This window comes from Indicator indicator, chromosome 17, assembly GCF_027791375.1.
Source record: "Indicator indicator isolate 239-I01 chromosome 17, UM_Iind_1.1, whole genome shotgun sequence".
Taxonomy (NCBI): domain Eukaryota; kingdom Metazoa; phylum Chordata; class Aves; order Piciformes; family Indicatoridae; genus Indicator; species Indicator indicator.
In genome coordinates, this window is record NC_072026.1 from 13,845,847 (window position 1) to 13,902,845 (window position 56,999).

Sequence of the window (56,999 nt, forward strand, 5' to 3'; positions counted from 1 at the left end):
CTGAGAGAATCAATGCATTAAAGTTACTTAGAAAAACAAAACAAAACAAAAAACAACACTCCCCCAAAAAAAAAGCTGCTTTACTATCTCTTGGGCACAGCAGCAGCACTGACTATTGAAGAACAACTTGTGTTTTCTTGACCCGTGTTTCTATGAATTTCATTTACCGGCAAAATGGGGCAAAAACAGACACAAGAATCCTCTAGTACAGTATTGCCCTGTTGTGTTGGTTGCTGTGTAAAACAATGGTTGCTACTGGGGAGATGTTGTAAAGAAAGATACCACCTATTTGTTCTGGGGGATTCCCCACCCCAGGTAGCTTTATTGCAGCATCTGGTTAATTCTCCCTTTCGCTTTGCAGGTAAAATCATCAGTGTGTTCAGAGGACCCCGTCCTTCGGTGAGTGTGGAAGTGACGTTTTACTTTCAGAGCACTTAAGAACAGTGGAGCATGCTGTCAGCTTCTGTTCAGAATGTCATTGCCTGCTTTGGCCAGATTAGTAGCCTCTTTAGAAGTTGGCTATCAGTCATAACTGAGTGTCAGAGGAACTACGATGCTCTGTGTTTAGCTGTAGGACAGTGGGCTCAGGTCCAGGTGGGGTAGGGCAGCGATACAGTCAACACAGTAAAACACAAGTGTGAAGATGAGATCTTCCTGTTTCCTGTGGATTGTCCTTTATTGGTATTCAGGCAGACCAAAGATAAAGCAAGGAGATGTGAATGTGTAGAACAGTGTCTTTATTTGCCTCAGCTCTCTAAGTGGCTTCTTGTAGCCTGCTTTAAAGCAGTTGGTAAACACTTAACAAGGCAATTGGAAGTGACTTCCAGTGACATTTCGTGAAATGAGGCCTTGACCAAGCATAGGAATGATTTAGCTGCTTTGAGCAGAAATGAAAGCCACCAAGATGAATTAACAAAACTACGCAGAGCTCCCTTCCCATTGCACTGTGCTGAGTGTAACTTAGAAAAGAGGCCTGTAGGACTACAGGCATATCTAGGCTGGTTTCTGATGTCTAAGCAGACTGAAGTTGTGTGTAATTACCAAAACTCCCAAGTGCTAGAATGGTGACCATCACTCATGCTCCTGTCTGTCCACAGAGTGCACAACCAGCACCGGAATGCCCGCAAGGCCCCTCTGTTTCTGAAGAAGCAGATGGAGATCAAGAAAAGGAGGAAGAGGACAATGAAATTTCACCTGTGCAACAGCCTGAATATATACAATCAGTAAGTCCCAGGTTTGGTCATCCCTGTAGCTGGTGTAACTCAGAGCGACATGTCTCTGGTCAGACAGCATTTGGATGAAGACTCCAAGGGGTGGAGTCCTGCTACTATGACATATGTGCCAAGTGTAACTTAGAACAGAGGCAGAGGCCTGTAGGAGGACTACAGGGACAGTTAGGCTGGTTTCTCATGTCTAAGCAGATTAATTACCAAGCTTGCAAGTGCCAGAATGGTGACCATTCCTCATGCTCCTGTCTGTCCACAGAGCAGCACAGAAACACCATCAGAAACAGCATCAAAAACATCTTCAGAAACAGCATCAGAAACATCATCAGGGACAGCATCAAAAACATCTTCAGAAACATCAGAATCCCAGCTGTCTTCTTCTGCTTCTGATGAAGAAAGTGAAGAGGAGGATGATGAGGAGGAGGATGGAGGTGAGGATGAAGATGATGAGAGAGATAATAATGAGCCTCCATCCCTAACTTTTGCATGGCTGAAGATTGGTGAGAAGAATCCTACACAGCTCTGCATTGTAGAGAGAAGGAAGGTCTCTGAAGGACTGGAATGCAAGTCCTAATGGCCACTCCCTTAAGCCTGCAATACTGATGAGAAAGTCAGTTCAACAGTTCTGATCAGAAAGGACAGATGCTCCCTGCTTCTGTTCAGACACTTTAGGTAGCAACAAGGCTATGGGTCCCAGGACAGATCTATTTCTGTATCCTTGCTACAAGGCACATTTGTGGTTTCTGTTGTCTTTCAGACAATCAGTGAAAACTGAGCATGAAACCAGCTATGGATGTGTGTTAATGTAGCCTTTCATTTTCACCTGTTCAGATTGAGAAGTGAACACCAATCCTAAACATTTCAAGAGCTCTGGATATGGCAAATAGCACCTTCCTAAGGGTTTGCATTTGAAATGTCACCTCTGCGGCATCTCTGCAAGCCAACTTTCTGACCCAGATCAATTTCTTGTTACAGATCTCCCCAGGCTCTGCAATCAGACCTGCTGCTGCATCAGCACCAGCAGCTATAGCTATCTCTCCTCAGCCTGAAGACTCAATGAGAAAGACTTCATGCAGCCACCCTGACATGCAGAGGAAGAAATCCAAGCTGAGAAAAAAGGCACTCCTCCTCCTAGATCAACCGAGTACTGGATGAAGGACAGATAGCAGCTATCTGCAGGGAGGTAAGGAATCCTGTATATGTTTCTGATCCCCTGGCCAGGATGGGACTTCTCAACAAGTGGTAGGAGCATGAGCGATGTCATCTCCAGAGGTTTGTGTGCCTCTGTTGCTTTTACAGTATGGAGAGGAAAAGATATCTTCAGTGAACTGTCTGCCAGTATCTTCTGAAACTCTGCTGTTACCTGTTTATGTACTCTTATTGTACTATCTCCTTTTTTATTTTAGATTTACTGTTTCTCATCTTTGCCTCTGTCTCCCTGGAAAAGCAAACATGCTGGTGGCAGAATTTTAAATTAACTGCCAAGAAAAACAGGGACTTGTTTATCACAACCCTCAGCTTGGAAGGATAGCTAGCATTCCACCCAACCACCATTGTTTCCTTCTGACAAACAAAAATGTCAATCATGGCAGCTGACTGTCCTGTGGAATTGGTCTGCTTGGCAAACTGAGCCCTCAGCACCCCTCAGAAGAGAGTCACCGACGACAGTTACTCTTTCTCCTTAATGGGGGGAGCTGTGTGTGGCTGACTTGCTCTAGGCAACCCTCTGGATGGAGCTTCACCTACAGCCTCATTTGCCTTTTTTGAGAGCCCCAAATCTGTTGTGTAAGGGCAATTGGGAAGGTGAGGGAGGCTTTAGAAAAATCCCCCTCTGAAATACATTGGGGCAGTGAACTAAACCATGTGAATCCACCATGTGCTCAGCACCGCCCTCCCCCCCAGCTGCTGGTAGGCGACCATGGAGATGTAGCCATTTCTGCCTGCATGCAGTCCTGCTGAGAACAGATGACAATGCACTGGGAACATGTGAGAACAGTCATGTGTGCTTCCAGATGTGCCAAGAGCTCCTGAAAGGTGTTGCTGGGGCAGATGGTGAATTCACTGATCTTGTCTACTTGTTGTAGCATGAACATGTATATGAATATGTATAAATGTGAGGTTTTTCCCTCTTCTAAAAGCGTCTCTCCCCATTATCCATGATAATGGGGAGAGGCTGAGGGCTTTTTCTTTTTAAAACCATTATGATTATATGCAACCTTTGCTCCCGTGTCATTCACACAGAGAGCACAGACAAGCCCCCTTGCTGCGAGGTGACAGCTCTGTCTGGCTCTGTGGGGGTTTGGTATTCATAGCTCCACAAGGTCATCACTGGAAAAAACCTTGATGGTGATGTGACCTGGCACCTCGGCAGCTTCTCGGCTGCCTGTCCCTCGCAGCTGCAGAGTCTGCTGGTCTCTGGGGTCACAGGGTGAAGCTGCCAGCACCGCCTGCCCAAGGAACTGGTCACAAAAGACATTGCTGTTCCAGACCTAGAGATGAGAAAATAGAAATAAAATCAGCTAAAGCTGTGCTTATGTCACACTCCACTTGAAAGGGTTGTGCTGGAAGAAGGTCACTCCCATTAACCCCTTGAAAAAACAGTGACAAGGAGACCTACATCTATATTTAGCTAATTGTCTAGAGTGCGTATGGGAGATTCTGGATTTGCATGGTGATTTACATACACTATGCAAATAAGGAACTAAATGCAGCTTTCTGCTTTCTAGGTCACATCTTGTCTAGAAAAGGAATAAAAATTATCTTGTCTAGAAGAGGAATAAAAATTAACCTGTTTGAACTCCTTAGCCATAAAAATCTACATGCAGTCAGCCTACCTGTGCCCCCCTGCCCACTTGGGCTGAACTCTGCATAGTCTTTAAGTGCTTTTCCCCTGTGTTAGCACCTCCACAGTAAGGGGCGCAGAGCCTTGGCTATCAGGCAAATGAAGGAAGAATCAGCACACAGCAAGCCCAGTGATGCTGTTGTGCTTTCCCCTACCTGCCCTTAGCAGCCCCTTCTGCATAGCTTATCTCACCTGGACAATGACAGGACTGTCGATGTTCTTTCTGTAGAAAATCACTTGTGTGTTGAAGATGGCACTGGTTGTATCGTGTTGCACAGGGGAGCGCATGGTTTGGTTCTCACACTTGATAAGAACATAGGGATCTGCCCCTGAAAGACAATCATCAGCTATTAGGACACAGAATGACAGCTGACATGCACCTAGAAACCCAGCAGAAGCAGTGATCTTGTCTGCCTGGCAGCTCCACTGCTACTGAACCACAGACACAGTGCACCAATGCACATCACATCCACTGCTAGCTGCCCATCACGAGCAGAGGTGAAATACCTCACTCTTGTAACAATAGGATGCTCAGAGTTGGAAACCAAGCACCATTTGTCCAGCTTAATTTTGGACTGGGACTGTGACCTTTCTCCATTCCTTTGCTGTGCATCCTCCTGGCTCATCTAACAGAAAGTCTTCAAAGTGAAACTAAACTTCCTTACCCTGCTCTGTATGTGAGAGCCAAAACACATCTGTGCATCTGACATGTAGTTCTGAGCCCCTAGGCCAAAATGGAAGGTAAAGAACTGTTGACCATCCACTATTCCTGTGGAGGGAGAGCAAGGATGGGAACTGCACAGAACTGCTTTTAGATCACTGAATGCAACTTTAATGCCCGTCTTTGAAGCCCCTAGCTTGAAAGTGCTGTCTGTTGTATTCTGATATAGATATTAGTGTTAGGAGGTAGTCTTCCTGAAGCACTTTCTCTTCCAGAAAGTAAAATACTGTCAAAACGCAAGTAATCTTTTGAAGGGGTGCACAGGCTTCAACAAAGTTTTCTGTGGGAAACTGTCAAAGGAACTCCTTCCCACTTTCTCATTTCGTTCACATGAACGTGAGACAATGTCTTTGGTTCTATCATTTGGATCAATGCACTTTTAAAGTCTCGTTATCACAACACATTTGTGTCCCAGTTACTGTTTTAAATTACACTTTAATCATACATATGCCCCTGAGATTATCAACATTCTAAAAACACTTTATTGTTTTTATACTGAACATTTTTACTTTTTTATAAATAGTGCTATTTTTTTTCCATTCCAGTAAGGTGCAAGAACCCATCAGGAAACTCCTTTCTTTATCCTAAAATACAACAGATCATTCCACTTCCTAATTATTTTTTAATTAAACACAGGCACTATCTTTTTGTTTTCTATTTCAGAACAACTATGTCTATCCATTCCTGTAGTTAGGGGTAGCATATCTGTTTTTCCACACTTTGCTACTTTTTAGATACAGGTTTAAAAAAAAAAAAAAATCAGATGTGTGTAACTAAGTCAGACTCCTGATCATTCCTTACACACCTTTGTCATCATGTACTTGAAAATGCCACCACTGTAATGACAGCCATAAGGCAGTGTAATTTTAAGGCAGCTTCAGTTTTTTTTAACAATTCATACTCAGGATGATTTTTCTCAAACATATCACTCATTGCAGGACTGGATGCTAACATCTCATGCAAACAAAACATATAAAACAGGAGCTAGGAAAAAAGAGGGAGGGAGCAGAAAACATTAAAGGCACCTGCACAGCATGACCTCACGATGGCAGTGAGTGGTCAGTTATGACGGGAGGACCCGCTCCAGAACTAGAGAAAGAAATGGCAGAGCTGCACATAGGGCATTGATGAGGCAAGGGCTCTTCTCAGCTACAGTTGGCCCAGTTCTTTGCAGCTCTGGGACTGGTTTATTTCCAGTACAAAGACAATGCAGAAAGGGTTATGAACATGGAAAAGCAGCATCCTAATACTCATCATTGATTGTAGCAAACCAGGCAGACAGGACAAGGCAGAATACAGCTGGTGGATGACAGACTGAGCATAAGAAAAGAAGTATCTTGAGAGCAGAGATCCTGCAAATGAGAATGTGAAGAAGTCAGAAAACCTTTGTGCAACGCAGCAGGGCTAAGCAGACACAGCAGCTCACATAGAAATAAGATGCCAACAACCTTCTCACCAGAAAATGAGTAACCTTTGTGTGAGGTCCACTTGGCAGTAGGCAAACACAACCACTTAATCTACCTATTTTCTACATGAATAAAGATATTGGCTGTGCCTAATCTAAAAGGAAACCCTTATTTGTCAGTCACAATGCCAGTTGCTGCATGGCCTCTCATCTCACAGTATTGATTAGACAGGAGACTGCTGTTGGGTTTTAAATCTAGTTCACACTAGGAAATGCTCCAGGAGCAGCAGGTAAAATGTATTCCAGTGACTGTCCATGTGACTGAGGTCTGAGCTCACTTCTGAGAAAGCTGGTCTTTTTCCAGTGCTTGGCTGCTGTATAGCTGACTGAGGTGTTTGTGGCTCCTGTTTTTCAAGAAAAGTGCCAAGAAAAAGTAACCGAATCAATTTTCTGTATCTCTTCCCTCCAACATTCCTGTCCCCTAAAGAGACAACCAGACTTAACAGAAAGCAGCTTTCACAGTGCAAGGCACATTCAGTCACCACTCTATGAGTGCCAGGAATAACTCTGAAAAGGGGACTGGAATAAAATTGTAACCAGCTGGTGGGAGAAATTTTACAGCTACTTAGTAAGACTGTAAAGGAACTGTACTACAGCTCTTAGTCTACTACCTTCTCTGGCACAAGAAGTTAATACAACTAAGCTCCACATCTTAAACTGAAGAGAGCTGAAGAGTTATCTGGAGCAAACAGAACAGATGTTTCAGGAACTTCTTTAATTTCCCATTTCATGTTCACCATGGTATGGCCTTCGCTTTCTCATTACCAGCCTCTCAGTGTTGGGTGTATCTACCATTTTCTTTTCCACTATTTATGGAAAATGAAGGCTGACAGATAGGGAGTAGGAGTAGAAAACGAGGAAGTAAATGGCAACTGGACAAGTCTCTTAATTAGCTGTCAACATTGGGTTCAGAAAGACATTTTTGTGTCCTTCAGGACACTTCCTTTGACATGTAGATACCCAGCCCTGTAGAAATCTTTTCACATCTCTCTGGTTTAAACCAGCTGAAAGTAGTTGTTTGAAACCCGTAATTTCTTCCCTGAAGTGCTATTAAGCTTGTGGTAATGAATAACAAAGTGCTTTGAAGGCCCTGGAGGACATTGCTGAGGTAATTGTAATACACTATGTGAGACTCTGTGATTCAGCTGTCTCCCTGGATATCTTCCATTTAGGAAACACAACCCTGAAAGGTGAATTTCTTAGTAATCCCAACAAAAAGCTTCTCAAGAGGATCTGGCTACTACTGCCCATCTGGACCAGTATAGATGACACAAAACTCTGTTAGATGTTTTGCATCATCTAATTCATCTGATGTCTTCTGTTGAAGAGATTTTAATGCTCAACAACAAAAAAAAAAGCAGTTTGTTAGGATAACTTCTCACTGCTTACATATCAGTGCAGATCACCCTTAGAAGACTGAAGACACCCCTTCCACTCTTCCAGGCTCACTTTATACTTACCTGATCTGTCTTGCTTCTGTAAGCCTTCTGCAGAATAGATTTTGACTTGGGTTACTCTGCGTGGGTAGCCACAAAGAAGACTCCAGCATGTAATTCTAGGCTTATCTGCCTTCAGCTCCCTGAAAAATCATGGGAAAAGCAATGGAAGCAATGAATGTCAAGCAAGTAGTTGATAGTTGTGGCAATTTGGCATTTTCAGAACATGAGATTTATACTCTTTTCTCATCTGCCATTTTGAAAGCTTGTGGTACAGAAATGACAGACTTAAGAAATAAACAGAGCAAAGCAACCCAAATCTGTGACATCTTTCACATGACAGCAAAAGTGGTGAAAATAACCCACTTCAAATCCTGCAAAATAATACCAAAGCAAAGACAAAAATTCAGTGGGTCTGATTTCACTTAACATTAATTTCACCCTTGCAGATAACCACCAGTTGCAAAGGAGACGGCCAAAGAAACAAACAGTATCAACTCTATCTGCAAGCACCAGTGTTCTGACCTAGGACTGGAAACAACTACAAAAGCCAAACTAAATCGTCAAAAGACCAGGACTGAATTTGCCCAAAAGATTCGTAAGTAAAAATATCTGGAGCATGCACAAATCCTAAGGAGCCATCTGAAAATTTTTGCAGGTGACCTTGATCATCTGAAGGTCTAGTTCTGGAGCAATATGAGCTAGTCTTATTTGAAGGCAACCAGACAACCATTTCCAAGGAGGTGCAGCCAGTGTGGGCAACAGAGGATCTCGTGTAACTGTAAGTGCAAAATACCTGAGTTTTGATGGCACATCTGTGAAGAGTCTCAGGATAAACTTTGTAATGATACCAGGATGATAGGTAGTTGGGATGAGGATGTAGCGGCCTTGCTTAAGGATCCTCCTCAAGAACACAGTGCGTGTGTTGATGTAGGGAGATGTGGCCACTCTCTCCTGTACAGTGAGCTTGTGCAGTCGATAGCTTCTGTTATCCTCCACCTACAGCCATAGAGCAGTATGGGATTCATGCAGGGATGGATATCAGAGCAAACAAGCATGAGTTTCTCTTCTCTGCACATCACACAGCCTTTGATGGGCAGAAAAGAAAGTGTAACAAAGGCAAATGTTTTTTCCCCCACTGGAGCTGTGGCAAAAATAGTCCTGATGGGCTTCCAAGCAGTGCTGTTCTGCACTTTACTGCACCCGTATACATATGTATACCCCTAAGTGGAGGTAAAAGGCTGGGACTGGCAAAGACATGCATCCTAACAGAGACATAATGCTGCTGCTGAGCTTTGAATGCTTTGAGAGATATTCCAAAGACTCCACCTGCTGAGCTATGCTGCCATCTTACATATGAGGCTAAAATTCATCTGCCTCCTTCACCATGGTGAGAGAGCATACCAGCCCTGCAGAGCAGGCTTTCAATCCAGATGCACACAGCTGTACTTTAATTGCCCTTTCCTGAATACAAAAACCACAGAATAACTGTTTATGTTTTGTTCTAAGCCTTGAAGCTGTTCTTAACTATTAACACTCTTCAGGGACTGATATTTGCCACATCATTTAAAATATGTCTATTTCGTAAGCAGCTCCTGCAGGCACAGAGAGCCCTGCATTCCTCTAGTAGTTCTCTTTTCAGATAATTTAGACCATGATCTTCCAGGGGTCTTTAGTCATGATAATGAGCGTGGTGGGCTAGAACACTTCTGAAACAGAAAAAACATTGAATGGAGATAGAGATACAACACTGATATTTTTCTGAAGGTATGATTTGCCTTTCCAAGCCTTTCCAAATTAGATATAAAGGCATGAACAAGACAAGGTAAATTATGCTGCTTTCTGTAATGCCGCTTTTCAACATTTGTGGTTAGCAAGTGCTGTCAAATGAATAGGTGTGATACTGATGTCAGCAACTATACTTGTTAAAAACTGACTATTCCTTAGGGTAGGGCCATAGACTAAATGTAGTCCTGCTAGTTATAGCAACAGATGATAAGATAAGCCCAGTCCTCAGTGAAAAAAGAGCTGCAGAGCTGTTTCTTGCTTTCATCCTTCTTTTAGTTCCTATGCTTTCAGTTTCCTCTGGGAGTGCATTTACATTACTGTTTTGGATCCCTTTGCATCCTTTTTACATATGGTCATTTCCTATTTATAAACACTCCTGACTCTTTTTCCTAAGTGGCAAAAGAATAACTGCAGACTTTTCAAGTCGTTCACTTGGCTATATTTGCTGATGAAATAGAAGCAGGAGCCTCCAGTGAAAAGGAGGGGGAAAAAAAAAATGACTCCATGTTTCAAGTGCTAACATTTTTTTTCCTCTTCAAAGCTTGGGGTAGGAAAAGCACTTAAAATTCTTTTGCAGTAGGGAAAAACGACATGTGCTCCTTTAGTTCAAACAGAATTTCAGCTGAACTAAATTCATGTTAGTTCAAATAGTCTGTCAAATGTCAGCTCTGGTGCCTGAGTGCAGTACTCGCTCAAAGCTCACCTTGAGAGGAGAGCCAGACCCTGCCAGGATAATCATTTCTCTGAATACCAAAGATTTCATTGCCAGGCTAAAGCAGAACTGCTGGACAAACTCTGAACCAGGAGTGCAGATGGCTGCCTACCTTGAATATTTCAAAGCCAATTGGAATGCTGTCTCCTTTCCCTTCTTTCTTGTATTTGCGGCGATCCTCCTGTTGTAACGAGACCAACACTTTGTCCTCAGGCTTCTTAACATCAAAGATGTACTAGTAGAAGAGAGAAGAAGATAAGCTGTTCGAAATGCCTTAGGATACTGGGGGTAAAGCCATCACCAAGGAAATACATGCATACAAAGGAAGCACATGAAAATACATTGGGGGTGATAGTTCTTGGTGTATCAGACATCTCTAGCATAATAAACATCTTTAAACCTAAAGTATCAGAGAAACTCAAACAGGTAGTTCACATACAAGACTGTGTGAAACAGTATTACAAAACAACTGTTGAGGCAGCAGAACATCTCCTCTGAAACCAAAAGATAAAGGATTAATTTTTTTTAATAGTTATATAAAAATAATGAACAAGTTAAAAAAAAATTAAACTGACAGATTCCAGATGGGGTCTTGGATATTTTTTGATTCTTCTTTTGACTTGAGTATCTAAACAGGACTTGTAAACTTCAAATGTCTTCATACAGGATCTGCAAATTAAGCAACCTTCCAAATCTTAGTTTAAAAAGCCCCAAACCCAGACTTACAATTTCTGTTTAATGAAAGAATGACAGGAATACTAATTTTGGACTTTCTCAGTTTTCCTGAAAGTTATAGGAATACTCAGTAAAAAGCTAAGAAGACTCCTGCATCTTTAACATGCAAATCTTTTATCCAAACTGTTTAAACTTGAATGAACTTCAGCTTAAAGCCAATCAAAGGAGTTTATTTCAAGATAGGCAGGATTTTCCATCTCAACAGTTCAGACTTGCATTGCTTGTGTTACTATCACTACCAGAGCAATTCATGGGTAAGCATGGAGTTTTTCAGCTGACAAAAAGGCCAGATACGTGTTTAGTTTTATGACAAAGAGTGAGACATTGAAATTCATTCACTATGAGAGATTCCTCTAAATTTTGTGGGTTTTTTCCATGTATATAGGGGGCAAACCTGAGTTGTCAGATCCAGCAGAGGGAAAGAGGATGCTATGCTGTTGCAGCCACTGTTCTGAGGGCAGCTGCTGGACATGTGCAGAGTGCATGATTTCTTAGCTGACCAATTCTTTAGCATGCTGCATAGAGCAAAGCAATAACATTCCATGGGTGCCAAGAACATCCTCACGTTGGCACCCTTTGATTGGAACATGCTGCAGAAGCCACCTCCTTGACATGCTGGCACCTCTTATTGGGAAAAGATTTTTAGCTTATATATGCGGTTGGATTTTACTGGTTAAGTGATTGGTAACAAAGAGTATAAAACACAACCACACTGAGCAATAGTCACTTCAGTTAGGGCTGCTAGGGACTTCTGCTTCTGTTAGTTAGCTACTTCTGGCTAGGGCTTCAGTGTAGGTGTGCTGCTAGGGATATGCCCGGGATTTCCGTTAGCTGCTTTGTCTGTTAAGGGCTTCCAGGGCTTCTGTAAGTGGGATAAGTAATAATGAATAAGTAATAGAATACTATAGGATAATAATAGTACATAAGTAATAGAATACTACAGGTTAGAATGGTGTAATATAAGATGATTGTAATTAAGAATAGATAATAAGAATAGACAATAGCAATAGTAATAGGAGTAAGATTAATAATGTAAGCTCATAGGTTAATAGTTCTCTGCTAGGTTGCATGATTTAGGATTTTTTTTTTCTGTGTGCCATGGCATTTCAAAAGCCTGCTATATTATACTATAGAATCTTTGTTTTCTTTTTCAGAGGTTAATTCAATGGTTTAGCATAGATTTCTAGTATTAGCATAGATAAGGTCAAGGGATATTACATGGAGAGAGATTTAGCTTAGAAAGGCCGGTAGATTTGTTAGTCTAGGGAAGGGAGGTGTGTGTGTTTTATCACCTACAGGTCCTCAGGGATACCAGCAAGAAAAGTCAAGCCCTGTCATGAGCTGGAAAGATCAGTTCTACGACTTGGTACTGCAGACATCTCAGCTGACGACGCAGGAATCAACACATAGGCAAAACACCACTAGAAACACCACAGCTGAATGAAGGCTAACTCCACTGAAAGTCAACTGACCTAAGACTGATCACAACTGCCATGCTGAACTGAGACCGATGGCAGCGATCTGAGGCTGAACACACATAAACGAAACCAGCGGACATCTGAATTTGGACTGAAGACCATGATTGATTAATTATTGTGTGATTATGGAACATGTTCACATGGGTTTGTGTGTTAACTCACCAGAATATCATAGTTAAGTAGTAATCTCCATTTGTTAAATCTAAAAAACTGGTTTAGTCTTAAATTTCAGAGGGTGGATTTTTATAGCTGTAGGGACAGTAATAACTTTGTTGCTTGTGTCTATCTTATGAAAGTTTTGGTTGATGATTATGCAAAAAGCAGGGGGGCATGTACCATTGCTTGGGACTTCTGTTAGCTGCTTCATCTGTTAAGCACTTCCGGGACTTCTTCTGTAAGTGGAACTCTCAGACTCTGTAATGCAAGGGATTCTACAATGCAACAATAAAGGACTTCTGAGATTCTCTGCTCTCTGGATTTCTGGAATCTCGTTGCTATATGGCAGCAGGATTCCTACCTTCATTCATCACCCAGTGGTTCTCGGATCAGGGGAAGAACAACACTATGCCAAGTTTAGACAGATGTCGTGTTCTTCCATACTCAAAAACCTTTAAATGTGAAGCAAGCACATAAAAGCATAAAACTGCAGCTGTGCACAGCTGGCTATGATATGCACCACTTATTCTGATTTAAGCCAAAATTTCTGACAGCATGGAGAGGAATGTCATCAGCGGTTCAGATCCCCTCCCTGCTCCTCCAAGAGCTGCTATGAATGCAAATCTTCTCTGAGCTCTGCTCTGAGGTAGATACTGAGATTACCTTGGGTTTCTGTTGTGGAACTATCCCCTGTAATAACTTCACATGCCTCTGCAGCTAGAGCTCTGAAAAATAATGCACCATCCCATTTCTCATCCCTTACCCTCACTGTCCTAGGAGTCAAACCCATATGGAGGAAGCACCAACCTCTAGCAGAGTTGGCTGAAGCACAGCAGTACTGGAATGAAAAGCAATACACTCCCAAGCCCCTGGGCTTCATTAGTTGTTCACAGTATTTACAGTCCAGATTGGCCTCCTACAGAACTACTTCTTGCTGGCCAGGCTGCCTAGCTTTTGGTGTAAATTCAGTGCTTCTTTGTACTCTTATTTGGGGTGTATCAAAGCTCAGGACCCTGAGGGAGAGTTCTAGGGGCTGTAAAGAGCCTCTGCAGAAAGAATCTAAAAAGCAAGATATAAATATGCAGCAGTGCCTATAACGGCACATTTTAATTCCTGTCCCTGTTGAACCATGTGCAGTGTTAGCTTGTCATATAACCTAGAGTGTTCCAGGGCAAATGCAGGTGTGGAAGGGGAATGGTGAAGGTGCAGAAGAGCTCCCTTGGTCTGATGAGAGGTATGCAACTGTGGCAGTCTCATATTTCAGCTGTCCTAATGGGTAACAATCTGGAGATCAACAGGTGAATATGTTTATACTTGGCTTGAATTGTTTAGTTTTTAAGGTATTGGAAGTGTCACAATCCCTCTCTGTACAGATGAACTTCACAGGAGGCTTCAGTATCAGACATTTTACTCAGGAAGAACAGACAGATTATTTCTAGACTATGATAGTATTTGCCACAGTAATTTATAATGGCCCTAAGCTAACATAAATGGGTTCCAGTGCTGCTATTAAGAGATTTAATCAACTAGCCCTGAGATAACATTGGAATAAAAAGAACTTCCATTGCATCAGACACTGCACTCAACCATAATGTGTATATTTTGTTCTCTGTGGCAGCTAAACACTTATGAATGAGACCCAGACAAGCCCTTGCAACACATCCAGCATCATACAGGGGAATATCTGAATAAAATCACCTGCTGGAAATGAGGCACTGACAGAAGACAAAGCAGTAAAGAACTGCTGCTCCATCTACACCTGTATGAGCTGGCAGTTTGAGTTTCACTGATAGTCTGAACAGCAAAGGCTGCATTTCAGTATCCTGCTATGGGAACTGAGGGGTGCAAACAAACCCACACAAGTGCAGAGAAGCAGGCAGAAGAACATCTTCGATTAAAGTATGTGGTGAATGACAAGAAAACAGTCAGTTTTCAGCATACTAACTAAAACAGTCGGTGCCCAGATCTCATTGACAGTAATGTAAGTTTTACAACTGAATTTGCGTGTGCTCACTGGGATGAGAATATGGAACACTGAGAAGGGCAGGGAGGTGAGAAATGGTGAAGAATGGACGAACAGATAACTTGTGTCATACTACAAGGAAAATTCTGCAAAGCCAGTGAGAGGGTGAGCTTGGGGAAGAGGCTTTCAGAACCTGAGATTAATGCAAAAGGATACTAACTAGCTACAGTGAACAAAATCCTCAAGCTGCTTGAGGATGTTAATTGAATGGAGTTCTGTCATTAGAAAAATCAGACTTGCTGCCTTTCTACAACTGGGAAACTAAATGAAGTCCAGGCAGGACTTCACTAATCCTGGAGTGTCTGACTCATAGGCCCCAAACATGATCAGTCCTAAACAAATATATAAACTCTTCTAAGAGATTTCACAGAAATCACTGCAACATGCTGTGAACCAGCATAGTCTCAGAGGACAGACGCTGGCAGTGAGACTTCTGTCGCGTAGTCACTGCTCACACCTAAACAGGGTGGATACTTCTGAAACCCTAGCTAACGTGGATACACTCAAAACCTCACAAAATTCAGGGACTCCCACCTGGGGATTCTGAAGAAAGGTCTCTTTGTTATCAAAGCATCCACCAGAGCGATTTAGCAGGGGCTCTGAATTCTTTGCCCAAGCCCCATGCATCATTTTCTTCTCCCAGGTCTTGTGGATGCTGAAGTAGGAGGTATTCACAATCCGGCAGATGTCGACATCAGTGAAATTCTTACACCAGTCCTCAAACGTCATCCTATTCCATGGGACACCAGGAAACTCATGGTTTATTTAAAAATAACAGTGATGCTTACACAAAGAGAGCTAAAATAACAGGCAAAATCTTCCAGTAATTTAAGAAGAGGCATTGCTCAGGTGTCCAGAGGACAAACTGATTCACTGGAAAGCTCTCCATGTGGAAATACTTATGAAGCCACAATCATCCTATCGTAGAACTTAGAGTATTTGGTCAGCTCTGCATATATTCTGTTGCAGCACTTAAGCCTAAAGGATAGGTTGTTTCTACCAGGTTGGACTTGATAACTGTAATTTTGCAAAAGCAAGACATTACCTGCAAGCAAAGCACTATCCACTCCTCATTATTACGGTCCTGAACATGACTCAAACCTCTGTACTCTGGACACAGCTTTTATTTAGCACCATCCCAGTGCTATAACCTGTACCTGCTAAAGTGACAGACTGGACTTGCAGAGCAGTTAAAACACATTCACCTCCCTTAACATCTTGGTATCTCTGAACTACCATCATGTCCTGGCTTATTAATGACCCAGAACTAAACCCTAAATCTTACTTCCAGTTGCTGGTTCTGACAAAGCCAAACACATAGAAAGTATTTCATACTGAGCCCTACCAGTACACTTGATGCAATACTGAATCTGCTGAAGAAGTTGCTGAACTGCCTCAGCACATCTAAGCTCTAAGCAGAGTTAAAACTATTAGAGTTTTAGAGATTCTGTAGAACACGGACAGTTCTTATGCTGGAAAATGCCAACATATATCAAACTTCATTGGCTGCAATTGTATTTGCAGATAAATCAGCCATGGCTGACCTAGAAATCCTACAGATATGCACAGTAGTCAGTAAATAGGATTGACAGTATGTTCAATATTTGTCATTCTGTCATGTAAACCAACATGCATTGTCTTGGATTCTGAGTGAATGTCCTAAATATAGATAAAAGATTGACAGAGTTGAAGCTTATATTTAGTAGGAGTTACTAATTATATTCTACTAGTTCTTAATCTATTTTTTCTGTTATTTCTTGTCATCTCTTGAGAGTTTACAAGAAACAGACCTTGTGCCAGGACTGGATAACCTTAGAAATACAGGATTTATTAAATGCATTTATAAATATAAAATGTAATGGATGCATTTGGGAAAGTTGGCTTTAAAGGTATTAAGTGGCAGAATTAATGACAATTACTCAGTGTAGACAGTATCTCCAAACCTTTCACATGACTCCCACTCACCAGAATTCTCCATCATTGTCAAGAGTGAGTCCCAAGCTCTTACGTTCTGAATCGCTGACTTTCTTCCACTCCTCAGAACTAAGTGGGGGAGGGGCGAAGGAAAAAAACACCAACAAAGATGATTAATAAATTAGGTAATCTCACTAGGAAAAAAATTTGCAAGTACAATTCTTTCATGGTCCCTTCTTATAAAGGTAACATCAGACTACTAAAAAGAGATGATATTTAGGAAGAAAGTGTGGGGCTTACAGGAGGAATTACAAAAATGGGAAACTGGCTGGCACAGAGCAGAAACTTACTATTTTCCTTTGTCACACCCTCCCTTAGGACACTTCAGCAGCTAGTTTGGAAGGTCATATGAGATTGACTTCATTCCCTGAAGGTCCTTCAAAAGAAGCCTAGATTTCTTCCTCAGGAGCTTATTGAACACTTCACTTAGATGACAGTATTCTCTTTACCTTTCAATCTCCTTAAATAAAACAGGCCTGAAGTCTGAGATTTCCCCAAACTGCCTTTGAGAAGAAACTGTTGGAGCCGAGTGTCTACTTTCCACTGTCTGCAGGGGAGCACATATTCCTAAATGCAAGTAGTGTGATGCTGAAACCAGACAACATCATCAAAGAGAGCATGACCCCCTTCCCTAATGTGTTACAGCAGACCAGCAGAGCCACAATTCCTCACTCCCTTTCCAAAAGTAGGAGGATAAAGTTGAAGGTGTTTGGCAGGAGGGAAGGGAGGTTGTTTGTCATAACAGTGTCACAGACGAATCCACTTGACACGATTATAATTTAACAGCAATTCACAATTATTAATAAGATAAACCTAAAGGTTGAATTTTAGCAGCAATTAATGATTAACCAACTTAGAGATTAACAAGTGATTCAGTAAAATATTGTAATCAAACAGTGACTTGATGACAGATTCAAGATTCACACTACCTCAGTGCAGGGAATCCTAAACCAAAGTGTGTGTGTTTATATAAGCAGAAAACATGGAAGCACACACAGACAAATACTTGGATCTAATGTGCCCACACTCAGGAATGTGTATCATCACACACACAGGTAGGGAGGTAGGTAGAAGGCAGTCAGAAGGGTGATTGTCATTATTGCTCTCAGGCAATGAGGGGAGTGGGAGCCAGGTGTGTTGAGGGGGTGCCTCAACGCTCTGGTCCTCTGCTTATGATTTATACTGGGTTGTCAGGAGGTCTCCATCCCCAAATACAGGGGAAGCAGGAGCCAGGTACATTAAGGGGGTGTCTCAATATTCTGGTCCAGTGCCTTTCAGAATCCATGCTTGACTTTGAAATGGATTGCTGTGTGACCTGGGGAAGGAGAGTTACACCACGTAGTGGTCCAATAGTGGAGGAGAATTGTACCACCACAGTATTTGGAAAATTCTCAATTTAATTTTGTAAGGCCAAAAGACGTGGGCCAAGCTCATAGTTGTCCCTTCTTCTGCTGAAATGAGTGACAGGTGCGCCAAGACAGGGGCTAGTGGGAAATGACATGTTCAACAAGACACAGTAGCTCTTCTCTACATTCTTTGCATTTTACCTTTTTGTTTCACAAACTCATTGAAAGTAGTAGATTTTTGGCAGCTAATATAGGGAAAGTAAGAACTTAATATGCTGTTGTTAAGAATACTGCATTATTGAATGCAGTAGCTGATGAGCACAGTGAGCTAACACATCCTAGTTAAATGTTTTTCATGTGTAAATTGCCAGTGATGGAATACATCCCCTCCAGCAATCATTTCTCTCTCTGTAGGGGTTCCTGCTAAGCTTATGGCCCACATTAAAATTCATTTAAAAAGAATTCAAGAAATCACAAATGTGCCAATTTTACAGCATTTTCCAGCAGTTAACTTAATTTCTCATCTGCAATTGCTAGCTGCTGGGGATGGCACAAGTCTCTTATTCTTAGATAATTTGAGCCACAAGACAAAATTCAGTGGTGAAGATGGGAGGAAACCTCACTTTTTTTGATTCATCACCTTAATTGTAGAATGTTTTCCTGTTCCAGCGTGCCAGAACAATAATGCATACAGTAAAGTAAGGTCCAGGAAGACATAACCTCCAGGCTTCTCCAGGTTGCGTTCATTTGCTCAGCGAACACTCTCCTTGGCACAAAGGTTCATCCATCACCAAGTATTGCAGACAGACTTTGTGCCTCAGTGTTTAACCATGCATGTAGCGTCCAGTGGCCCTAAACACAGTTTCATTCCTTGGACACTGGATTTGCAGCACTTACTTGTCACTCCAGGCACCATTCCACTCTCTTTTCCCCCAGGGATTCCTCAGCCTGATCATGAACAGCTTTTCTGCATTAAAAGAAAATATGGCCCTTTCTCCAAGGCGCAGCTTCCGAATTGCAGTCACGGAGTAGGCATGGCCGATGACAAGACCCATCTCTGTCTCCGCTTCACTGGTCCTGCTAGAGGAAGCCTTTAGCACCAAGAATGATAAGAAAAAAAAAACCAGAATTCACATCATCGAGGGACCTGACAGCTACATGTTCAAGGGGCAGGATGGGGAAGGCCTGTTTTCTTTCACAGAGCTGTACAATCTTTTCCAAATGACTTGACTAGAAAGGAAAACAGCAGCACTGGGGCTTAAAACTAGTGGCTCACTAGTCTGGTCTTTTGCATGACAGTGCCATACAAGTCCTAGAAGGTAGAAGTTCAGAACATAGGAGAACACTTTCCTGCTACAGCCATTTTGTCTCCTCCCAACCTCAGAGAGTTAAGTACTGGGCTGATGGTCAACCTTTATCAGCCCTTCCAAATCTTTACAAAATGACTCTTCTGGATATTGATGACTGTGCTCAGACATAGCATTGTCTAGTGGTGCCCTCAACTGGAGACTTTTCAGGGCCTAAGGATTTACCTGGTGAGGCCAGTGCCTGTTTCTTCATTGGGGTAAATTTGATATCCAGGAAGAACTACTGGCAGTGGGTAAAAAGAGGGCACAGGCAAGAAAGCTTTGTAGCCATTTGTCAGACCTGTACCTCACTCGTGACCTCGCAGGCCCCTCTTACATGGCAACAGGCAGATCTACAGGCTTTCTTAGGAACTACATTTGCCTCATAGACCTCACATAAGAAGCCTGGTTTCCAGCAGCAATCAGGCAGTAAACTGTCCTGCTGGGTGACATAGGCCTGATCAGATGTTCAAATTGTCAGGCTCTGAAAAAAGATCACAATTTCATATAATGCATCCAGATCAAAAATCTCCTAAGTACATCTAAAACCAGAAAAGCAGTGTCATATGCTGGCATTGCTTTGAATGACTGGCCCTTTGCAAGGCCAGCACAAAACTGCTTCTGAGCAGCACATATCAGCCAGGACAGTGGAAAAAGTAAAGCTGTGCTAGTGCTGTCAATCTTGTTCTGAGCCAAGCCAAATGGTTGTGCCTTTGGATTCATCACACGCTCACTGGAGCTAGTGGGCATCGTTGCACTGAGCCATACCCAGAGTCTCTCTCACCTATACTGGGCTATAACTCATTAGGCCTTAAGACACTCACTCCTTTGGACAGCCAGGAAGGAAGCTATGGCTCAGTGCAGATCCCTGCATATAAATTTGTAATAATTAAGAGCTCAATGATCAAAAAAGCCTTTGCTCTGGTGGAGAGAGATGAACTTCTTATAGTTATGAAGTTCATATAGTACTTTCTCAGGTATTTTTATCCATTTCAAAATGTCTCTGGTCTAAACAGTCAGGGACCTTTTCCTTAAGCAGCTGTTGCACTGATACAACAATGTTCAGCCCCCAAGGATAAGAAATCAGAAATAAATAAAAAAAAAAAAAAGAAAATCTGATTGTACTTGACAGATGGGCTGGCAAATGTGAGACTCTTGCCAAGACCCCTTCACATTTTACCAGCAGTGGCTCCTAAAGAATCGGCTCATGTGTTACACCAGAAGCAGCTGACATTTCCAATGGGTTTGGGCTTTCTCCAGTGTAATACTTTCACTTGCATCTTTCACAACTAAAAGCAAACAAAAGCCCTGGACAGAAAAGGATCCTGTAATCTCTCCTGCTACTTTTATTATCCCCCAGGCTTTTCTCACTGCTAGGCTGTCTTTCCCACCTCGTTCTGAAGACGTTTATTTATTTACTTAAACATCTACTGTCTGTTCAAATTTCTAAATGGTACAGCTTGGGGCTATTTTGTAATCCAAGGAAAATGATAACACGTTTGTAAATCAGCAATGAAGCCACTTGAGTATTAAATATTCTATATCTAGCAAGCTTCCTTGTGTGTATACTATATCTACCAAAAAGTCATAAATGCAGCTGAGTCAAACCAATAGGAACAGCCTCTGTGTAATCAATGTTTAGAAAAATTTGTGTTTATTTTGACAGGCAGAAATACAATGCCAGGAAGAAGTCAAAGTGCTACAACTAATTAACTGCTTTAAAAAATACAGCTCCCTGTGCTTGTCCCATCTCCTCATCAGATTCACATTAAGAAACTGAGCTGCCTTGGCATTTGGGAGCTACCTATCACCTCAGAAACAGTCTTTACAACAAAAATTCACACTAGGAAGTCTCATCTGCCAGCCTGGTCTGAGCAAACCATGTGAAACTCTTTCTAAATAAAAAAAAACATACCTTGTGAAAAAGGTATAAAACAAACACCAAAGATCTAGAATTTGTTTCTGAGTTGTTGCTTGATGTTGCTGAGAGCAATAGTTCAGGAGTCCTGTACCATCCCAACTGAGTTCTTAGGCTCAAATTTACCTCCCAGAAGGTACCAGGTGTTCCTCTTTGGTACCATGGCACTGGCACATGGCAGTGCATATCCAGGGCCAGCTAAACAGCATCTCCCAATATGACTGATTTTCTGTTCTAGACAATTGCACAACTACCATGACACCTGCCAGAATTTCTGAATGAAGTGATGCTTGTGAGTCCACCAGTTTACACTATAGGTATGAAATAGTTGAGTGCTACAGTAATATGACCTTCATTTCACAGACAGGAAAATTAAAGCAAAGCATTTAAGTGATTTAACTAACTCCACATAAGATTAGCCTTAGCTAAGGTCTTAAATTGGAAGCAGAGGACATGGCAGTAAAATACAGAAACGTACCTAGATCCCAACCCTGCAACTTGCAGATTATCATAGAATAGCTTAAGCTGGAAGGGACCTTAGAGATCATCTAGTTCCAATTAGCCTTCCATGGGCAGGGACACCTCCTACTAGACCAGTTTGCTCAAGGCCCCATCCAACCTGGCTCTGAAAACTTCCAGGACTGGAGTCCCCACAACTTCTCTGGGCAACCTGTTCCAGTGCCTCATCACCCCCATGCTGATGGATTTCTCTCTAATGTTTAATCTAAATCGATCTTCTTCCAGTTTGAACCCATTGCCCCTCATCCTCTCACTCCATGCCTTTGTAGAAAGTCCCTCTCCCACTCTCCTGTAGGCCCCCTCCAAATACTGGAAGGCTGCTATAAGGTCTGATCCCTTTCCTGCAGGCTGCACTTTAAAAATAATTTAAAAGTGATCTTTTAGGAAATCTTCAGGTGCCATGGCAGTTTGTTAGCCCTTCACATCTGGAAACAGCTTCAAACAAGGTGAGAATTTCAGTGTTACCTCATCACAGCCTGACATTTCAGACTTCAAGGTAAGGCAAGTTAAGTCTACCTGTCACTGGTTCCTCTCCTATGGCAATGGGCTGTGAGAGGCCCTTGCCTGGGTTTTGCGGGGTATATGGAACCATTTGAGAGCTGCTAGTCATCTGCCTTCTAGCATCTCAAGTGAATGGAAAGAGGTAAAGCTTGGGGATGCCATCGCCTTTCTACTAAGGGAACTTCATGTCCTTGTAATGTAGGCTTCTGAGTTACATCACAGCACCACAGTATCACAGTATATCAGAGGTTGGAAGGGACCTCAAGAGATCATCAGGTCCAACCCCCCTGCCACAGCAGGATCACTGAGGATAGTCCACACAGGAACACATCCAGGTGGGTTTTGAAAGTCTCCAGAGAAGGAGACTCCACAACCCCCCTGGGGAGTCTGTGCCAGTGCTCTGTCACCCTCACTGTAAAGAAGTTTCTCCTCATGTTGAGGTGAAGTTTTCTATGTTCTAGTTTGAACCCATTGTTCCTTGTCTTATCACTGTGAACCACCAAAAAGAGCCTGGCCCCCTCCACTTGACACCCACCCCTCAGATATTTATAGACATTGATCAGATGCCCTCTCCATCTTCTCAAGACTAAACAGCCCCAGGGATCTCAGTCTCTCTTCATAGAGGAGATGCTCAAGTCCCCTGTCATCCTTGTGGCTCTCTGTTGGATTCTCTCCAGCAGATGCCTCACATTGGCCAGCAAGGGCAAGGTTTGCTGGCCAGTTTTAATGTGGAGTCTTACTAACAAACAGCACCATCTGAGTAACCAATTGAGCTCAGCCTTTCAGCTCAGCTCCAGTGCTACACTGAGCAGACAACTGTATCACAAAACCCCAAGTCCTGAAGTCTAAGCAGCTCAGGCCAGCAGAATTGTTTTCTGTAAACAATTCCCCAATGAAATTGAAAACTGCCATCTGGCCTGTAAATTAGGGCAGGAGGTCAATACAGAACTGTGACCATTCAGAAAGAATCTATTTCAGATCCACAATGAAGAAGCAGCACAAATGGCTTTGTGGTTTTGTGCCTATATCTAGCAGGTCATGGAGTTGTACTTGGCAGACAGCACTGCCAACTTACTAGCTTTCTATACACAAAGCTTTCCAAAGCATACAAATAAAGGAAATAGTCAATACACCAACAATGGTATTTTTTCCACGTTTTTCATTGAAATTAACTCCTAAAATCCAGCTCTCCATACATACCGCAATGTAACAGCTGATCAGCCCGCCTCTTTTATGTACTTTCAGCAAGTCTTCAAACAGCTTCATCTGCTCAGAAATTATCTCACCATATTTGCCCTGTACCAAATCAACAGATTCTGCCACTGCTCCAGTGAAATCCACAATTGCATCTGCGGCACTGCCTCCATCTAGGGCTTCATAAGATCCAGCCAGCCTGGAGGTAACACAGAATATTCTCAGACACTAAGAGAAAAAACAACAACAACAACAACAAAACAACAGAAGACTGCAGACAAACCTTTGCTGGGTTTCTAGAAAAGGGCTGCTGAAGTACAGTGCATTGCAGACTTTTATGATTCAATTCCCCCATGCAGATTAAAGGACAAGTTTTCAATCATTTTTAGGTTTAGCCAACCTAAAGCTATGGAAAGCATGACAGAGTTGGAAGACAAAACAAACAGATGGATAGAAAGGACAGCACTGAGGACTAAAAGGACAATAAAGTAGCTCATACTTTGCATAAGCTTTCTCCAGCAATGCACTCCAGAATTCATTTTTCATATTGGAATGGCAGTAGATCAACTTCCCATCCATTGTTGGCAGCAGATCATCAACAACCACCTCTGTCCATTCTCCAAAGCACCAGAAACGGAAACGGAAAATCCCAGCATATTTCTCTGGATTTTTAGGGTCCCATTCTTGTTCATTGACATCTGGAATCACCTGAAAAAACATGCAAGTTCACCAAAACACATGATGTTAAGACTTATTCAGAGGATAGAGTACCCTGGAGCATGCATTATGCAGGTGTTCAGCTTCATGAGCAGTTGACCTTAAATAGATGAAGCGGGGGGGGGGGGGGGCTGTTAATTTGGTACAAAGTCAAATATAGTCCCACTTCAATGATTTTTTAGGAAAGTAAAATTAAAAATCACCAGCAAAGACAAAGAGAACCTATTGCACTCCGTGGCTTTACTGCATCTCTTCTTTGATACTCAGTGGGACCGTGAGTGGGGAGATCTCTAAACATGCAAAATTAACTTCTAAAGAAAGGGAGGATTTAATCCACCAGAGTTCACCACCCATCAGAGGCACATTAGTTAGAGAGGCAAACCCATGGGCTAATAACAGGTCTGGATACAAGTCTTCTGAGGAGTCTGAGGGAACTGGGGCTGCAGAGAGGTGGGTCTTGATCTCTGCTCCCAAGTAACAAGCGATAGGACGTGAAAAAATGGCCTCAAGTTGTGGCAGGGGAGGTTTGTTTGACATTAGGAAAACTTTCTTCCCTGAAAGGGCTGTCAAACCCTGAAGCAGGATGCCTAGGGAAGTGGTGAAGTCCATATCCCTGGAGAGATTTAAAGCCCTATAGGTGTAGTGCTGAGGGACATGGTTTAATGGTGGACTTGGCAGTGCTCTGTTAACAGTTGGAGTCTATGATCTTCAAGGTCTTTTCCAACCTAAACCATTCTACAGGTAGGGAAACAACCAATGTTTATTACCTTTATTTCATGCACCAAACACATTGATCACCTTACCTTCTGCCAGAGGGTCTTCCGCAGAGCCAAGCAGGAGCATGCAGCCACAAACCAGCAGTTCCCCAGGATGCCTTGATGTAAGTCATGGGAGCTGATTCCATTCACAAACAGGTGGGGATCTTCACAGATGTCCTAACAAAGCCAACCAGAGATTATTGGAGACTTCCCTCCAGAAATGATCACAGCATCCTTCCAGCTATTTCTCTCCACAGATGTTCTGCATCATGTTCCCATGAAGCATGGAGTTCCTGTAGCAAGAGTTTCATCAGAAGCCCTCTGGCACTAAGCACATTTGAAAGTCAGTGTGGCAGTTCAGGCTGGGTGCCTCCTGTTACTGCCACATAAGTTTCGCCTCCTGTGTCCCAAGTATCTGACCCGATAAGGAGGACACAGGACATGGTGTATTTCTACCCATAAATCCTGCGCCCTATAAACCCATCTGCAAAGTCATTCTCTTCCTCCTTCTTTCCTCTCTGCTCCCATGGGAGATGCTCCCTCTTATCGGGTAACGGTGGGGGAGTATCTCAGGCCAGGAGGAGAAGGCAGGGGGGGCAGTCTCAGACCTGGCCAGCCTGAGACTAGCCTAGTGGGGGTGGGGGGAAGAAAGAGCCCTGGGGGTTTGGGTATACCCTAAGGTGGGAAAAAGGGAAGAGTTGGGAGGCCTTAGGGTGTTGTGCAAGGGACTCTGTACGCTTTAGGTTATCTTTGCCACTATGCTTGTAAGTTTTTCTTGTTTCACCAATTGCTTTTCCATTTAAACTTTCCCTCACTCTTCAATCTGTTTGTGTGAGTGTCATTCTTTTCTCCCTCTTGGGGCAACAGAGGACCTGTCTGGCCTCAAACCAGGATAGTCAGGGTATAGAGGATTATTTACATTCTTACAAGTGGATTGTGTCACTGTATCTAAACACCAGGATTTACAATTTTTTTGCCAGAGTTCCTAGTTCTGCTTTCAGCAGAAAGTGATCTTGGAGGAGCGGAATGAATTCAACATTTAGAAGACTGATGTGGCACTGGAGCAGTTAATGAACTGAAAGCAAGTGAAAGGAGGGGGAAATATTACAGGGAAATGCTCTGAAAACAAACCAACCAACCCACCCACCCCCCAAACCCCCCAAAACTCAAACCATAAAGCAGCGTCTTCCTGTGATATCTGCCTGTTCTTCTTCACTAGCTTGCTCCATGCTATGTCTTTATAGCCTTCAGATCAGGGCACCAAAACAAGCACCTCTAAGTATCACTGAACATGGGAAAGCCACAGGGGTACATTTTGCAGCACTATTGTGTTTGTTACCAAGAAATCCACGATAGAGTGTTGTGCTGAATGGATAGACATGCAGCCTCACAGTCCCAGAGAAAACCTTCCAAGCAACACTTCAGAAAACAGGTAATCTGACTGACATGGAACCTATTGGCTTTGACCCAGTGACTGCTCAGGACACTTTCATATAACTCATTGCCTTTTGTGACTGGCTGAGAGGACAGAAGAGCAGACAGTGGTAAGAAATTATGCTCTTTCACAGTATAAGAATAATCCTGATTTTCAACACTGTAGAAATTATCTTATATCCAGATATTTGAAATGCAGAATAAATAACCCCCTCTCACCTCAGAATGGCCAGAGATTCCAGATTTACTGCAGTCTTTCCAATTTGTTAGCAGCAGAAGCATAAGGAGATGTGTTCCTTACCTCTTAGATTCTCACTGCCTTTTGATAATGATAGATAACGATCCCAAAATACCAAGACTGCAATCCAAGCCTGGCTACACACCACAAAATCTCTCAGTCTTCCCTTTGATGGGACTGTAATGAATCAGTGCCAGGTGAACATACTTCTAGAGAGAAGAACCACCTCAGTGCTGAGCTGAAACTCTGTTTTCCTGGGCTGGTTTAGCAGACAATAATCTGGAGTCAGTTCACAGCATGGAATGTGTGGAGCTGCTGCTGTTTTCTTTAAGAAAATGATATTTTTGGCATGAGGCTTTTCTCATTTAATAACAATTGGTAGAAGCTTTAAGTGCCTCTTGGGAAACAAGTATCCGATCACTGTACGAAACTGCTCTTCTGTCACTATTTCTTACACGTGTCTTCATTTAAAGACATTTCAAAGCCTCTTAACAGACTGTAATAAAATTATGAACAACAAAATGGTGCCTACGAGGAAAACTGAACACAGACAAGACATATCATCATGGATATGGTCATTTATAGATGCTCTGGTTCAGAATGCCAGCAGGAACTTCAGGCTGGCACTTCAGCTGATGTCAATCAAACTAGCTGCTTGTTGCAGGGGTTAACATTCAGTGACTACTTGGCCTTAATAGTGGTAGTACACATTCCAAATGCAGCTTGGATGGACTCAAGTTTCATATCATGTTTCCATGCATCTCTGGAAGTAATAATTACTAGTTTGTTTTTCCTTTCAAAATGTTATTTTGTTAGTGTAATCAACAAGGGATAAGTTAAACCTTCAAGGTTGAAACTGTCCAACCTTTTCTATTACTAGAGGAAGCCAAAACTGTTATTTGGTTTGGAATTATTAAGCACTACTATGTATTACAAGTATCATCTCTTATTTGGTTTGCTTTGATAAAAAATAACCACATTAACCTATCTTTTTTTAATTGAAGTGCGTCTTGCATCTCACACTCTCAGAGTAAAAACAGAGAGCAGCATGTGTCAACAGCCAGACACATGGATGAGATTAGCATTTGCTGACCCCTGGGTTCCAAAGCAAACGTGGAACAGCAGAACATGGAAGCACCTCCCTGTTTGTACCATAGTCATGAAATTCTTCAGGATCCTGCTTGATAAACCCTTTATATTAAACTGGCTAGGAGCCCTGGACTTCTGAGACAAAAGAATAATACAAGCAAATGGCATTGGTTCTCTTTCTCTTGTTGTTAATTACAGCCATTATAACAGTTTCTATGATGACTGTCACTGGGTGGCTCAGATGAGATGCACAGTAATACTCAGGAGCAAGCTATAGCTAATTTCAGCTGTATGCTCTCCTCTCAGCTTTCTGCTTTTCAGCACTTACACAGCATAGCAAATTCTAAGGAATCATTTTGAGATGGAATTAGCTAGTTAAACCACAGTTCTACCAACACTGTTAGAAATGTGCCATTTAAGTACATGATTCTGCAGTCCTTGTGAGGATATTTAGGATTTTTGTTGCCCCAAACAGGTTAAAAATATTAAAACTAAAAAATTCAATCGCTTTTCCAATAACACAGTGATAAATTAGGATAGTCAAGAACCAAGCCAACCACCATCAGAGAAATTACAAGGAAGACAAATTGATCTCAGATATGGCCAAGCTATGTAGGAGATCTGATGCCTTCTCCCTTACAATCTAAGAACCTAAGCACTTAGGTTCTGAGTTCCTCCAGAAGTACCTCCTTTGCCAACAAAGTGGTTTAACCCAATTCCCTTTTTGTAGGGTCAGCCTGCATCATCTGTGCTGTAAAAAGGGGAAAGATCCTTACATTTGCAAGAAAGCTTAAAGGACCTTACTGGCTGTTGTTAACATACAATAGTCACACTATTTCTGATACAACACACTAATAAAAGCAGTTGTACTATTATTTATGCCCACAGGGAGCATTCCATCACCCAAGACAGAGCTCTACCCTTACACATGTGCATAATAAAACAAACACCATCTGCAGGACTGTAATTAGGCTGAGCAGAGTCTGAAAGTGAGGTAAGAGGTTACATGGTTCTGCGGAAAACCATGAAGCTCTTATTTTCATAACAGATTTTCATTTGCATGACAGAAAGCTATTTGTGTCACTTCCTATCCTTGCTGCACTATCTAGGCTCAAAATATCTGACATTTAGTGCAACTCAGCCACTGATGGTGTGAGAAATAAAGTGGCTCACAAATGCCTTTTCTGGTTTTAATTGCTTCATCTCTTTGTAACACAATAAGTAAATGAACTGATTAATGAGCAGATTGTGAGATAAGGAACTTAGTCTGGGATCACAGGAAATAAGTGTGAGATAGTTATTTAACCTTGACAGGTTAGTAAATTCTGAAACTTAACTAGTGTCCAAAATGGCTATTCCTAACCTACTTATGACTGAAGCTTCCCTAACCAGCATTAAAGTCCACATGCTTCCTCCACAGGTTAGTAAATTCTGTCAACTGGTTCTTAGTATTTTGTATCACTTGGTGAAGTGTGGTGCCCAAATCCAGGTACTATGCTCCAACTGAGACTTCAACAGTGCTATGCAGAGCTCAGTGTTCTTGCTTACTGAATCTGAGGTGCCATTCCTGTCTTTTTGACTTGACCTTCACATATTTAACTTGTGTTCAGATTGTGATCCACCCTCTGATCTTATTCTACGGATTTGCTGCCTCGTCATTCTTCCTAAATGAGCCATAGTCACTTAATAGCAAAGCACTGTCCTTGATTGCCTTGATGAAGTGATGCTGAATTCCATCCTATTTGTTCCACACCATTTTCCCAAGTCTGAATTTTCAACTCTGTCAACTGCCCTGCAATGTTATTCCAGTGTGTTCCTCAACATTCTCATATGTGCCTTTCTAGCCTCTTCTCCAAGTAAAAATGAAAATACTGAAGAGGACCAGACTAAGGGAGATTTCTATAGGAATCCATTAATACAATGCCAGATGAGTGTTCTCTGAGTCGTATTTCATCAGCTCTGCACCCTCATTATAGAAGCTTGAGCAAATCCAGATTTTCATACTTTGGAGAGATGTATCAGATATTGCAAAAGTATATATAGCAGATCTACTGCTCCTCTCTTAGTCACAAGAACTGTCCCACCATATAGTGGAAGGAAATCAAGCTGGTACATCTTAGTGTATGTAACACTCTTCTGTAATACAATCTATAGCATCAGACTAACAGTCATCTGCCTAGATCTGATCAATTGCAGCTAGGAATTCAGCTGAGATACAAAAAATGTTTGGACAGTAGGACAATTATGACAGATGGCAACATAGCTTCACAACATATCTTCTTTAGGAAATTTCAAAACAACACAAACCATGGGAGACAACAGACATCCATTTCACTGGGGCTAGGAAATGGTTTGTACATTGCCCTGTAACAATTCCCTAAAAGCAAACAAACAAAAAGGATGGATTTTATTTGAGACCAGAAGCCCCACAGAAAAGTAGAAGAGATAACTGATTAACTACATATACTAAGTTGCTGTGACTACTTTGAATCTTAGAGTCAATTAGGTAGAGGAAAAAGTTCCCCTTAGCTCTGAAGATACCTCACTCAGCACAAGTGTTTCCAATATCAGGGACGAATGAAGAAAAGCAATAATGATGCTTGCAACTAAGATTTTTAAACAATTTAGCAGCATTTAGAGCTTACTTTCTGCAACACTTTTTAAAGAACCACCTCTGCCATAACATAAGCAATAATGTACCTTTGCTTGCATTCAAAACCTATGGAAACAGGCTTGAGTCTACCACACTGATCTTAAGCCCAGTACACCATTCCTTTAACATTCTGAAACAGTGTGAACTATGTCAAAGCTCAGTATTCTTTCATTTTTTTTTTCTCTTCTCCCATTCTGAAATCATACTGAGTCAGTTCCTGCAAAGATGGAGGTCAGTGTGGGGAAGCAAGGGGAAAAGCAATTCTTGCTGAATACAGATGCAGGCATTCAGCTAACTACAAACCAAGCTTGTCTAAAGGAAGACAGCAAAGACAGCATTTATTTTGAGGTTGTGTAGCTGAAGAGGTAATAGAGATTGCCTATCCTACAATAAATCCCAGCTGTGCTGGCATATTTGTAGAAACACTATCCAGATCAGGCTGTTTGCCAAGGTGATTGCATTAAGCTCCAAAAAGAAAAATAACCAAGTCCAGTTGTGCTAGATACTTCAAGGCATGTAAAATGCCTTTTGCAACCTTGTTATGCCTGCAAAAACTCTGCCTATGGAGTGAAAAAATGAGTTTTAAGTTACAATCATGCCCTGTGGTATAGCTCTAACCCCCCTGAGAACAGTTCTCAGAGAAATCTCCATCAAAAGAAAAACAGGGTCAAATATGACTCTGACTAAAACAGCCCTTGCTGAGATCATGAAGGGTCTTTATCAGCAGTGCTGTTATGCCATGTAATCAACAAAAGAAAGATTTAGCCCTCAGGTTTCTGCCTGTAGACTCTGAGATCAGGATTCCTCTGTAAACTTCATGCCCGTTGTCCAGCAACATCAGTTCCTGTGAGCAAGACAATGCCCAATACTGCTTTAAAATAAACCCATATGCAAAAATAAACCATACACATGCAAGGAGAAGAGCGTGCCAGTTTGCTCCAGCCTTGTGTAAAAGGAAACTCAGTTATTTAGGGATTGAGAAATGCTTCTTTCTCTCCTGCCTCTCCAATAAATCCTGTCACAAAACCAAATGCATCATAGACATTTTTATAGCCTTTTTTTTTTTTCCATTTCCAGTTTGGTGCTAGTGGTGACAAATACTCATTGAAGACCATGGGGTTCAGCCTTACCCTGCCTATGGGATGTGTGTATTGGGGAGGATCTGAATCAATGTTTTGGAAGGAAAATACCCCAAACATTGGGCAACATGGTGTGTATCTTGGCTGCCTCTAGATTTCATCTGATCCTTGGTGAGCTAGAGCTGCTCCCATCCAGAATACTGACAGTTCCTGCAAAGGGTACAGATGATGTGCTCTAGGGCTGACCTTTTCCTGAACCTCAGTAACGAAGTGTTCACTGCAGCTCTTAAGAGTCCTCTGCCATTTCATCCCAGAAAAAGCTGAAGTCGATGATGAAAGACTTATTGTTCTCCCAGGAGCCTCTTTAGAGGTATATCATGCCTTCTCTTGCAGCACTATCTTAGTTTGTGCTGTTTCATATCAACAGAACTGCAGCACATTTATAATACTTTATTTTTAGAAAAAAAAATGCTTTACTTAAAGATAGTATTTTTTTCTCACTGAACTTGCAGACATGGACTTTGCAGACAACAGCCTTTCTCTCCTGTGTTCTTCCCCTAGGACCTAACCCTTTCTCTACACTCGGTTCTACAGTTTGTGTTATATTTTTTCCATGATCAGGAATCAGAGATGCTATTCTTAGGACCAGATTCACCTCAGGAAACAGTCACCTTCTCTTAGCCAGGTATCTAAACTCCCCAGTGCCCAGAACACAATTTCAAGTGGCTAAAATGTTGTATATTTCAATGGTGGGGGGGGAAAGGGAGAGAGGGAAGGGAAGCAATTGATTCCTATCAGAAGACAATTTCTGTGTCATTAACCCAAAGTTGTGTGTGAAATGCTTTTTCAAGAATTTACTGTGATTTTGAGACAGTGATACTCCATGAAAAAGGTATATATAGGGGATATATTACTTGAGGCCTGACACCTACTGCTGTGAGGGGGTTGGACTAGATGACCATTCTGTGAATCTATTTCTGCAAAGAGTAATCTACCAAAGCAGTGGAAATATTGCTGAATTAACTGCAAATAACAGAGAGGGAGACAAGTTCAAAGACAAGATAATTTAGAGCAGCTCCCCAACATCACTTCCAGGCATTCACTAACGTAGCAGAGGTCAGACATGGGCTGCAAGTCCACTCACAGTTCATCAGACTGAAAGGCCACCCACCGTTTAACTGTTTTCTTACTGCTCCCTTAAAACATATTTTTCAATCAAGTTCTTGAACTGGTTGCCTAAGATGGGAAACAAAAACAAGAAAAAGGGGTTGAAAAATATCACACAATTTTTCACAACACTGAACTATGTGGCACTGGACCAGAGCGGAACAAACAACTCCCAGGTCTGCTCGCCTGCCTGCTCATCGCTGGCTGGGGAGGCAGCTATTTGCTTTGCCTGATCACAAGCATCATTTTGGCTCAGTGGCCATGACCTTTTTAGGTTTGTCCAGTCTGACCTTATGCTGTGTCTCAAGGGGCTGGTAAGTGATGTAGACTGAATTCTTCATCCTTGCCCTTTATGAGGAAGGGAATATGCTGTTTACAATAGAAGTATTAGGTAGATTTCTGCAAAGTCACTCTTATCTTGTTGTTGTTGCATTGTGGATGTTTGGGGTTTTTTTAATTATTATTACATCTAGCACTGTGTGTCAAAAACAGGTCATCTAAGAAACATTGCCTGGAGTGAAAATATTTTACTTGAAAGGAGGCGTTTCTTCCTTGTCCAATAGTATTACAGACTTTAAAAAGGTTAAAAAGCATAAATCTAAACCACAACATTAAAAAGCAGAAACCTCTTTAAGCAAGTTCTGCCTTTCCCCATCCCTTTTCTAGCAGGGTTTGGTTAGATTCCCCTGTTTACTAATAGTGACATTTATCTCAGACACTTTCTTGAAGATAAAAATACTTTATATTTTTTCCCAGTCTCATCATCTTTTTTCAGACAGCACCTTGAGGTGTTCTCCTCCACTTAGTTGCTTAATGCACAAACAAATGTAATGCCTGGGAAAACAGTGCATGGTGTAGCCAATGTAACCTTACAGATACACTTTTGGGATTGTGATACATGCCACACCATTCTGGAACAGATGTTTGCTTCGTAACATAAAAAGAGGAACTGTAAACTTGTACACAAAATCCTAAACCAGAAGCTTCTTAAACTACTAGATGAATTGAAAGATATAACATTTTGGATTAATTACTTTTTTAATAGAAATTTTGTCTAGCAAGCACAACTCCACTTTTCTGAGCCTATATACGTCATAATTAATGGTGCCTCTCAGTTAGAGCAGGACATAGATCAGACTCTGAGTCTGGACATCCTTTCTGGCAAAAATCAGCCTAAGGTCAGGGTATTTGCCTTTTAGTAACACGGATATACATGTCCAATACCTTGCAGAGCATCACTTTCACACCACCAGAACTTTATCAGATCACTCATCTACGAGCTGGTATAGCTCACTTCTTCCCTTCATTGCCCAGACTGGGTGTGAGCTGCAGCCAGGAGACTGGCACCAGCATCTAGTGCTGTCCAGGTGCTAGCAAATGTCAGGGCAGCAAAGGGTTATGAAGATAAACACCACCACCCATCAGAGTGGTCAGAAAGGTCACTGGAGTTGCTGATTACAGCCAAAGGGAGTAAACACAGAAAATGCTTCTAAGGAACAAAGCAAAGAGATTAGTGGGGAGAAAGAACCCACAATATGCAATGCCTATTTGACAGTCTGAATAATCAATCACCTGCTCATTTTAAGAAATGTCACTACTTGCCTAAGAGTTCATATTCTGAGCTATAAAAAAGGCTGCAGCAAAAATGATACCACAGCATTTGTTTTACTTTGAACACTAAAAGCACTTTTATGACTCAGACAAATCAAAAGATCATCTCTCCTACTTCACAGAAACTACTAGAAAGAATTTTATTTACACACCTTGAAAATGAACACCAGCCTCTGTTTCTAAGTTATCTTTTACAGCCTTATCTTGGAAATGTATTCATTTAGCAATAAAGTTATCAACACAAGATAAATTTCTTCAGTTTTGAGTGACAAAAATGAAAAACTCACAAAAAGGATTTCCAAAGTCAGATGCTTAAACAAAGTCACAGTTGTCACACCTAATGGCAGTTAAGCACATGTATTTCCCTCCATGTAGGGTTAGCTTTTATTTTTCCTAGGACAGTTCACTGTTAGAGGACTGAAACAAATAATTTTTTTATAAACCCCTTTCCTTCAGGAAACTTCAGGAAGTTTTTGAAATTCAAGGAACCATAATAGGAGCTAAAGAATAAACTTGTTAAGAGTAATTGTGTGACTAACACACCATTCAGCACCTGGTGATTCCAAATGATGGCTACTATTACCTCAATATCCATGAATTCACTTTAATTCAAGGTTAACCAGACAACCTCCTTTCTAGTTCTGACTCTTTCATTATGTTCTCACATTTGCTTTTCTTCCCCACATTCTGTTACCAACTCATTACATTTCAAGAGGAATCAGTAAGAAAACTACTATCATGTCTCACAGATCCATTTAGGAAACTTACTTTCCAGTATCTGCTTCTCCTGTGAACTTTGGTATCTAATAAAGGCTAAGCATTTTCCCAGAGTATCCTGCTCCCACTCAACTGTTTTCATGGCATGTGCAGCTTCACCAAGACATCTACTTATTTACTAGGCTGGGCTGATACTGGTCAACAGTAATGCAGTGCTGGGGCAAGATGGGAACAGACAGACACACACTAGGAAACAACGTTAACTATAACTGTGCTTCCTCAAAAAAAAACCAAACACCAAAACAAACAAGAGCCTTAGTGTTCTCCATTGACACTGATCAGCATTGCAGATCACAGAACATCCTCTAAACAACAGTTTTCTAGAGAGTACAATTTGCAATTACAGATTTGAAGTTACATTCTAGATAAAAAAGGAATCCAGGCCTGCAGTTCCTCTTACAGTGTGTTCAAAGCACCACAAAATATCCTTTAAAGATGTAGATCCTCAGTGAACATTTAGGAGTTGTTGAGAGAACTTCTTGCCTCCCATCATCTGAGAAGACAGAAACCTTCCAAAGTCTTCAGTTGTGATAAATGGTCTGCTTGTCTCCAAAGAAGAGAAGTTCGAGACATGTTGATAACTCAAACATGAACTTGACTAGACATCAAATTCCAGCTAGTGTTAGAACACAGTGCTCCACCTCGAGTGCTGCAGAACCCCTCCAAGCTCCAGCACTGCTCATCTCCTGCCAGGTTTCATTCCTGCCAGCTGGCACTCCAAACCCCACCAGGGACACTGAAATCATTCTGGATCATTTGTGTCTCCAGCAATCTCTCTGCTCAAGCTCTACACACAGACCACTTCCAAGAGAAAACATTGAGTCACCACCTAACCCCACCTTCATGCTATCAATCACATTATTTTATTCAATCAAGATCTAACAGTCAAAGTAAAGTTAGTGGAAAACCTATGGAAAGATATCAACATATCTTAACTCTCAAAAGACAAGGAAAAGGGCCTGTTTCTAATAATGTTGAGGACTGCAAACGTTGCTTCTTGCCATACAGTTAATTTAAGGTGCAGTCATTATGTTCACTAGAGAGGATTTTGGGTTTTCTGGGACCTCTGGAAGTCACCTTGTCCAACCTCCCTACTTGGGCAGGGTCATCTAGAGCAGGCTGTGCAGGACAATGCCCAGATGTTTTTTGAGTATCTCCAAGGACAGAGATTCCCTTTCCTGATGCACATCAATAGGTCAAGATGGCTTCTGACACTTGCAACACTGGCCAAGGTTTCCAGTACATAAAACTCTGATGATAATGTTTACTCTTAACAAAGACTGTATTTTCCTGAGACAGAGCATTTTATTTCCTGCAAACCTGAAAAGATGCAAATTCAAAATGTTTTAGACTTTATTATTATTTAGAAATAAAGTTAAGTTAGAAACTATTTCAGCTTTGAAGCTTCTTTTCAGTCAGGTAAACATGCATCTTTAACATTTAAATAGAATTAAACTTGAAGGAAAATCAGAGGGCAGCAGCAAACTCAAACAAATTACTTCACAAATTTAAGATAAGCTTTACAAAACCATGAATTTCAGGACTTTACTCATCCCAAATATGCTTTTTCATACAGAAATAAGAGAAGCATACAAAGCACTTTTTGGCTGTAGATGCTTTGCTCTCTCGTGGAAGAATGTTGACAGAACAGTGTCTTAATTTCCTTTGTAACTGGCATGTTTGGGCTATAATTTTTCCTTTAGAGAAGCCAGACATTTAATTCTTTGGGATGACTAAATCAATGAACTAACAATTACTGTAAGAAGACTTATGCTCACTGTGAACATGATGCTTGGCTTTTTGTTCTACAGGCTCAAAACAATTCTTACTGTGTCATTTCTACCATCACCACATCGCCTCAGGACAAACAGAAGCTGACTCTGGGAAACCATATTCTATCTAATGATGACTGAACCTACCAAATAAAACCTGACATTTTAAACTTTAAAGAAACATTCAGACCCTTGGAATTGTGGTGTGTATGTTCTAGAAGTGACGTTAAGGTCACTTGGTATTTTTTCTTTAGAGGAAAACAACCACAGCAACACAAGGAAGCCTCCATCCAGTCTGAAGGAGGGAAATGTAAACTGGAAAAATTGCCAAGAGAGAAGATAACAAAATACTGGCATCTGGAGAGCTGTCTGCTTGGCAAGCGTGCATGTCATTTACAAATGTTTGCTCATAATTATATCCCTGGAAGACTCGAGTGAATAACACTGCTGAGAAAGGTGCCACTTTAAAAATGCTGGGTCTCAATTGTATTTAAAGAAATGCAAGACTCACTGAAGGGTGGCTGTATCTAAGGGTATCACCACAAAAAAGGGGAACCCACACCTCACACTGCCCTAGTACCTGTGAGACATGGGAGATGAAGGATGTAGCTGCGTAGTAAGACATCCATTGAACTCCCAACTCTTTGGCAAGCTTTCTGGAGGAAGGAGGGCAGGATGCTAGCAAGGTGCAACCATGGTTTTTGCTTCCTGTCATGACATAGCTAACAGAATGGCACAACTAAGAACAAAGAATTGTCTGAAGTGATACCAGGATTGAGCCATCAAGTTCACGTCATACAGAGTCCACTCAGACTGTAACAGAGAGGTTAGACACAGGGTATTTGCTGATTGTTGAAGGCTTTATAGTTCCTTGCTCATCTCTTCTTCTGGGAAGCTCCATCTTAACAAGATTTTCCAGACAAAAATAAGTGTGAGCAACAGCTCCATTCTGGGAACATTTTGGCAATTCCAGAAGAAACATGTCACAACTTGCCCAGATGAAAACATTGAAGACAAAATATTCTGGGAGGAAGGTTTGTTCAGTCACAAACCAAGATGGAAACATGCCAAACAATGTCTTCATGATGCCTCCTGTACTCAGCCTGCTAGGAAAAGGCAAGGTGATAAACCAGACCTCAGAGAACACTCCAAGGATACAGGGTATTATTTAGAAAAAAAATGCTTTCTAAAACAACATCCTTAGGAAAATACATCAGTATCTGTTTCAATTCCAAGAGCACTTCTTAAACACATCTCCAAAAAAGTGAGCCCCTCCCCTCCCAAGTTCTGGAGCACCAAGTTCTCCCACATTTTCATTCTTCAAATTGATTAATACCCAGAAGCACAAGCAAGGCCTCTTCAGGGCTAAGCATACTGCCAGAGCTGGGCATCACCAGGCTGCCACAGAAAGGTGAGAAGAAACACAAAAACCTAGAAAAAAAGAGTTCTTTGGACATTAAGAAAAATTTCTTCACTGAAAGGGTTATCAGGCCCTGGAACAGACTGCCCAGGGAAGTGGTTGAACCATCATTTCTTGGAGTTATTTAGAAGATGCAAACATGCTTCTGAGGTGCATGGTTTAGCAGTGAACTTGATAGTGTTAGATCAGTGGTTGGACCTGACCTCAAAGGTCTTGTCCTACCTAAATAATTCTGATTCTCTGATTTCTGTTCCTATTTCTGATGAACCTTCCCAAACACAGAAATAGGGCCCATCCAAATGACGTTCCATGAAGTTTTCAGGCTCCTTATTTAGAGCATGGCTGGGCTGCAGCACTCTCAACTTCCCTGTACACTTCAGCCTTGATTTGAACTGCAGCTTCTGGTGTAGGAAAATGGGACATGGACAAGGGTCACACAGCTGCACATACCCCTCCAAGACTTGAATCCTGACCGCTGCCAGCAATAACTGCTGGATGGATTAAGGGAGTTAAGAGATCCCTCCTTGTTTGTTTGGCTGTGTGAGAGGAGTCCTCAGGGCACCACACAGAGCTCTGCTCGCCTCCTCAATACCAGAACAAAACAATTGGGAAAGAAAGCATTTAACAACACATCTGCAACAGCTTTTTGCTTCTGATGATTGCTCTATCCATTAACTTCTCCATAAAACTTGGATCCATCTTCTAGACAAGCAGATGGCTGTACTGTCCATCTGGAATATTAGTATTTTCCCATCACTACTCTTAGCTCATACAAACACTGACTCACCCCAATGAGAAAAAAAGATATTTAAATACCCCTTATACCACTCAAATATTATAACACAGCTTCTGGCTCTGCCTGCCTTCAAAATGTCACAGATTTGCCCTGGTGTGTCAGTGCAAATCCAAAGCACTGGTTCATCCTTTGTCCCACTGCACCATTCTGCTTCCCAAGCTGCTGTCAGATGTCCACATCTGTACACCGATGCTTGCCTGCTCTTGGTGGGGATCCATGAGTGTGAAGCACTTGCAGTTACTAACAGTCACTGGGACCAGACACAAAAATTCTTAGTGTGTAGTGACTTTGGCACCCACAGCCCTTCATATAGGCTGCACCTTTACATCACAGATGGAAATGCTATTGCAAGTGAACCAAGATTTCAGGTTGCTGGAGGTTTACATTTTTCACCAATGTATAATTGTGAAATTGTATTGATTCAGCTTTAAAAAAATCTTCTCTCTAGCAAAATGCAATCAAATACAAAATATTTGCTGTTAACAGAATTCCTGCAGAGTTCAATGCACAGCAAACTTCCAGAAACAAGCCTATTAATTATTAATCTGACATTTTGGTGTTACTTTAAAATAATAACAGGCCAAAGCAGCAAAGTCATGATGCATTTTCCAATCAAAACCTCTGACAACAATCTCTAATTAGAGTGCCTGCTGGAAGAGGAGACAGGACTTGCAGCAGAGCTCTGCTGCATGTCACAGCTGCTGTGAAAGGATTAGTGTCATGTTGAACAAACTAGCACAGCGGCCATGGCCTGCACACTTCGACCCAGGACAGTTTCCCACCCAGGGTACTCCCCTTGTACTGTGATCAACATAATGAGACCAAGTATGTGAGAAGGGATATCCTGTGGCAGCTGTCTCTTCTGCTCTGGCAATAAAGACCCTTCCCTTCACTCTACAGGACTTGACTCGCTGAGAAATAGGCTAACAAGAACCAATGAACAATAATGTTAATCTTAAACAGGAGACTAAGTTGTGTGTGCTCCTCAGCATCTCCTTTGGAGTCTCTCTGTTTGCCCAGGCTGCTTTCAGATATTCTGAGCTGTCAACCACGTTTTATGTGACTGATGAAACAAAAACAGTCGTATTTGTTTCTCCTTTCTCTAACCAGCTCCCCCCAGTTGTGAAACACAGAAGCACATCCCACAACAGCCCCACCTTTGCTGTTTCTCAGCCAAGTGAGGGCAATAGACTGTATGAAACAACTGCCAGTATCTCACTACCTTCCTCTGCCAGCGTGCTGCTAAAGGGTATCACACTAGTTCTGGCCTCTCCTCCTGCTCTTTTCTCATTTTGGTTACCAGCTCCACCAGCCCGAGTTCTGAGGCAGTAGGACACAGCTTATCCCAGATACAGAAGCAACAGCATCTTGATGCAAGTCACAGACACTCTTCCGCCTGAAAAGGATGACCCTTATTTGATCTTTTACCTCCTTCCTCCTCCTTTCCCTCTTCCTCAAACTCAAAGCAAATCTCCATAATCAGAGCTAGAAACACAATGCATGCTCTGGTACCCTCACCACATCAGACCTATTTATTGTGCAAGGCAATTATGCTGATCAAGTCCTAAAAATAGATCCTGAAGCACAGACTAGAAGAAAAGGGCTGGAAGAGCCCAGCGTGACTCTCCTCAGAGCATCCAGATCATCACCACAAATAGCAACAGTTTGGGTGTTTTGCCTGGACAGTTTTCTTCCTTTGTTTCTACAAATAAAGCAAAGAAATATCATATGAGGAGGAAGACAGAAGAGCAGCAATAAGGAGCAGACAGGGAGAGGAAGAACACGTGAAGGTGTGTTTCCTTGCAAAGGCAAAAGTAATTTTCTGTCCAGAACAGGTTCAGAGACAAAAAGAACACCTTGAAAATTCAGAGTAAAATAATTACGGGAGAAAGAAACAAACAACAGGAAGCCCATGATGTTTTCAGGGAATTAGTTAGCTGAACACCACCAGAACATGCCCTCCCAAGTACCTTGGATCAGCATAAGATTGCTAACTCTGCTAAATCTACCCTCACTAAACTAATAAAGCTCCTTAAGCAGATTTTTTAGTCTCTCCAACAAAAGAACAAGGTTCAGAAGCCAAGTGCCAGTACTTATTTTGTCCTTAATGAGATGCACAGCATGATGGAGTCCTGTCTACAACAGGATCTCAGATGGGTGATAGCTCATTGTTTATATCACTAATGTTCACCCATGGCCCCACCCCATCTTCCTTAGCTCAAAATTAACAACCTGAAGACAATTTGACTTAATTGCAACTGCATCATCTCCTGCAGGATCCAACTGCCATCTGAATGTGCAGTTGCTAGGGCAACAGTTGTGAAGAGCATTCTTTTTTGTTGCCACATGCATCTTCAGGAGCTGTGCCAACATCGGAGCTCTCACAGTTGGAACAGATTTAACATCTTCCTCCCCAGGAGCAGCCTGTCCTTGCTTCAAGGGTGGGAGCTACAGCAGCCAGCCCTTGGTAAGCAGCTACTTCTCTGCAGATCGACACCTGCCTCAGAATGACAGATGGCTGCAGCCAAGCTCAGCATAATCAAGCACCAAGGATGCTTTATCAAATCAAGCATTCATCAGTGCTTGATGGAGTGCTAGGCTCCATTTGCAGAAGGTTGTGGGGTACACAGTTCATCATGTACAGAGCTAACGATGAAAGAGATAATTCACCATTATTTTAAAATCATTTTCTGCTGTTGTCCCCTGACTACCTGTTGTCCCCTCACCCACCCGCTCAGTACTAACAGAAGGTTGCAACATATCTAGAGGAATAATATGGTCCTCTCTCTGCCTCTACCATTTTAACCTAGAAAACATGATTAATGTGTACAGAAACCTTCCCATCAACCTCTCAGATTATCTTCCACGACAGACCGCTTCCCAGAGTTTAGCTCTTCATTTTACAGAAATTGGAAAGAAATTAGGGTTTAAACTTAGGTCAGAGCCCACTTTGCCTATGACCTTTTATCTGCCTATGACCTTGATCCTGGAAGGCTTATGCTCTTCTGTAAGATTAAGGTGCACTCCAACCTGCCCCTTTACATACACATATTTAGCAAAGAAACAACTGCATTGATCTTTTCCATAGCCAAGCAACCTGGAGCTCCATATCACAAGCTAAATCTGCTTTTAATAGCAAGTAAAGCTATTTGTAACAATGACAAACAGCCTCCCTGCTACTGCACTGGTGTACTCACAGCTAATTACAGCTTACAAATGTCCTGTTGAAATGATAAATAGTGTAATCTAGAAAGCCCTGTAATCCTGAGGAAGCCCCACACAGCACCAGTAATGGAGCTACATCTGAAAGTTCACCCACTGAAGGTCACAGCTGGCAACTCAGACTCACTTGGTCTGTCTGTGGAGGACAGCATCCAAGGTGTTATCACCTAGGATGTGACAGATACAAAAGGAAAAGTCAGTTTAAGGTTTATTTCACATTAATGCAGAGTTGAGCTTTTCAGAGTCTTTTTCTCCTACAACCACATTGGAGAGAAACACAACAAATAAACAAGCTGTGTGTGGCTCACACATCCTGCAACCTGAAACCACCTTTGTATTCCCATCAATGCCTACATATGTTTGAGGCACACAAAAGAGTTCATGAGGTCCATCAAAGCTCATTAGAGACTCACCATCATGCTTTGAGGCACATTTCCTCACCTTTCAGAGTCAGGCACTTGCCACACATGCCAGTATTTCAAGTACAAACACAAATGTCCCAGCACACAGGGCTTTGCAACTTGTGTTCATCTGTACTTCAGCAAGAGTCAACAACCACCACCACCAGAGACCTGAACAACTCCACGTGTAGACAGGGAAAACCAAACCCCCAACCTTTGGTTGTTTCAGGGTGTCAGCTACTTTTGCAGAATAAGTAATATTTTCACAGAAGAACAACAATTGGATCCTGCAAAGCTTGAGGGGCAAGGAGAGAGAAGCAGGGGGCAGGCAGCAAGGGACCTCTATTCTGGCTAAGCAAGAGCAATAGCATTGCCTCATATTTTTAACTGGAAAGAGGAGGCTGAAAGGAGATAAAGCACATTCAGCTCTGGGGGAAAAAAAAAAAAAATCATTAAATCAAGAGCTGTACTCCAGAAGGGAGCTGGGGACATGGGGAGGGAACCTGACAAATGAGAAAGTGTCACTATTCACAGAAGCTGTTGCAATCAAACCAGTTTGTCACACAGAAGGCAGGAACGTAACTATGCTCTACTGCTAAGAGTTCACATCGCTTTGTCATGACAATTTATGGTATTCTCCTTTAATCTCCACTCTCCTCCTGCTCCTTCTCTGGATTGTCCCCAGGCCTTATTCTGGAAGATGTGCCAGGGTACCTGAGCTGTCACTCCACTCCATGCCCTGAAAACTGGTCTTGGTGTTGGGCAACTGCTCAAATCCAGACACAGTGCCAGGACACCTCCCTCTCCAGTGCCTCTCCTGCAGGCATTACTGCACTCTAACATGTAGTCTCAAACATAAACAGGTGTCTCTGGTCTTGTTCACAGTCAAAATGGAAAAAGAGGGTTAGATTGCAGCCATGTTGTCCCAGAAAAGGAATCAAAGGCTGAAGCCATATATTGTCTCTGAGGGGCATGTAACCCAGGCATGCCTGCACCTGACAGCCAACGTTTATGAGCACTGGGATCCTGCTAAACACGCTGGAGGACTACTTACCATGACCACAAGTCCTGTCACTGAGAACATGCATGGAATAAAGAACACTAACGCACAACAGGCAAAACTAATGCAGCTTAAGTGCCCAGGCAGGCATGCCCCGAGCTTCCTCTGCCATACAAAGAAGAACAAAATCTTCTAAAATGGGTATAAAGGTGGGAAAGCTTTCCAGGTTCAATCAGCACTTGCAAATACAAGGATGTTTTAGTTCCTGAGACAGCTTATCATTTTCCACCAGTTAGGAGCAAACAAAAGCTAGTGTGTCCAGAAGCTGGAGCTGCTGACTTCTTTGGCACCTCAGTCCCTCATACTGCCCTAAATAAGGTCACCAACCTCCTTCTCCCACACTCTCCCATTTGGAAGTCACATTCGTTCTGTTTATTCCCATCAGTGTATCATTCCAGAAAAAAGTGCCTTATTTCCTGAGCTGTTTCACTTGGAAGGTGATAACCACCCCAGAAAGCACTAGAAAACTAGTGCAAAGAGTGGAGAATCAGGCTGTTGGCATACAGCATTTCTAAGGAACACGAGTATGCAATTCTCCACTTCCGGTCTGATACCTGACCTTTGGCGCTGGCGATTTAATCAAACAGAGCAGCAGTCCCTCCTGTGGCCTGGGACACAACAGGAGTTTGTTGAGAAGCAGCTCAGCCATACTGTCAGTGTCTTTCTGTGCTGTCTTACTGAAAAAGAACAAGCTTGGCCTTTCCAGAACATAAGGGTTCAATCACAGTCCTTTCATAAAAGGCAGATGCAGACGACAGCAAGAAAATAGGGCTTATAAAACAAAGGGTCAAGCAGGGAAACCAGGAAAGCAGATGGTAAGACTCTCATTCTGTAGGATCAGACTATGATTTTCCTTTATGAATAACTAAAGAACATAGCTTATCTCTGAAGAAAGCTTATCTGCTCTTTCCCCACACAGATGTCTGCCCTGGCTGGGGAGTCACTGTTGTTTGTTCAATGCTGACAAAGTTGTCCTTGGGATTTAATATATTTTGCAGAGTCAGTTCTCAGTGATAAAACTGAGACAAACCTGAGGTTTAGTCAAAAATAAGACAGACAAAATATCCTTTCAGCACCGTGACTGTTGTTCCTGGGTATTTTCACTAGTGCTGCTTGCTGCAAAAAAACAATTCTGATTCTAAAAGCTGATGCTGACCAATACCACCACACAGAGGCAGTGCTTGTCCTCAGTAAAGGGTTAACTAGGACAGGTGGTCAAGGACATCCCAAGGCCAGCAGAGATAGCAGAGGGTAGAGAGGCTTCTCCCACCTCTTGGCAGGACACAGCTGCCCCTAGCCCCACTTCAGCCTGACAGAGGGAAGAAACTGCTGGATAATGACAGGAAAAGAGCAGGGTGGGCTTTGATGCTAATATCAATGGGCAGAAAACGTGTCCACCAGTGGGGAGGATTCTTTCTTCTTCTAACAAACCAGCGAGTCTTCCCCACAGAAAATGTCAGGTGGTTTGTGTCTTACATTGGTCTTTTGCTCTAAATACTAGATAGTTCTAAAAATGAGAGTCCTCAGCTCTGCATTAGGTTCTACAATTGCTTGTTCAAAATCCCATTTATGAATCCTTGTTCACGGACTAAGCCTTTCTGTCTGAGCAGCCCCTGCATGACTTCCCCTACCAGAGGCAGAGAGATTGTCCCTCTGTAATGGTGAGAAGCAAAGAGAGGGGAGAGGGAAGGATATACTCAATTCTGATGTGATGCAAGAGGGGGTCAAGTGCAGGTGCTGCAACAGGAAGGTGGGGATATACTGATCCCACTCTGCCTGAGTGGCAGCCTGGAACAGGACAGAAACACTGGGAAACACCTCCCTGTGTGGTGCCAGGAACAAAGGAGGAGAGACATGTTACAGCAAGGAGACTTCTGGCACACTGAAGATGCTGAGCCTTTGAAATGATCATTCTCATCTCAGACATAATATCTCAGTTCCTCTGTAAAATAAACAGAACCCAATGTCTTGGATCAGCAGTAAAGGATAGCTACAACAAATGTTGACATCAAGACCTGGATTCACCATCTGCACTCCTGGTTCACAGAGACCAGGAACTTGTGGGGTATGAGTCATCTCAGCCTGAAGCAAACATCTCAGGTGTACCAATTAAATCACACCCTAAATACATTAATTCCCCTCCGTTGCATGTAATGGGAGCTGGTAATGACTGCCCCACATCCATCAAACATGAACATCTAACCTGGGGCAAGTCCTGCCTGAAAATGACCATAAACTGCCTCGGGCTGAGCAACCAAAGGGCTGGCAGGAACAGGTCCTCCCCTCCTCTGGGCTACAGCAGGCCAAGAAGGCAGGGGACAAGAGACTGACTGCCAGGGAAATCACAGCCAGCAGCCTGACATGAGGGTCATCTATCAATAATTCTGTCAGAAAATGTCAATCTGACAAAGGTGATTTTGTCTATGAAATCAAGTCCAGCATTTCCAAACTTTTTTCCCCAGGAGTGAAAAACAATTTCATATTGTTTTTACTTTCCATAACCCATCACTGGTGAGATTGGCACAAAGGAAGCTGTGACAGAAGCAAAGCAAAGATAAGGTCCAAACTTATTTTCAGACAAATCTTCTGGCACATTGACTTTTTTTCCTGCTTAGAATAAAACATGAAATTTTAGAGTGCTACAACTTGCCAATTCCATGTTTCAGCCAGCTCTATCAGATATCCCAGGTAACCCAGATATCTATCAGGTATCAGACCTTTTGAGTACATTTACTACCCAGTACTAAGGTAGAATATTATCAGCTGTGTACAATCAGAACTCTCTAGCCTGGACTGCCAACTGCACACCATACCACACTGCACCCAGAGAAACCAAGACCCATAAGCAGTGCACAGTGCTCTTATTTGTTGGATGATCTTTCTGTAACAACATTTCTCCTTGGGAAGTCACACTGTCTTAGGGAGACTGCCCAGTAATGACAGTGCCTTTTGTGTTCACCCGTTCCTTAATACTGGGGTGCCACAGAAGTAAGACTACCCTGTCTTTGTTCTCTTTCCCAAAGAGACTTTAAAAGCACAAAACAAGTAATTAATGTCAGATTGTTAATGATCTATCACTGTGAGACAGCACCCAAAGAGTGGCTGTCAATGGCTCCATGTCCCAGTGGAGGCCAGAGACAAGCGGAGTCCTTCAGGGCTCAGTCCTGGGACCAGTCTTGTTCAACATCTTTGTCAGTGACATGGACAGTGGCATTGAGTGCACCCTCAGCAAGTTTGCTGATGACACCAAGCTGTGTGGTGCAGCAGACAGGCTGGAGGGAAGGGATCCATCCAGAGGGACCTGGACAGGCTGGAGAGGTGGGCACAAGCCAACCTCATGAGGTTCAACAAGACCAAGTGCAGGGTCCTGCATCTGGGTCGAGGCAATCCCAAGCACAAATCCAGGCTGGGCAGTGACTGGCTGGAAAGCAGCCCTGAGGAGAGGGACTTGGGGGTGCTGGTGGACGAGAAGCTCAACATGAGCTGTCAATGTGCACTTGCAGCTCAGAAAGCCAACCAGATCCTGGGCTGCATCAAGAGAAGTGTGGCCAGCAGGTCAAGGGAGGTGATTCTCCCCCTCTACTCAGCTCTGGTGAGACCTCACCTGGAGTGCTGCGTCCAGTTCTGGAGCCCCTATTACAAGAGGGATATGGACATGCTGGAAGGTGTCCAGAGAAGGGCCACCAGGATGATCAGAGGGCTGGAGCACCTCTCCTGTGAGGACAGACTGATAAGAGTTGGGGCTGTTCAGTCTGGAGAAGAGAAGGCTCTGAGGTGACCTTCTTGTGGCCTTCCACTATCTGAAGGGGGCCTACAAGAAAGCTGGGGAGGGACTTGTTAGGATATCAGGTAGTGATAGGACTAGGGGGAATGGAATAAAGCTGGAAGTGGAGAGATTCAGGCTGGACGTGAGGAAGAAGTTCTTCCCCATGAGAGTGGTGAGAGCCTGGAATGGGTTGTCCAGGGAGGTGGTTGGGGCCCCATCCCTGGAGGTGTTTAAGGCCAGGCTGGATGAGGCTCTGGCCAGGCTGATGTAGTGTGAGGTGTCCCTGCCCATGGCAGGGGTGTTGGAACTAGATGATCCTTGTGGTCCCTTCCAACCCTGACTGATTCTATGAACATTGCAGGTGCAGATCCAAGGACAAAAACCAAGTAGGAGAACCCCTTTACCCCTCATCCCCTTTTCTCTATCACTTACAACCCTTTTTCCATTAGGGCAGAATAAGCCCCATTTGGCCACACAAATACTCTTCCTAAGCATTTGCTGTGTCTGACCACCATCAAGCATTTAGGGTAAGTCAACAAAGCATGAGCATATTTGTGGCACTGAAACTAAAATGCCAATTTTCACTTCTCCTGAGAAAAGCTTTAGATTCACTGATCCCAAATGCACTTGTTCGGACAGCACCACTAGCAACTGCAGCAGCACCCCCAGCTCTGTGTGCATTGTACAAGTGCCAGCATCTGGAGATGTTATCCACTGCCTATGTAGATGGTGGGAGGATGGAGAACTGGGTAGCACCAGACAGAAAGATGTTATCTATTCAGCAAATAAAACCTAATTTTCTATAGTTTCTGGGTTTGTTTTTTTTTTTGCTTTTCCTGCAAGGGTTGTATCTAATTTTAAAAATTAACTGGGCATGTGGAACAGCATAGGGGGATAGTAGATTTAATAGCTAAAACTCAGATTTTTTTTTTTTTAATTACAATTACTGTGTGTACACAGCAGAAGTGACCAGAAATTGAAGAGAAACTTCGCTTACCTTAAAACCACTTCTGTCAACACAGCAACTTTGACAGGCACATATCCACAGACTGACACAGGAAATGAAGTAACTGTTCTGTTACTGAGATTCTTAATTAATTATTGGAGTTCTGAATTAAATAGAAGGCTGGTTTAAACATCACTATGGCTGAAGTCACCCCACACTGCTGCTTGTTATTAGCCATGAACGCATGATTATGCTGCACAAAATGCTTCATTTTGGTCTTTTTACAGTAATGCGCGGTTTTCATTTTGGACAGCAGCACGACACAGTGACAGGAATCAAATGGAAAAAGGGAGGGAGAATATACTCAAATAACTGTGTTCTAGCACAGGAAAGGTAGAAGTGGAACAATACAAAAACAGCCTCTACCCAAGGAAAACATCAGTTACCTTTGGGCGCTTCCACTCAACTTTCCTTGGTGGTGCTGATTGATAGAAAATGGACTCATCTGAAGCTGGGAACTCAGGATCTTCAAAGAGCTGTTTCTGCTGGATACACTGCTCTTTCAGCTCATGGTACTTCTGATCTCTGAAGAGCTGCACTGATGAAGACATCTCTTCCTATCTAGATAAGAAGAATATTGGCATTTGTATAAGTTATGAAGGCCCTTTAAAGTCCATAGATGATGCCACTCACTGGTCTTTTAACAACAGAGCATTATAACTTGTTCTAAACAAGATTAATTATTTCTGGTAAAAAACATAGGTTAAATTGGCAAGCTAGAAAAACCATAAACCCCAAGAAGATCTTATATATTAGAATGGTAATTTTGGCTGAAGAGAACTCACCAGGAGAAGTAGTAGAGTCCAGATCAGGCACACACCCAGCATTTTGCTTTGTCTAACTGATTGGAAAGGTAACAGAGGGGGCTTGTATCTCAGTCTCTGTCTGAAGGGCTAGATCACCTTTCTGTTCTACCTAACACCTAAAGAAAATGGAAACCAGATTTCCACAGTTTTCCATCTTAATTTAAGTGACAATACTTTGGCTGGTATTACTGTCTTTGAACTTTCCACTACATTTCAGGGAACTGAATTCCCACAGCAGCAAATATTTGCGACAATTGATGAGAATTTAAAAACAAAAATAAAATTTCACACAAAACAAAAACAAACAAACAAACAAAACCAAAACCAAAATCAAACCAAACCCAAGAAACTTGCTCTCAGGCCTTAGTTCCTGGAATTGTGACTAACTTGGCAAGTCTGTGGTCACAGCCACAGCTCAGATAAATTGCTTTAAAACTTTTATAAATCAGAAGTCAACTACAGAAATCATTCAGCATAGTCTGAAGTCTGAGGGACCTGAGGAATCCTACCTCTGTTTTAGGAGAGGCTGTGAAGAGAGGATCTGACTTACTGTTTGGAAAGCCTTGTGCATCAATTCTTCTCTTTCTCACCACAGGTTAGAGATGTATCTCCCCTTCCTTGAATAATCTACAGCAATAAAGACAAATGCAGGTTGTCCTGATGTCAGATTATAAGAATTAAACAACATGCATGCAATGGAACGTGGCATCACATTGTCCTAGCAGCCTCCTTGCTTCTCCTGCTTCTCTCGCAGTGATTCCAGTGCACAAGCCAATTGCAGAACCAGCTGGATAAGATTCCACAAGTTTGGAGAAAGCTAAACTGAGCTGGGCACAGACCATTCATGGCATGCAAGTGAGCACAATGGGAGAAATGCTGAAGAGTAATGAAGAACACATGAAAATGTCGAATTTATTTTGGTCTCCTTTCTTGTCAGTGAAACCAACTGTGTCCATAATAGTCTAGCGCTGGTTTTAACACCCTTTCTCTCTCTCCCTCCCCTCACCTCAAAATAAATTAGATGGTCCTTCAAGGATGAGAAATGCTGCTCTAATGCCTTCACTCTTGGGAGTGAGGAGAGTATTCAGGCGTGCTCTCCTGCCTTGTTGCCATTTTGTACCTATTCCAAGGTGTCCTAACCACACTCAGTAATCTACCAGTAGAGTGGAATTACCACCTGATTTCTACCAGCAGAATCTTAACATGACAAAGCAGTAGGACAAACAATTGTTTTATTCTTGGTATTTTGACCAGTCAAATCTTCAAATGCCAGCTCATTCTCCATCTTTTCTCAAAGATCCAGCAACAAGTTTTGCATACATCTGGACTGCAGCAACTTTGACTCAAATCCTAATGCTGTTGTTAGCAACAGAAAAATTCCCATGCCTTCAGCCCCACCAAGGCTCTCCCTACTTCCAGAACTGGGCTCTGGAGTCCCTTAGTGACTGTGTCATCCAGCTTTAATAAACCAAGCTACACTGAAATGAACTGCTCAAAACCAAAATGGCTCACTGATACTATGTCAGTTTTGGCAGCTTCCTTTTTCTAAAGGGCTAATTTCTTGTTAATTGTCTTCCTTGAAAGAAGCAAAAGTCACAAAGCATCTCACTTGGCAGATTGCCTCCCAAGGCAAGGCAGGTATGCTTGCTTCCTCCCACAAACAGTTCTCCAAATGCAGGTGCAGAACAACTTGTCAATTATACAGCTCAGGGACAAAAAGTTTGGCTAATTTGGGTGGAATGTAGATGATATGATAACTGGCATTCTTGCTTATTTAAAAATTCCCCACAAGCTAACTAACATTCTAACCTGAGCCTGTCCACAAGTTATGCATGTTTTCAAAATAGCCCCTGAATGATAAGGTTTTCAGCTGTCATTGCCCAATTCATAGAGATAGGGCTTTAATGATTTCATCCCCCCACCCTTTCTCCCCTTCTATCTGCCAGACTGGCTTGAGTCCTTCCAGAATTAACACCCCATTATACAACAGCTAGTCTTGTAGCAATGCACAGAACGTGGTCAGAGTGTAGCATTTGAAATCAAGGTGCTGCCTGCTTCACCCTGGGCTCCATGGGGCCCAAGGATGCTCACCAAGGGGAACACTAAAGATGTAGGACTCTTCTGCTAAGCTGTTGACCTGCCCATCTCCAGCTTGCTCTGCCATCCTAAGAAAACAACCAAGTCCATGACTTAGAGCCTCAGACTCCCAGGGCTGCTCCAGCCTGGCTGCTAGCTGCTTCCCGTCTGCTCAGGGCACGCTGAGCTCTGGAGTCCCATCACCATCTGGTGAACTAATAGGAGCCCTCTTCCACGGGAACCCAAACCACCCTTTTGAAACACAACAGAAGCCTCTTTTTCACGTTGCAAATTCCACAACAAAGAATGCAAATGCAGGTTCTATACAGCAGCCTAGTGTTTTGAGCACTGAGTATGGAGGACCACAGCTGAGCCCCTCCTCTTCTGGGGTGTTCACCTACCTGGATGTGACCTAACCTGGCTAGGACTGCAGGCACCAGGCTCCCACTCCAAGGTTTGTTTTTAAATAGCTCCCAGTGTTTAACCCTCAGTTGAACAGTGAAGCTTTCAAACTAAGAACCTCACTCCCTCCTCCTTTCTTGAGCTCACAACACACTGTAGCAGAGCTTCCCCTACTCTGCACTCCTCTGGTTTGGCTGACACTTGTAAAATCTAGCTGGGCTGAGCAAACACCAAGCAGGGCTTGGCAGCTTCTCTTTCCTGGGCTCCCTGCACTGTCATGTGATACAGAGTGAGCTGCGCACAGCGTAACAGGGGCTAAGAAGCACGGTCCTAAAAATACCATGCCACAGTTCAGAGACCCACTACTGCTCTGTGGAGAGAAAGGGAGCACTCCAGAAGAGCAACAGGAGAGAAAGGCAGGGAGGGGGGGAACCCCCAACCACCTCTACAGGTCAGTCAGTCTTATGGTTTTGGTTTATTTCCCTAACCACAGAAAAAACCTAAAACTTCGTGTCTTTTCCAGCCTCTGAGCTGAGCTCCCTAGCATTTCACCTTTCTGTTATGAACAGCCCCACAGCTGACCCCAAGGGTCTACAGAATCATGGCAATAATCCCCCTTGATATCAGCAGGAGTACAGGAGGTCCTACATCTCTCAGCTTTCAACCATTGAGGTTTAAAGTCTTTGTCAGAGTTGCTCTTTTTCTGGTGAGATCCCTGTTTTGATTGGAAAAAGGATTTCAGCAGACCAGTGAAGATGAGCTAGTGCAGGTCCCCTTTGAAATCGATCTCTGCAGAGTCCCCTCCTCAGCCTGAGCATTTCAATTTTACTTACAGTTAATCTCAGAGATGCTTCCCGCTGTCAGAGCCAGCAAGAGTAGAGCCAAATCACATTCACCACAGTGGCAAATATCAGCTCCTGGCATTATTATCAGCCTTCAATTAAAGTGACATTCACTTGAAATTCAGTTCTTCACAGGGGTGTTAAGATGAACTTCAAGCACTATTTCCACTATCCCTTAGTATTTCTTTACACTCACATTTTCCTGCTTTAAACGTTCTCCTCCCCAGCTGCTACAGAATATCCCAAACAAACAAGACTGACTAATTCTCCAGATGGGTGCGGGAGGGAAAATTACACCCTCACTACCATTAAATTCATGCAATAAGCACACAAAAACTAACAGAAGTAATCTCAGCTCATTTCTGTTACTCCATGTAACTAACCAGTACACAGGCTAAAATGTCAGCTAGAGAAGTTACTGCAGCTGTTAGGTCAACTGCACCCCTCAGCAGCAAGCTCGGTTGCATGCAGAAGCATCCCTCCCACTCCCATCCCTGCAGGAAGAATGCAGGGACACAGGGACAGCAGCACTTCCAAGGCAAACACTGCCAAGCAGCTGCAGTGTACCCTCCATCCTCAATGAAACTCACTCTTCCAGGAAAAGGCTTGGTGCATCCTAACATGGAAATTTTATCACTCACACCACTTTTCTGTTCCAGTTGCAGGACTCAAAAGAATTTCCATGCAGAGCACCAGGACTAAAAGCAAAGTGCACTTCTAGCCAGTATTTAACACCACAGTTAAACAGCTTGGAACAGGAAGCTGCTTCTTCCAGCAAGTAGATCCTGAGACGAAACTGCCCAAGCTCAGTCACACCCTAGCCTCGGGGCCACGTTCCTGCAGTTCTAGGAGCCCCTAGAGTCTAGGAAGGCCACAGAGGGATGCCAGAAAGCGTACACACAGCATATGCTGTGCTCTGGTTTAATCCAGTTGCAGGTACCAGCTTGCTTTTGGTTCATGCAAACAGTAGCCTTAGCACTTATAGTCAACACCTGGTTCTTGGGTTGCTCTTTCATAACTGCATTTGGACTTCTGCCTTGAAAACATACAAAAAACCCTCCCAACTATGTTGTTTTAATAGTCACTTATCACCAAACCTCAGAGCTACTGTGACAGCAAAACAGGGACTCATGTATGTCACTATTTGCAAACATTGCTTAGTGTGTTCCCAAATGTCTTTTTCAAAACTCAGAGCTTGCTTCAGAGTACTGAGTGCTTCCACAAAAGTAGCCCTGCAGCCAAAAGTTTCAAATTACTGTTTTGTTTTGGTTTAAACTAATTAAAGGAATTGCCAGGGCTCCAGCTGGAAAAAGTTACTGCCTTCTCTTCCTGGACAGAAGAATCACAGGTCCTTGCACATTTGTATTCAGAGTGCAGGAGAATTTAAAGCAGTTGACAAGCTCCCACTTCATGTATGCTGCAGTTTCATGATCTTGACTGTTTCACTGTACTGGTGGATCAAAAGCATCACTTCCCATAACACAGAGAGTTGTTAGTGGTAAGATTTACTCATTCGAATTCTTTAAATAGATAAAACACACTGACTGCCCTGGGAGTCTTTATGCTGGATTGGGTAACGGCTCTTCTACATAAGCCAGTATAAAAGTATAAAGTCAGCACTAAATCCATATGGTGAGGATGTGCAATTGCATTAGTAAGAGCATATTCAATTTGGATCAGATTTCCAGCATAAGGTAATTTAATAGCACCTAGTCCAGTATTAATGGCTATGGTCTCAGTCATTTTGGATGGCAAGGCACTCCCTGCCTGCATGTAATGCCAAGTTTTATTGCATGCTCTGAGGATATCATGACTGTGCACCCTTGGCCCTCCTTTCATCGAGCTTTTGGGTTTTTCAACAAAATAGGGTAAATTTTACTATTTATGGCCTCTGTATAGGCATATAAAGGCTTGTCTAGCTCAGGGTAAACACTGTCTATACTCCCTCTCTCCTCTCCTTGCCTTTTCCAAGAGTTTAATCCCAGCATAGTTGCCTGTGAAATAGTTTTTAACCATTTCCTCTCTCTCCTTGGGCAAAATCAAAGATTTAAAGAGGAAAAGAGCAGCAGAGCAGACTTTTGCCTCCACCTAATCAGTTTCCAGGTAGAGCCTTCAATGGCTAAAATGCTTAAAGGGCATTGTGAGCAGAGACAAAATCCCAGGGCTCTTTTCCTTCAATCTAGCTGAATATTGCAAGGACCAGGCTGCCAGGGCCTGAGCTCCCTGAGCTGGCATGCACACCTGCAGGAGGAAGAATGCTAAGGTGGGTCCCTCAAGGGCCCCCCAACAGCCTGACTGCTCATGCCAAACAGAATTACTTCTCAGAGAGAAGGCAGAGGCTGCTGACGTCAAAAAGCAGCAAGTGCTGCCCTGCTGCCTCCAAACAAACTATTTTGTGTGGCTTTTGGTTCTGTTCACACATAACAAATTGCTGGAAGGCCTCCAAGCCCCCAAGGGGCTCAGCCAGCCACAACTGGGAATCCATGGTGCATCAAGCAGCTCTGTGGTACTGAGCATGTACTAAGTTAAATATACACAAAGTCCACAAGCTATAGGTATATGTGGCACTTAACAGTTTAGGCATTAAGCAGTAGCTTGAATCAATTTTTTTTTATACTACTACATTTTAGCCTTAAGGCCCCAAGGTCTTGTCTATCCCCACTGCAGATGCTCAAGTTCCTTGCTCAATTTCAGCCAGTACCCAGAAATCCAAACCTCTCCACACATCAGGACTCTGAGAGTCTCTGACTCCTGAGCACCCTGGGTAACAGTGCAAGGAGGAATATGTGGAACAGATCAACATATTCATATTTGACTGCAGTTGACATTCAAGATTAAAATGCTTTTCTAAACAGCCCTGCACTAGCACTGTGAGCATGTGCTACCTTCTCAACAGATCTCTGAAGCAAGTACTCAGGGTGGACTTCTCTATTTCAGGACAGCAATTGCCACTTGCTCATTTTATGCTGCTGCTTTGTTTCCTTACTGAAAGGAGCACTAGTTTGGACTCTGTATATTGCAGCTTGATCATTTAGCTAAGCTAATATAAATCCTTTTTTTTCAGTGAGGACACAAAGTGGCTAGGGGAGACATTTATAAGGATATACAGGCACACAGGAGTTTCCAAAGTGCACAGGTGCCTGCATACTTCAAAAAACTTCACTTCCAGTGCCTTCCACTATGGCCTCAAAACCAGGCATATTTGCACCTAATGAGAGAGAGGTGCAATGCCTGTAATTTCGTACAGTAGATGCCAATTGTTAATCCAAATCAAGAGATCAGTAACAAGCTCTACAGAAAACCCTAAGAGCAGTATCTCTTGATTTAAGCGCAACTTTTCTGCCAGAATAATGGGAAATAACTTTGATCAGAATTCCAGTATTTCTCCACTCTGCCATTTCATAAAAGTCAGTTTAAAATAAGACCATGATTGCAAATTAATGGGTAACTCTCTGCCAGGCCACTCCATTATTTTATGTATCCACTTATCTATTACTTTAGACACAGTATAAAAATCTCTTCTTCACAAGAACAACAAAAAAGTTAAATACCCACTTGAATTTCACAATGAAAGAATCCACAGAGAGAACTGACAGTGTTTTGGAAGCTCAGAGACAGGATGGAGAATGGAATTCTATGTGCACTGAGATCAAATCACATTTTATCAGCCTGGTCCCCTTATTAAGTATAACTGTTAACGATGCCTGTCAAGAGAAAACCAGCTTTAGACTGGTTATCCCAGAAGAAATGAGAGCAATCATGCTCTGCAATAAATCACAATGAGTGCTTGGCTCAGGGTTAGCACACAGTCAAGATGTGACTTTCTCAAAGAAATGTACGTTACTACACTATACAAAAGCATTTTCTCACTGTGCCAGCTGAACTGCTGATTATGAGTATAACACAGAGTTTTCACCCTGGTGATAAAGGTGCAGATCAAGTAAATACCAGTTTACAGGCTACCTCTGGTACTTACCTGGCTGAGGTCTGCCCCTGCTCTCAGGCACATCAAACTCCAAAACGACTCCTGCAAACAAAGATCTCTTCTGCTTCATAACCTGGACTCCTTGGACTGTACCAAGATCACATCACCAGAGGGGTGTGTTTTGGGATGACCCTTCAAGTGATGAGTCACAGGGACATCAAGAAACCCTCTGAGCTGACCCAAAGTGCAGAGCTTTGTTTACTCCTGGTAGACTGTTCATTAGCAGTGACTGGGGCAGCAACAGTAAAAAAACTCTTAAAGACAGAGCTGAGGCGAGGCCATTTGGCAAGAGTTGCTGGCAGTATTTTTGTGTGTGAAAAACAGTGCAGATTAATGCACCCCATGAAAATATTACACTCCTTATTAGGCTGCATGCTCTTCCTCACTTGCATAAAGCCATCATCAACACCTCTGCATGTCCCTTCCAATAACAGCCTATTGAGGCTGTAGAGAAGAGTCACAGCTTCTGTGAGACTCACAGGTGAATGAGTTTGAGTAGACCAGGAGATGCAGCCAGACCCAGTGGCTGGCACTGTGCCCTT

The 56,999-nt window shown here is 42.6% G+C and overlaps 1 protein-coding gene across 1 annotated transcript; it reads right to left on the bottom strand.

Annotated features, from left to right (window-relative positions):
* Positions 1-3,532: 3,532 nt before the first annotated feature.
* CAPN6 (calpain 6) lies at positions 3,533-48,899 on the bottom strand. Its single transcript, XM_054388553.1, has 12 exons — positions 48,733-48,899; positions 24,901-25,032; positions 23,880-24,088; positions 23,387-23,579; positions 18,800-18,993; positions 16,548-16,625; positions 15,117-15,312; positions 10,303-10,425; positions 8,487-8,689; positions 7,715-7,833; positions 4,261-4,397; positions 3,533-3,715 (listed from the first exon to the last, which is right to left on the bottom strand). The coding sequence occupies exons 1-12, from the start codon at positions 48,895-48,897 to the stop codon at positions 3,533-3,535; spliced, it is 1,932 nt and encodes a 643-aa protein (XP_054244528.1). The 5' UTR covers positions 48,898-48,899.
* Positions 48,900-56,999: the final 8,100 nt, after the last annotated feature.

What these genes read in the sequence shown, in the direction of transcription:
- CAPN6 (XM_054388553.1), bottom strand. Translation starts at nt 48,897, where the DNA reads ATGTCTTCATCAGTGCAGCTCTTCAGAGATCAGAAGTACCATGAGCTG. An exon ending in TGATCAGCTGTTACATTGCG is followed by an intron (nt 18,994 to 23,386) that starts GTATGTATGGAG and finishes TTGGTGCTAAAG; the next exon opens with GCTTCCTCTAGCAGGACCAG. An exon ending in GACAATGATGGAGAATTCTG is followed by an intron (nt 15,313 to 16,547) that starts GTGAGTGGGAGT and finishes CCCATGGAATAG; the next exon opens with GATGACGTTTGAGGACTGGT.